This window comes from Chlorocebus sabaeus, chromosome 20 (genome assembly GCF_047675955.1).
Source record: "Chlorocebus sabaeus isolate Y175 chromosome 20, mChlSab1.0.hap1, whole genome shotgun sequence".
NCBI lineage: Eukaryota > Metazoa > Chordata > Mammalia > Primates > Cercopithecidae > Chlorocebus > Chlorocebus sabaeus.
In genome coordinates, this window is record NC_132923.1 from 64,188,255 (window position 1) to 64,260,343 (window position 72,089).

Here is a 72,089-nt window from a genome sequence, read left to right on the forward strand (position 1 = left end):
TGTAAAAGGAAAGTGCAGGCCAATACAGATAGTAAATATTGTAAATTTAACTACATGTAGACACATCTGTGAAAAATAGAAAACATATTCCCAGAAGTTCATCTCTTAACAATTAAAAATAAACCTGTCTCGGTTGATTTGACAAGCATCTGAAATACTAGAGAGAAGTATTTAGTGAAATCACTAGATTCTTTGTCAATAAGAATGTTTTCAATTGTTTTTCCCACATTGGATTTAAGAAAGTTGCAAATCTTCTGTTTTATAACTCATGTTGAAAACACTGTAGGTAAATGATGAATAAATATTTATTAACTGAGTAGATAAGTGACTTTAATATTAAGGTCTATATATTCATTTACATACATATAGTATTTTTCTGCACAAATATTTGAATGTCTACTGTGTGTTAGACACATACTAGCACTGAAAGTAAGAGTGATCAAAACAGACAGAATCTTAATGTCACAAAGCTTATATTCCTAAGAGAGAAAGAGGTGATAAACATGTAAATATGGAACCAGTTAATAAGAAATATAGAAAACATAAAAACCTGGTAAACGTATACATAGTAGAGAGAGAAGAACAAGCACTGTTATAGATAGGGTGGATGGAAAAGGTCTCTAAGAAGTTGTTATTTGAGCAGAAACAGGAATGAAGAGTAAGCCTTGGGCATATGTGAGGGATGAGCTTTAGAGACAGAAGGAACTGCAAGTATAAATGCCTAGAGGCAGCAACAGACTTAGAGAAATACTCATAAGCCCAGTGTGCCTGGAATGCAGCGAGGCATGAAGAAAGTCACAGGTGATGAAATCAGAGCCATAATCAGGAACAGTGGCACCGATTTTCAGGCTTCCAAAAGAATCTAGATTTTATCTAAGTGGGATGGGATCATTCTAGAACTTTGAGTAAAATAGTAACTTGATTTTACTTCTATTCTAAAAGACTCTGACTTCTACTTGGAGAAAAGGTCCTAGTAGTTTGGACAAGGGTAACAGTGAAGCTGTTGAAATGAGGATGACAGGAGAGTTGGCAGAATTGAATGATGGATTGAATATGGTGTGTGTGAGAAAGGAAAGGGCCAGTGGATGACCTGAAGGGTTGTAGTCTAATATACTTATTGGCCAAATAAATTTTTGACATTTTTCAAATAAGAGCTTTTTTTTTGTCTCAAATAAATTGATATTAAAACCAAAATAGGACAAGTACAGTGGCTCACACCTATAATCCCAGCATTTTGGGAGGCTGAGTTGGGAGAATCACTTGAACTCAAGAGTTCAGTACCAACCTGGGAAACGTAGTGAGACCCTGCCTCTACAAAAAAATTTAAAAATTAGCTGGTCATGCTGGCACATGCCTGTGGTCCCAGTTATTTCTGAGTCCAAAATGGGAGGATTGCTTGAGCCCAGGAGTTCGAGGCTGCAGTGAGCCATGATCACAACACTGTACTCCAAGCTAGTGATAGAGTGAGACCTTGTCTCAAAAACAAAAATAGAAAAAAAAAACTCTCACAAAACAAATATAAAATGGAAATAAATAAATATTATGTTAAGAACATAAATTATAAATGAAGCAGTTCTCATGAATCAGTGCCAGGACCAACTCTGTTCTCACTCAGGATGTTCTGCCTTAAGGAGCCATTCTATTTCCAAGATTTAAGAACTATCAGTCCTCACATCTCCCAAATATTTGAGGAGACTTCAAGAAGTACTTGGCAAATATAATTTAAAAATGTAAATAAGAAATATAAATTTTCTCAACATAAGCTCCATGAGGCTTAAGACTTCTAAGTGATGATACAAGCCATTTGGTTCATCCCTAAAAACCCAAGGTTCCTGAGAATTTGACTATGTCAATGCAATCTTTTCATATTATTGAATAAAGAGAAATGAGTGCTCTTTAAAGATTTTTTAAGATTAGGAAACAAAAAGAAGTCAGTGGGGGCCAAACCAGGACTGTAAGGTGGATGCCTGGTGATTTCCCATCAAAATATTACAAAATTGTCCTTGTTTGATGAGAGAAATGAGCATGAGCATTGTTGTGGTAAAGAAAGACTCTCTGGTAAAGCTTTTCCAGGCACTTTTCTTTTGACGCGCTAGTTAACTTTCTCAAAACACTCTCACAATAAGTAGATGTTATCTTTCTTTGGTCCTCCAGAAACACAAAAAGCAAAATGCCATGAACAGCCCACCAAAAACTGTTGACATGACCTTTGCTTTTGCTTTGACTAGACCACTTCCACCTCTTGATAGCCATTGCTTTGATTGTGCTTTGTCTTCAGGATTGTCCTGGCAAATCTGTGTTTCATCTTCCGTTACAAATTTTTGGAGAAATGGTTCAGGATCTTGATCCCCCTTGCTTCAAATTTCCATTGAAAGCCCTGCTCTTGTATGCAGCCAAACTGGGTGTAACGATTTTGGCACCCATTAAGTGGAAAGTTTGCCTGACTTTATTTTTTCAGCCAGAACAGCGTAAGCTGAACAAACTGAGATGTCTGTGGTGTTGGTTATTGTTTGTGCTATTAATCATCATTCCTCTTCAGTGAGGTCATGAAAAAGATGAATTTTTTTCCTTGTAAATTGACGTGGATGGCCTGCTGCTGTGGGCTTCATCTGCAATATTGTCTAGTTCTTTCTTAAAATGAGTTATCCACTTGTATTGTTTTAGGTTGCTTTAGGGCATTTTCCCCATAAACTTTTCATAAAGCATCAGTCATTTCACCATTCTCCTACCCAAGCTTCACTACAAATTTCATGTTTGTCTTGCTTCAATTTTAGCAGAATTCATGTTGCTCTAATAGGGGCTCCTTTAAAATTAATATCTTATTCTTCTGAGTGCCTTAAACTAGATCTTATTCAGACATGTTATGACAAGTTATTATAAGTTAATTGGGAGGCAAAAAAATTGGAACTTCATTCATAGATTTTCCATAATGCATATTGCCATGAACTATGACCCCTCATATGATTTCTTTTCTGAGTTTCAGAATGCGATTCTTCTTGAAGTTGTCTTAGATATCTTAAAATTATAATGACCAAAGGCAAATTCTTAATATTCTACCACAAACATGCTCTCCTGAGATTTTGTTAATAAAAGTCACTTTCATCCTCCTAGTACTAGTACATTGGAAATCCCTCTTGGTAGCTTTCTTCCACATCACCTAGTTCTGTTGATCCTATTTCTAAAATATATCCCAAATGGAACTGTTTTTTTTCTCTCTCTCTGCTTACACTAGCTTACTCGAAGCCATCATCACTCCATCTCTAGATTACTTTTCTCCCTGCTCCAAACTAGCCCTCTGAATAACTTCTTCTCTCTACAGTAATTAGAACAGTCTATTAAATTTTGATCAACATAGCTTTAATATGGAAGATGAAGTTTCATATATTAGTAACAAATGATAGTAAAAATTATTCTTCTGCACTTCTGATGTTTCTTCCTATGAAGAGTCATCAATTAATGCAACTCTAGGATTCTCTTCACTGCCTTTGGCAAGTTTTGTAAACTTTGAGTAATATCCGTGTATGTGCAGCCAAAATCTGTCTGTATTTCTGGAGAGTCAGTGTACCTATAGAAATCACAGTTCTCTTTTGCTCTTCCATGCCTTATATCATATGTGGACAGATCATTCCCCCTGCTCTAATTCTCTGTGTCCTGGACTGGATAGAATTCAGTATGAGCAAGCTCATTTATTTAGTCAACCTAAAGTTATATCTTCAATTTGACCTCTAATGGTAATTAAGTGTTGCTTTAGCTTACATGTTTTTTAACTTGTTCACAACCTGAGTCGGGAAGAGGACTTCTACAGGCAATAAAATCACTGATTACTTATTTTACTTTGTAGCACATTCCTTGTACTAAGATGATCTTGAGGAGTTCATCATATAAAACCTTCGATATGCCCATAGATGGTAGCATTGACAAATAACATGAGGGAGAGAAAGGCAAATCTAGATGCAGAATAAATGTCTATTTCATTTAGAACAAATTACTGCCTCTCACCTATGATGCAAAGGATCCCATGTAAGCAATTTGCTAGAATATTCTATAGTGGTTAATTTGAGCTGTAATGCTAATTTGGGGACTATTCTTAGCAAATTAAGAATTCAGAAAGATAACTCAGGTCATCTGTGTGGAGTAACGTGCCATTTTGTTAAGTCTACCATAGTCTATATTCCTGCCCCATGACCATTTTGATGGTATATGCATTAATCAAGCAATAGGCCCTTAGTGGAAGAACCGTAACCGAAATTAATGGTAAGTCATCCTCTGCATATATGACTATTATCAACAGTGACAATTTTTACATGGGAAATAATAATATTCAGGTCTTGGTCTATTCAGAGTAATCTATCTAGAAACTACTCACCCCAAATTATTTCACCAAATGTATTCCATTCTGCCAGATTACTAAACATTGACTATGAATCCACATAATTTCTAAGTCAAAGCCACTTCTCTTTTCAAGCAAAGTGCCAACAGTTGGGAGAATATATAGGTATCTTCAGGGATAACAACATGAAAGCAACTGAATGTCTCATTTCTCTGGTAAACAAGATTTTACTTGTATTCGCTGGGGGAAGGTCTATGCAAACATACCTAAAATCTGAGGAAGCTGAGAGGCCAGAGAAAGAAGTTAATAAATCCAGGTCTTTCAAAAGAAACATTTATAGGGGCATTCTTTAGCCTCCATACTTGTTTTACTTCTCAAACAATTGCTTATAAACTTCTCATGTGATTTGTCCTACATCAGACTTAGTCATTTAGAACTCCATTCTATGATGTAATTAAATATCCTTCTGATTTATTTACTTTTTAACCAAAGTTATGCAAAATCTGCTGTTGTTTGTACTAAAAAAAAAAATGATTGATACAGCAACAAAAGTTACCCCAAATAGGGTATCCATGAATTTAATTAAGACATTAGAATCTTTTGAAGACTTTATCTTTATAAATTGTGTCCATTTAATAATACAATTTTGTCAAGCTTGCTTGCCTTTGTGTCAGACAGTCAGGTAGCATTCAGTTTAGAATTAGCAAATCTAGGATCTTAGAAATAGCTTTTGGTAATTCTCTGGATATTGTCTAATACAAGTAATGACAGTGAAGATATAATGAAGGAGTTAAAATTTATTAAAGTCATAATTTATGTCTGTCTAAGCCCTTTAATTCATTATTTAAATGTGTGTGACAACCCAACGTAATTGGTACATTATTCTCAATGCACAGATGATAAAACTAAGGCTTGTAGAGGTTAAGTAACTTGTCCAAAGTGGTAGCTGTGTTTTAGCAGTATCATTACTATTTCTTTTAATATCAATATGTCCTAAAGCCAGTTTATAATTTATTTCCAAATCTAATGCATTTCCTGTGTTGGTCAATTATATCACACTTCTGTTATTAAAAATGTCTTTCTGTATTTAGAGAACTAGTAGAGTATAGTAGTTAGAAGCCTATCATTTACACCCTATTACCTTTTTTGAAATACCAGCTCTGACATTTTTTAGCTCTGTATCCATTACTTCACATCTCTGACCTCAGTTTTCCATCTCCTAACTGGAATAACAATAATGTCTATCTTATAATGTTGTTGTGAGGATAAAATGGATTAGTGTATGTAAGTAAAGTCAGCTTTGCAAGTAAAATTTTATAAATATCGGTTTTGTCATTGCTGTTTATTATTATTAATAGCATTAACTGTGACAAGAAGTATAGCTAAGACATAAATAAGACTGGTTTCTACTTCAAGTGACTTCCATTCTTATGGAGGAAACAGACAGGAAAATATGTCATTACTAAGTATTATTTTACCTAGTAATATACATATTAGAGGCATATCCAATAATAATGAAAGAATGACAACATGTGTGGAGGAGAAGAACTAAAGCTACACTTAAGGTTCACACAATACTTATTAGAAGATACAATATCTGAGTGACTTCTTCTAAGAACACATATATTTAGCCAGGTGAAATTTAGTTTAGGATGCTAATAAAACCAGAGAGGGTAACATGTGCAAGGGTACTGTGATAAGAGAATAAAATGGTACATGGAAGAAATGCAAGTCCTTAAGATGGCTTGAAAATACATTATGGGGGAGATGAGATGAGAATTCAGGTCAGAGATAAGCTGAAGTGTATCATTAAAAAATCACATTGAGAAAGGTAAACTATTTCCTAAATGCTAGCTGTCCAAGGGGTTGGGGGTGGGGGTTGTATTAAGAGGTTTTAAGTAGAAGACTGACATGATCCACTAAAATTACTTTGAAAAAAGATCATACTGAAAGCAATATAAATAATGGATTGAGGGGAGAGGATGTGGCACAAAATTTAGAAAAACAGATGCTATTTAGGGGTCTTTTGATGCCAAAAAATAAAAATAAGAAAATAAATTAAATGATGTAATCTGTAAGAAATTAACAGTGGGAATGGAAACAAAAGCCAGATTCAGGTGAAACTAAGAAATTCGATCTAATTAACTTTGATAGTCAACCTGGCAAGGGAAAAAGAAGTGGCAAGGATGATTTATAAATTCACGTTCTTGCTACTGGATGGATTTTAATTTTATTTATAGAGATAGAAACATAGAAAGAATAGAAAGATTTGGTGTGAGATATAAAGGAGTTTTATATATATATATATATATATATATATGGCACGTTGCGAAACAGAGGTGAGTGGATCACCTGAGGTCAGGAGTTCAAGACCAGCCTGACCAACATGGTGAAACCCTGTCTCTACTAAAAAATACAAAAATTAGCCTGGCGTGATAGCACGCACCTGTAATTCCAGCTACTCCAGAAGCTGAGGCAGAAGAATCTCTTGAATCTCCTCCCTTCTAGGGGGAGGCGGAAGTTGCAGTGAGCCAAGATTGCACCACTGCACTCTGGCCTGGGCAACAGAGTGAGACTCTGTCTTGAAAAAGAAAAAGGGAAGAGAAAGGAAGGGAAGGGAAGGGGAGGGGAGGGGAGGGAAGAGGAAGGGAGGGGAGGGGGCGAGAAGGGAGGGGAGGGGAGGAGAGGAAGAAAAGAAAAGAAAAAGAAAAAAGAAAAAGAAAAGAAAAATGTAACGTCATACATGTATATATCAATATGTCCAATAGAAATATTGGGATAAGTCTATGAGTCTGCAATTCAGAAGGAATATTTGGCCTGGAAATCCATTTGGTAGCTAACAGCCCATAGGTGGTAGTTGAAACTATGAAACACATAGAATTTCCTCAGTGAGACTGTGAGGAGTAGGAAGAGGGCCAAGAAAAGGACTTTGGGAAGTGTGAATGAAAAAGCAGGCAGAAGTAAGGGAGCCAATATGGGACACAAAAGGAAAACAACAGGAATGGCAAAGGAAGAGAATGTGGAGCAAAGGAAAGAAAAAGAGACATTTTTAATAATAAAGTGATTAAGCAATATGAAATATTTAGTAACTAAATTGTCACTGGTGAATCTATGGAGCATATTTTCAATGGAGTATTATAGGTGGAAGATGGGTAGCAGAAGTAGACAGAAAATACAAAAAATAGAGGAAGAGTTTGTAAATTGTGCATGGCATTTTAAGAAGTTAGACCATTATGATAGAAAAAGATAGGGGAGGAATATAGAAGGAAATAGGGAAACTGACAATGAAAAAAAAATGCCTAGAAATAGGGTAATATCTAGAAAGAGATATAAAGTGGACATAGAGATTTTTGTGTATTTGTTACTTCATTTTTAAATTATTTGCACTTTAACAAAGTATAGCTGATAAATTAAAAAGTATATATTAAGTGAAATAAGTCAGACACAAAAAGACAAACACTGCATGATGTAAGTTTTATGTGAAATCTAAAAATGTTGAACTCAGAATCAGAGAGTAAAATGGTGACTTCCAGAAACTAGGGCATGGGAACACGAGGAGCTGTTGGTCAAAGGGCACGTAGTTTCAGTTATGCTGAATGAATGAGTTCTGGAGTTCTAATGTACGGCATGGGGACTATAGTTAATAATACTATATTGTATAATTGAAATTTTCTGTAAGAGTAGACTTGGTGCATTTATTACTTCAAATGAGGAAATAGGCTGTGTATTGAAGAGAAACAAAAATAGACAGGTAGAGTTTAAAGATTCAGTTGTCAGAGAAAACGATGGATCCAAGTCCCTGAGATAGAGGAAGGGTTGAGATGCAGAATACTGGTAGAAGTATTTTGTTTATGTGGAAGAAACGACGTTTCCACCAAAATTGAAGGAAAAATAGTAAGAATGAGGGTGTATGTAGATAATTTATACCCCCTTGATGTTGATAATATCACAGGTACAAAAGCGAATTTTGATAAGATTTCGGAAAGTCAGGAATGCATAATTGGAAGTGTCTGTATGATATGTGTACAGGAATATACTAGAGCCTAAAATGAAATAATGCATGTATCCAAATGACTAAAAAATCTACAGTTAATTTATTATGAAAAAAATGTGTGAAGAAATTTTGAGTGGTCTATAAAAATTGAATACATTAATAAGTTACATTAGCATAGATGACTCATGCTTAAAAGATCTTTTTTATGGAAGAGATACTTATCATATTGCTCACTGACTGTATAATAGAATTTAAATAAATTAGGCCTCAGCTGTTATCTTCATTTCACAAAAAAAGCATGATATTATAGCAGAAAGGGGCAAATTATATTTCAATAACTGGAAGTTCTTAATATGACCAAAATTATGTAAATTCTACCAACCATCAATTTTCTAGGAATTTTAGTCTTCATGCTAATTCACAATGTATTTGCAGCTGGCTTAATTCTCCACTGAACTACAGAAAAATATGGCTCATTGAACCAGGTAGTGCCATACTGGCACAGTCCCTTTAAGAAAAGGTAAATATATTTGGCAAATTTCAGGACTATCTTAGAAAAACAAGCACCTCGGCATCTTATGTTTTATATGATCAGTAGGACAGTACTGCATTTAAGAGAGACAATGTACCATGTTACATACTGGAAAGAACATGGTCTCTGCATGCCTACAGTTTCAGTGGCAATGGTGCCACTTGTGACTTTGTGCATTTACCATCTCTGAGTCTTGTTGACTTCGTTGACAAAATGTTAATGACAATGCATATCATCAGTCATCAGGAATTTTGTGAAACTTTTCAGATATATTCGTTTCTTTTCTTTCTTTTTTATTTATTTATTTTTTTTAACAAGGTCTTGCTCTACTCAGCCTAGAGCACAGTGGCGTGATTATGGCTGACTTTAGACTCAAATTCTTGGGCTCAAACCATACCCCTGCCTCTGTCTCCCAGGTAGCTGGGACTACAGGCATGTGCCATTATGCCTGGCTATTTTTTAAATTTTTGTAGAGATGAGGTATTGCTATATTGCCCAGGCTGGTCTCAAAACTTGTGGGCTAAAGTGATCCTCCTGCCTTGACCTCCCAAAGTGCTGGGATTATAGGCGTGAGCCACCTCTTCCAGCCTCCTATTTTTTTAGATGGTAGAAATTTGCACATTATGTTTGAATGATTGCAGAAGAGAGATTAGAGAATGGAAAAGTTAAGATTAAAGAGAGAGAATGTATATTTCAGTGTAAAAATCTATATCTTTGTCTGCTATAATGAAATACCATAAACTGGGTAACTTATAAAGATCATAAATGTATTTCTCATAGTTTTTAGACTGGGACATCCAAGAACAAGACTCTAGCACATTGGGTAAGGAACAGCTTTCTCACAGATGGTGCCTACTTGCTGTGTTCTCACATGATGGAAGGGGCAAGGCATCTCACTGGGGTCCCTTTAATAAAGGCATTCATCCTATTAACGAGGGCTCCTCCCTCATGACATAATTATACCCCAAAGACCCTGCCCCCTGAAATCATTACACTGGAGATTAGGATTTCAAAATATGAATTTTTGGAGCATACAAATATTAGACAATAGTAATCTATGAGAAAACAGGAAGAGATTAGATATCTAGAATACAGGTAAGATAATAGTCAAAGAAGAAATGATGTGTAAAAGATCCCAGGTGTATATTGACCAAATAATGATATATTCTATTAAAAAATAAGGATTATTAAAACAACAGTGACAATGTACATGAGTTCATTAGGGTCTCTAAATGCCTACAGATATGCTATTTTTATTCCCAATCATTGATTTAATTCTTCTTTTCCTTTACCATATTCGTCACTTTCAGCATTTGTCAGTAGTAGTGAAATTACTACCACATTTTCCCCCGCATACATGTTATTTTAATAAATGTATACCCCATAAAATGCCTTGTTATTTTTCTAGCTATCATTCAAATATTCATGCCCAATCTCTTTATTCTGATGTGTCCAAAGAACAAACATATAACATGATACATCTGACTGTAATCAGCCCAGTATCCTGGCCTAACCTGCTGAGCCTCTACTGTGGACTTGACAAAATCAAATACAGTCTTCTTACGAAAATGGAGGCTAAGAACCAATTTCACTCAGAGGTGAATATGGTTTGGGCATGTAATATTACCAGTTCTCTGTTTCTGACCTAGCAGGAGCAAGCAGTGTTTCTGAAAGGAAGAATAAAACAATAATTAATATTTTAACACTTAGAGAATCACCAATAAAAACCCCAAAAAATTTTAAAAACAATTTTTATACAAATAAAAATTAATATTTTAATATTTAAAGAATCATCAATATAAGGTATTGAAATAAAAGGAAAGTCACAAGAAACAGAACAAAGCAAACAAAATGCTTAGGGTATTAAATAGAATGCAAGATGAATTAAAACTGAAAATCAGCCACCTTTAACACACACATACACAAGAACTTAAAGATTATATCAAACCCATATTTGTCAATTCCAGATTATCCAATGACACTGACTTTGTTGAGAAATTGGAGAAGTTCTTTATATGCATCCGTATTACCGACTAGCTAGATCAGTTTTTAAGTGTCTTAATTATCCTTATAGCTATGATAGAATTATTGGGCATTTTCATACACAGCTGGAGTATTGGTATAAATTGGTATAATGTTTCTAGATGGTATTCTGAAGTATCTATCAAGCTTATAGAAATCACTTTTTTAATATAATAATTCCATGGAGATAATTAAAATTTTAAAAAAGTTTAGCTGTATGTTTCTGAGAGTATCGCTTAACAAAATGAATATTAGAAGTAACTCAAATATCCCAAATAATACACACATATGCACACAGAAATGCACCATCCCTGTCTATTTTAATGGAAAGCAGTCAGTGGAATTTAAGCTACCAGTCCTAGAGTTTATTACCTTTATCCTTCAATAATTCTTTGTATGGTCTCTTAATAAGTATTTAATTTTCATTTAGAGTCATACTTAAAAGAATGGCTGAATAATTATTTTGCCTTAATCTTAATGTGTGATTTTAGTCTTCTGACTGCTTATAAAAGAGCAAAATGGGGGAAAATCACCATTTCAAGGAGTCCGAAGAATTTAAAAATGTGTGACTTCCTTCATTGCAAATTAATTTTTATGTATATTTTTAATTTGATAGACTGACATTTTTCTAATCTTGACTACATGGATCAGTAACTCCCACTACTTAGCCAAGAGGTTAATGAGAAATTGATAGTAATAACAAAAAATATACCAAGAGGATTTGTCCTGTTTCTCCTCATCCAAAATAATAATTTGGAGCATCTATCAAGCACTTTCTTGAAAGAGAATAAGCTATGCGAAATGCCAATTGTAAAGAAAATCATTTATAACTTAATGACAGACAGCCATCATGAGACTGCTTTGTTAGAAACTTCCTTTGTGTGTTACCTATTGCCAAATATACCATAGAATTACAGGTTTCTCTCTCTTCAATGTGCACTTAACCAGGTACTTTTTATTGACAGAAAAAAAAATTAATCTTCTGTCTTATTTTGTATGGCTAAATATTCAAGAACGCTATGACTTAAAGTCGTGGCACACACATAAACACACATACACACACACATAGACATACACAGATACTTATATACATACAGTGTACACACTTAAACATGTATAATATTCATAATATGTGGTATATTATGTTACATATTGCCATATTTAATAAAATCAATATAAAAATGTTTCATATTATGAAATATTATTCAGTGCTAAAAAATACTATGAATCCATGAAAAGGCATGAAGCTCATATGCATATAACTAAGTGAAAGAAATCAATCTGGAAAAGCAGCATGCTCTGTGATTCCAAATATACGACATTCTTGAAAATAAAAAATCTAGAGAGAGTAAAATGATCAGTGGATGCCAGTGGTTGGAGGAAGGGAGGGATGAACAAAAAGAGCACAGAGGATTTCGAGGGCAGTGAAGCTACTTTACATGATGCCATAATGTAGGTACTTGTTATATACTTATCAAAGCCCATACACTGAACAACATCAAGTAAGAATCCCACCATAAACTATGGACTTTGGATGATAATGATGCGTCAATGTAGGTTCGTCAGTTGTACAAATGTATCACTCTGGTGCGAGATGTTGGTACTGGGAAGGCTATCTACATGTGGGAACAGGGAATGTATGGGGTGTCTATGTACTTTCGGTTCAATTTTGCTGTGAACCCAAAATGGTTCTAAAAATGCAAGTCTATTAAAATAAAAAGTGTCACATATACAACTTGGATTTATCTCTCTCAAAGCACAGCGTGGTAGAAGACAGCATATGATTTCTTTTTTAAGAGACAGGGTCTTGCTGTGTTGTCCAGGCTAGAGTGAGAAGTGGCCCTTCACTTGGTTTGCAGAGTCATCGTGTACTATAGCCTAAAAGTCCTGAGTTCAAATCATTTCTTCTGCTCAGCCTCCTGAGTGGCTAAGAAAAAAGGCATGGTGTATCCAGTGAGATATTTGATTTTACTTCCCAGATAATTTCTTCTAACATGAAACTTACAACTTGGAATATTATTTACAGGTCTTGAAGCTCCCTAAAAAATTCCAACATATTTCATCACTGCTGTCAAGTTTCCAAAATACTGCTGCAAAAAACCTAGACAATGCCACCTTTATAACAAATCGATAATGAATATGTCAAAAATCCAGCCATATTAGCTCCACCACTAAACTTATTTTAGGATAGTTTGCAATTTTGCATTTTCAGAATATGTTAAACTGATTGATTTCCAGGAAAATTGCTTTTATTAGAAATTTAAACTTAATTTTTGTGATATTTCTATTCTAGGGAGTGTAACTTTCTCAGTGAGAATTTGCTTTCTGGGGAATATTAGGGACACCCCCATGTCTTGCTTTGTTTCTAATTTTTAGAATGCATTTGAAAACAGGTAATGAAGACACTGCCTCACAGTTTAATGTGTTGATATACACAACCTTCCTGAGGTGCAAATGCATGTAGTGGGTCACTTTCATTAGAGTCCCAAAGACTTGCAGCAGCTGGACATTCCTTTTTTCTACCGCTTGGAAAACACTCTCAAGACATCTTTGCTAATGCTGACCATTCTGCTTTGTGTATTGAGATTCTAAAATGTGCTAATTACCCTGGCTGGAATTCAAAATCTGATCTACTTTGCCAGGAATAAGACAGTAGTCCCTAGGATGCATGGAAGGAAAAAGCTAGCCTTCAGCTTGTTAAGCCACCATGCGGGCCACTTCATCATAGGAGTCTTTATGTCCCTAGAAGCCAAGAAAGATTTATAGAACTGCTTACAAATTAAAAGAGATGCTGAATAGGCAAGAGCAGCGGCTTCAACTCACTGCGAACACTGTTGGGAGAATTAGTTGTTTACCAGACTGGGAAATTGCAAATGCAATTGAGCACAATATGAAATACAATAACCTGTAATCCCCACAGTGACCACATACCCACATACCTGCAAGGTTAAAATTGACTTTTGACCTTAGAAATACATATACATATATATATGCACACACACAAACACACATGTATACACATACATATATATACATGCATGCCTTTCCTTAATGTCTGTGTACTTTCTGTTCAGTTTTGCCGTGAACCCAAAATGGCTCTAAAAAAGAAAGTCTATTAAAATAAAAGTATCACATATACAACCTGGATTTATCTCTCTTGGATTTATCTCTTCTCAAACATTCAAAGCAATAACAATAATCTTGGTTCCCTCACCAATTTTTTGAAAAAAATCAATAATTTTCAAATTGTGAGCATTTCTACATTGCTAGGTTTTTAAGTGGAAATTACATATGCCAAAAAAAGAAAAAAAATGCTCCAAGGTACTGGCTCAATTATTTTGCAAATCTTTTATTAAGTGGAAGAAAACATTTGGATCTTTTTTCTGCTCCCTTGTGCAGTGATTAACCAAGTTAATTTGCAAAGTTGAAAGTGTTCTTTTTGTATTGCTTCTCCTGTATCAATAGCCAAATCCTTGCTGCAATTGTTAAAAGTTTGAATTTTTAATAAATCTTGCTGCAGGTCTTCATTCACTATAATTCATGTTAACAAGATTCAATGAATATTGCAAATGATCATTTTTCTTGTTATTCAAAAGCTACTCACTAATTTGGCAAAAGGTTTGCCCACATCTGATTTACTTAATACCCGAGTAAAATTAGATAAAATGAAGAGAATTATATATTAGCAAAATGTTTAATTTAGGTCCATGAGGCTGCTGATTCAGGCTTTCCAACAGAGCTGGCTGCTAAGGCTTGGCCCAGAGACAGCAAACACTCCATTCTCTTTCCTGGTCTTTTCATCAGGTTCCAGGATAAACTCCCTCTTCTTTCACTCAGAGCTTTGACCTCACCAAGGTTTTCAACATTTTTTAACCTTCTGGGCCATTTTCACCACATTACAAATTGATTATAAACAGCCTCAAGTAATAACAGAGGAAATGGTTGTTGAGTGCCTAATATTTTTTCATTACTGAATCATACGGACTTCGTCAGAGTTTTGGGGGAGGGGAGAAATAGCAAAAATGTATGCTCTATTATCAATCACATAAAATTTGACAGGAGATATATCAAGAAACAATGACAATACAACAAACGATGTATTCAATTAAATACTAAATTATATCATGTCATTTGAGAGGTCTAACAATTCTAAGGAAATGTTTTTGTCACAGGATCCTGGGGTGTCACTTTGCCAGCCAGAAACCTCTGTGGCGAGCGGGTGTTGCTCAGGCATGCTGGGCTTCTTCCACCTACGCACCTGGCAGGCTGCGCTCGGCTCGCACTACCATGCTGGACCCCACACCTGTCAAGGGCGAGACAGGTGCGGAGTGGCAAGGGTTATGTGGGCGAGTTAACATGGGGTCTGGCCACTGTGCATAGCCAGTAGCTACTGCGGCAGAGCAGGCAGCTCTAGGCACCAGCACAGGTGCTGGCTCAGGTGCCAGCTCCATGCGAGGCTGTAGCTGGACCAGATGTACCGCAGGTGGTTTCCACTGTGCACACCTGTGGAGGAGGGAAACATGGTGGTACCCAGAAGCTTGGAGATGCCAGGAACTGCAGAGCCCCAAAAAGGGTGTCACAGCCCTAACTCAGGGAACTCCTAGGTCTCGGCTTCCTGAAGAGCTGCAGCTCTTCCCTCCTTCTTGTCACCGGCAACGTGGGAAGCCGGGTTGGGGTTTCAGTCCTGCTTGTGTTACAGCTTTTTCAGTCCCGCCAAGACAAGTCCCAAGTTCTTGTCTTGCATCCAGGAAGAATGAGGTATGTGAACAACTGGAGGGTGAGCAAGGCAGAGAGGAGCTTCACTGAATGACAGAACAGCTCTCAGGAGACCCAGAGCTGGTAGCTCCTTTCCACAGGAGCAGGTCGTCTCAACGAGCGTCTGGCTCTTAGTGGAGAGGAGACCTAAGTGGGTAGCTCCTTTCCATAGGCAGGTCATCCTGAGCCGTCCAGGAGACCTGAATTGGGTAGATCCTTCCCACAGCAGGTCATTCCCACGTCTCTCTGTGAGTCTGGGTGAGTCCGGAGTTTTTATAGGCTTCATAACGGAAGAAGTGCATTCTGATTGATCCATGGGCAGCCATGAGGCAGATCTAGAAAAATCACCGTAAGTTGCCGACTCCACCCAGAACGGACAGACTGGCCGCATGCTTCCGGCCGTTTATGGCTTGAAGGTGGGACTTCACTGGGGACCCACCCCTTTCCACCTAGAAGCCTGTCTGCCTCCTGCCACCATCCATCATGTCATCCAGGGTTCCCAGGCTGTTCATGCCAACGGGCTCCTGCCGGCCTGTACTGAGCTGGCCTCAGTTCCCCTCAGCCTCCCCTCCATGTTCATCAGTGCCCATAGTCCAGAGGGCACAAAGGTAACAGGGGGCTGGCATGTCAACAGCAGCCCGAGCACATGCACACCTGGCTGGACAGCACCCAGTCTCGGCCTCAACTTTGCTCTGAAATTGGAGCATGCACCAGGACTTGGGAAGAGTCCAGGCAGTGGAAGAAGACACTTCTGAGCCTGCGCGGGGCATGGGGTCGGGGGGCACTTCCCCAGACTCGGAGAGTGCAGACATGTCTTGGTTCACAGCAGCTGGGTAGCTGCAGCTGTGTCCAGAAGGGCGAGGCTTCCACCCCGCCAACTTGGAAGGGGGTGGGTCTCCCACCTATTCCCAGCTCCTGCAGGCTCCGCGGGAGTGCACAGTCCAGGTTGTGCCTTCCCCACTGCAGCAGGCGTCTTCCCAGCAGCCAATCCACACGGCCGTGAATGCCATCCCTTTGTGGTATACCTACAGCCTTAGGTAGAAATAAACTTAGAATAATTATCTCTTGAATATCTTCTAGTAATTAATTTGTTCTCAAATTACTCTAAAACAATAAATAAACATGGTAGTTTTTAGTGACTTGAAAGAGTTTTTGGAAAGTATGTGTTAGGCATAGTGAAGAAAAATAATGAAATTTTTCCTGTGTTGAAAATTTCACAAAATTTAAAAACTTAGGATGAAGTAAATATTCTATTTTCTATTTTTTTCCTTTTCTAGGAATGTTTTCCATAGACTTAAGTATAATCCATGTGATTCTTTGTGGCTCTCATTTTTCCTCCTTTTAAAAAGAAATCTCTACAGTGGTTTACATATGCCTGTCCCTCCACTGAATGTTAGGTTTGTGGGTAACAGTTAACACATCTCTTTAATTTCGTAGGTCTATAGATGATAAGGAACATATGTGGGGAGCTGTACTTAAAGAACCACACTAAACGACTTTCATCTACACGTGAATTTGATTTAGATGATGAGAGTCCAGGCACTGAGCTGATGCTATAATGGATGATACTTTGGGGAACTTGGAAAAGGCAGAATATATTTACATGTGGGAGGGAATAAATCACTGAGAAACCAGGGGACAGCTCATGGTACACAGCTTATAAAAAGACTCCCAATGATCCCTACTTTTTTATATAAAAGACTGCCTATGTGCAATCTTCTCTTAAGTGTGGACTGGCTCTAGGGAATATAATATAACAAAAATGACAGGATACCATATCCAAGATTAGTTTGCAACAATACCATGACGTGTGTGTGTGTCTATGTCTGCGTCTGTCTCTGTCCCTCCTGTCTCTCTCTCTCTCCCTCTCTCTCTCTGTCTCTCGCTGGACCCTCTCTGTAGAGAAAGCACACTTCAATTTTGAGAGCTTTTCTATGGAGAAGTCTACATGGTATAAAAACTGATATCTCCAAGCAACATCTAGTGAGAACCTGAAGCCTACTAACACCTATGTGAGTGATTTTGGAAGTATATCCTCCCCAAGGAGAACCTTAAAATGACTGCATCCTCATTTAACATCTTTATTAGGCTTTTATTTGGCTTACAAGAGATCCTCAGCCAAAGGCATTCGATTAAGCTGTTCGGTCAGAGATGCTAATTTCTGGAATCACTTACAGAATAATTTTTTCTTCTTTACTCTGCCTTGCAAATTCAAGCTTTCTTCTGTTTCTTTGAGCTGTGATCTGAGACTCCTTAATTCAGTGATTCTTCAGTGCAGAACTTACGTTCTTCTCCCTGGTGTCTGAAAATTACTCAAGTCAGTAAACCAGGGACATTTTAGGGTCCACTTGGGTTGTTTTCCTTCTGTCAGCAACTGGAAATTTGTGTTGCTGTTGCCTAATTTCCGAAACCGGTGTGGCAAATACTGTCTTAGTTACGGCTACTATAACAAAGTACCATAGACTGAGTGGCTTAGAAACTACAGAATTTTATTTCTTACAGTTCTGGAGGCTAGAATGGGTGACAGTATGGTCCAGTTCTGGTGAGGGACCTTTTCTATGTTGCAGATTGCTCCTTTCTTTGTATCCTCTACTTGCAGAAAAAGAGCAAGAGAGGTCTCTGACGTTCTTTTGATAAGGGCATTAGTTCCATTCAGGAGTGCTCTAGTCTCATGACCTCTATACCTCCCAAAGGCCCCGCCCACTAATAGCATTACACTGTGTGTTAGGAATTTAATATATACATTTTAAGAGGACACAACAATTTAGCGCATAAAAATATCTTGTCTCTTTCTTTTCTTTCCTCTTTTTTCTTCCTCTCTCTTTCTTTCTCTCTCTCTCTCTCTCTCTCTCTCCCCGCCCCTGGAGAAGCAAGTCTATACCACATGTTCATGCTTGAAACATTCAGCAAGTTTTTAATTTTATCTATTATTTCTTTAATTCCAAAAATTTTATTTCATTCTTCAATAGTGCTGCCACCTTCAAGACTGTCTCTTGTTCCTTTAAACATAGCAAAGACAGTTGTTTTCATGTCTCTAGTCAACATTAAAACACTGGTATATTTCTACAGTTTGTTGATTTTGATAGGTTTTTTTTTTTTTTTTTTTTTTTTTCTTTAGATGGAGTTTCACTCTTGCTTCCCCAGCTGGAGTGCAATGGCGCGACCTAGGCTCACTGCAACATCCGCCTCCTGTGTTCAAGTGATTCTCCTGCCTCAGCCTCCTAAGTAGCTGGAATTGCAGGCATGTACCTCCACACTTGGCTAATTTTGTGTTTTTAGTAGAGATGAGGTTTCTCCATGTTGGTCAGGCTGGTCTCAAACTCCTGACCTCAGGTGATCTGCCCACCGCGGCCTACCAAAGTGCTGGGATTACAGGCATGAGCCACCGTGTCCAGTCAATTTTGTTAGGTCTTAATCTTGTAGTTCAAGTTTCTTTTCCCTATAGCTATCTTTGACTGTGTGCTGGATATTATACTTTAATAGCTGTATATAGCTACTAATACAAATATAACTACACATACAAATAATTTATTTCAGAACCATATTGGATATATATTATTTAAGAGAGAATTGTGTTTTTCTAATTTGGGCAACAGGCCTGTAATTGAACAAGATTACCTTAAAACAAGTTCAAAGACTGAAATTCCCTGGATGATCTCTACTGGATTAGAATTAAGCAATATACACAGGAGATTAACACCAGACAGTAATTTCACAATGGCTTTTTTTCTTCTGACTTACTCTGATCCTGTGAGAGCAGCCATTTGGTATCTCATTTTTATGGGCATGGTCTGCTGTGAGACCTTGCCCATTTATCCACCTGATTTGAGTAGTTTCTTCTTTTTTTTTTCTTTTTTTTTTTTTTAATAATTAAAGCTTCAAAGACTGTCAATATAAAGGTGCTAATTTCCCTTAAGGGTAGATCACTGACAAGTTTGTTACCTCTCTGTTTTATTCTTCCTTTTACATGGCCTCTAATAATTGTTTCCTGTTTTGTCATCCCTTACAAAATTAAAAGTATTTTATTAAAATATTTCATTCATTATTTTTAGATTTTATTTTTCAGCATGAGTGTTGACTTGCATGACCTAGCCTACTGGTATGAACAATATGAAACAATTGAACATTTGCATGCCTTGATATTCCCATTTGTAAAATGGAGATAAAGTTTCAGAAAGGTACTAATTAAATCAATTGAAATAATATATAAAATTATTGAGAAAATATAAAGCGTTTTTCTAATATTATTAAATATTTTAATTGTTTCATTAACTAAACATCATAGAGGGTGTTTATGGGTCTAGCAATAAGCTATCCACTGGGACTGTAAGATAACTGAAACACAGACCGGATTCTTGGAAGAATTTGTTTTGCGGTATGAGAAGTAAGCAACATGAACCAGAAATAACTTCATAATGCAATAAATAATCCAATTTTTATAAATATATAGATATGCTAATAAATTACATACAATAAAGATGAGCATAACAATTCTTATAGAAGTCAGAAATAGTCTTTAAAGGGTATGGTAACTGGGCTCAGTTTGGAAGTTTGAGTGATATTTCATTGGTCAGAATAAAAGGGAGAAGTACATGGCTGGAAGAAAAGTTCTTTGGTGCAAAGTCATGAAGTCTGGAATGGAAGTGGTATATTGGGTAAAGATCTGAAACATCAGCAACAAGAGAGATCTTAAAAAGAAATAGCAAAAAGTATAAGTAGGATAATCTGGAATCAGATTATGGAAGGTTTTGTATACATATTTCAGCCACTTGAACTTAAGCCTACTGCCATAAAGAGATAATAAAAGTTTTAGTGAAATGAAGTAACAAAATGAAATTGTGTACCTGAAATCTGTATTTGCTGAGAAAATGAAGGGCATAGTGGGAAAGCTAGAAATGGCAAAGTGGGAAGTCCATTTAAAGTTGATTAAAAGCTATGCATTCCAATTTATATGTGGTCACTGTTCAGGTAAAAGATTAAAAGATTCTGAACTTAGGCAAGAGCTGAGGAGTTAGGAGAGGAAAAATAGATTAAAAAGACATTTGGGAGGTAGAGGAGTCAGAATTTGAGTAATCAGTTTGAATGGTAGTGAAATAGGAGAAAAGCACGTTTGGATAGGTTAGTATCACATGACAGAATCTTCACTAGAATGCTCCAGGGGTTTGTATAAGTCTATAAGTGACGAGTGACCTTAATGCAAACATTAGTAAAATCTATAGGGTAGAAAAGTTCACTCAGAGAGATTTGTAGAGTTAGGAAAGGAAAGGTGAAAATATGGAATTTGGGAACTGTGAATAGTTAGGGGGCAAGAAGAAAGAAAAAACAGATGAAATGTTGAGACAGTCTAGGCAGAATCTTAGGAAGAATTCAATGTGGAGTGCAGACCCAAAGGAAGAAAGGAGATTTCAGAAGGAGTGGACAGCTACATTAAAAGTTGCAGGGGAGTTAAAATAGAACAAGTTGATCGTTAGAAGCAGCAATTTTTGCAATAATATCAGAGTTGGTGTTAGAGTGAAGTTGATTTTATAGAAAAAGGAAGGAAGATGTATAGACAGCAAGTATAGATTTCTCTTTTTAAAAGTTTTAAATTAATGAGTGAGTGTCTAGATGAAAGGGTGATTTTTAGAATATGAGGGACTTCCGCATGCTTTTGCATTTGAGGATAAGTCCTTAATGAAAGATTCTGCATATAAAAGTGAAGGGATGGCCGAGGCGCGGTGGCTCACGCCTGTAATCCCAGCACTTTGGGAGGCCGAGACGGGCGGATCACAAGGTCAGGAGATCGAGACCATCCTGGCTAACATGGTGAAACCCCGTCTCTACTAAAATACAAAAAAAAATTAGCAAGGCGTGGTGGTGGGCGCCTGTAGTCCCAGCTACTCAGGAGGCTGAGGCAGGAGAATGGCGTGAACTCGGGAGGCGGAGCTTGCAGTGAGCTGAGATCGTGCCACTGCACTCCAGCCTGGGCGACAGAGCAAGACTCTGTCGCAAAAAAAAAAAAAAAAAAAAAAAAAAAAAAAAAAGTGAAAGGATATAATTGAAGAAAGACAGTGATGAAAAGCAAGAGAAATGTTTCCATTGTCAGGTTCATGAAATGGTTTTGTATTTAGGAGTGATTCATAACTCATAGTGTGGTAAATATTATCATGGGCATTAGAAGTAGATGTAAAATTGACTGTACAATAAAAAGATAGTGCCTTGATTGTGGTGTAATAATATAAAGAGTCAGACCTCCCATAAATGTGGTTAATTGAGGTAAACTCCCAATTAATCTTTAGGCAAGCTTCTCAGTGTGAATAAAGAAAAAAGTAAGACAATGGTCCTACTGTCATGGGATTTACATTTAGTGTCTTTTAATCACAGAGCAAATAACTTTAAAATTTTCCAAAGTTAGGTGCACAGAAATACGTTTCCATACTTTATTTTACTTATGTTCACTTTTTAGTAGTTAACATACCCTCCTACAATATTTAAAAAGGCTAAAAGTTATTACATATTTTACTCCCATCCTTGTTTTCCATCCACCCATTTCTCTGCTTAGAGGTATTCAGTGTTATTAGTTTTACTTATACTAGTTAAGATAATACATGCTCACAAAAGAAAATGCTTACAAAGGCACAAACACACACACACCCCATAGATGGTCATACACTTGACCCTTGGACAATGCAGCAGTTAGATGTGCCAACTCAGTGTGAAGTAGAAAAGCTGCATATAACTTTTGACTCCCTCAAAACTACTAGTAGCTTACTGTTGGCAAAAAGCCTTATTGACAGCATAAACAGTTGATTAACACATACTCTGTATGTTATATGTATTATATACTGTATTCTTACAATAAAGTGTGGTAAAGAAAATGTTATTAAGAAAATCATAAGGAAGAGAAAATTGACTGACTTATTATTCATTAAGTGGAAGTAGATCATTATAAAGGTCTTCATCCTCATCATCTTGACATTGAGCAGGTTAAGGAAAAGGTGGAGGAAAGGAAGGGGCTGGTCTTGTTTCAGGGGTGTCAGAGGTGGAAGAAGTTGAAGAGACGAAAGGGGAAACAGAAGAGGTAGACACAGTCAGTGTACTTTTATGGAAATACTGTAAATTCTGTCTTTTTATTTATCTAGAAATGTTTTTATATGGTACCAATCCCTCTTTGACTATTTGCTTAGTTTCAGTGTCCATATCATGGAAGGGTACGTGTCATAAAAGAAGATGAAAGCAGTCTGGAATAACGAGAACACTTCTGCCTGAATGTATAGTGTCAGTTTGTTTTCTGGCACTGCTTCTTCTACCGCTTCTTCCTCATCATCTGGCTCAGGTTTGGAAGCATTCATCTCCATTGAGTTGTGTCTTCTATCTACTCCTCTGGTGCGACATCTGTTAGCTCTGAACTGCTTCAAAATCTGTCTTGAACTCATTCGAGCCCCTCTGCACCCACCTTTTTGCCATATCCACAATTTATTTGTAAATCCTGTGAAGTCATGCACAACATCTAGACACAGTTTTCTCTAGCAGGAATATATTGTTACAGACTTGATAGCTTCCACACCAACAACAATGGAATCTTCAATGGTGTAATTCCTCCAAATGTTCATGAATGTTTTTTCTCTTTCAAAGTTATCTTCCATAGTGTGGAAATATTCTTTCCATAGATTATCATGTGTAATGACGTTTCAGTTCCTCATGATCCCACGATATAGAAGTTGAACTAGGATGGCATGTTTGGGAGCAAGCAGACCACTTTAATATCTGTGGTGTTGAACTCATGAGGTTATAGGCGGCCAGGGGACTTGTCCAGTATCAAAAGAACTTTAAAAGGCAGTCCCTTACTGACAGTGTACTTCCTGACTTTAGGGACAAAGCATCATTAAAACCAATTCAGAAAAACAGTTGTCATTGTCCAGGCCTTGTTGTTGTACAGCCAGAGACTGGCAGCTGGTGTTTATCTTTTCGCTTCGAGTCTCAGGGAATTAGTAGCTTTACAGATAAGGGCAGTCGTGATCATAAACCTGACTGTATTTGCACAAAGCAGTAAGAGTCATCCTATCCCTTCCTGCCTTAAATCCCAGTGTTCACTTCTATTCCTTACTAAGAAATGTCCTTTGTTGCATTTTTTTTTTTTTTCCCCAGAATAGGGCATTTTTGTCTGCATTCAAATTTTGCTCAGGCAGATATACTTTCTCCTCAGTGATTTTCATAATTGTGTCTGGGAACTTTCTGCTGCCTCTTGACCAACAGAAGCTGCTTTTCCTGTTACGTTAACATTTTTTAAGCCAAACATCTTTCTAAAACTATCAAACCATCCTTTGCTGGCATTAAATTCTCCACCTTCAAATCCTTCACCTTCATTTTGCTTTAAGTTGTCATATAATGACATCATTTTCACTGATAATATTAGAGTCTATACGTATGCCTTTCTTATAGCAATCCTCTACCCTTATAAAAGCTACATATACAATATAAAATTAGAAGTTATTTCACAAAAAGTACAAAGTTTTTGTACCTGCTGGCAGAGCTGCTGTGACAGTCATGAATTTCCTTTTCTTTGCTTACAGCAATCCCTGGGCTGGGTTCCATTTCTCTTGAAATGGCAGGCAGCAGAAATTTATTCAGTTGAGCCAGCTATAGACCTCAATCTACAGCACAGATCAAATCATTCAAATTTTTTCTTGTAATGTCATGATTTTTTCTTCTTCCTGGTAACACTTTCGGCATCACTAATGTCATTTTGTATTTGTTCTATGGTGTTATTCCAGGTTTATGGTACTGCACAAAGCATGATGAAAAATAAGCCAGAACTGCAAAAGGTCACTTTTTACTAACATACACAATTTACCAAAGAGAAGAACTGTGCGCTGGGAGATGATTACCTTCACATGGTGTTTTAAGTGGACACTAACAACACTTTAGCTCACCACAATAGCAAGAAGAGGGGACTACAAAATTATTACAGTAGCACAGTATTTACTGCAATTAATTGCCTACTGTTATTATTTAATACTGAATGTCCTTTTCACTGCAAATTCCACCAGGTACAGTCTGTCAGTGTATACATACATGATTTGGGTATATTTTATGGTAGTAAATAATAAAATTGGCTGGTATCTACATACATTTTATGGATTCATGACATACCTTTTTCTTAATTTTTTGATATTTCTAGGTTACATGACTCATCTCTTGAGTTTTTTAAAATTGTCATGAATCCCCAAAATTTTTCCAAAATATTCATTAAAAGAAAATCTTATATAGATGGACCTGCACAGCTCAAATGCTTGTTGTTCAAGAGACAACTGTGTTATATATACATGCTTAAGTGTCTTGGAATCTCACTTAACATCATATTCAATAGAATATTTTTATTTTTTGTTTCTTAATATTTCTTTCAATCAGTATGACAATGTAGTCAATCATTTCAACATAGTTAGACTTTTAGGCTATCTCTAGTCTTAAGCTAATGTTAAAAATGCTGCAAATAATTGTGCATATGTCATTTTACTGACTAATCTTTTAATTTTTTCCATTATTTTTTCAATTTTATTTTGCTTGCTTCTCTCATCTTGCTTTGCTATACTTTTTTTTTTTTTTAGCCCTATCCATTTTATTTTTTGTTAACATAATGCAGTGAGAGGGAATTTTATTCCTTCTTCTTCCTTATGCTTGCTAACTGTTGCTTCATTTTCTCCTCTCGCCTTACTCTATCTTTAAGAACTCCTTAAAAACTGATTTATTTTACTATTAATAAAGGCATTTAATATATTTCTTTTTTTCTTAATTTTTGGCAAATTGTTGGACCACAATTGAATCATCTCTTTGGAAACAGCTTTCTTTTTGAGCTCATTTGCAGGTTGATATTTTTCTTTTCCACAGTCGTTGATATTGTTTTGCAGTATACATCTTGTACTGATTACTTTTTGATTAACCGTCTTTGAATATACGAAGATTTTCTTCCCCCAGCTATTTGCTGTGAAGTGCTCAGGGTCATAATTCAGGAAGTTAAAACTTTTTTTTGGATGACCAAGAGTTGTGTAGATGAGTTCTTTCCTATTTTATGTCTCTCTACATAATATTTATTTTATTTGACCACCAGCACTGAATGTGTCTCTCTGGTTTGAAGTGCAGAGTGCTTCCTGAAAATATAGCTACTTTTTATAGATCTCATCCAGCCCTTCTTTCCCTAAATCTCTGAACTAAACAAGGTTGAGCTCCTGCTTTCAGCTTTTATACCCATTTTTTTTTTTCATTTCGCATAAAGTAAAATTTTGGATTGTACCTTCAGGGATTGCTCCTCAAATTGAAATGATGATTCTCTGTACTCCTCTGAGCTCTTTCATATCTGAGTATTTGATATTTGGAAGACAATATTTTGGGATAGCTGTCTCTTCTTCCCCCTGCCTTAATCTTGGGACATCATCTTACCTTCAATCCTAATCAAATACATTATGCCAATTTTTTCATAGATACTATCTCAATAGTTTCTTGCAATATTTTTACTTATAGTTTAGAAGATAAGAAGCTAAGCCTGAAAAAATAATCTTTCAACTTTTGGTCAGACAATTCAGAAGTAACTAAGCCAAACATTCAAACCAGGTATGTCTGACTTCAAACACCATTCTTTTTTACCATAGACAACACTGCTATAGAAAATATTTTTCAGAAAAATACAGTTAATGATGGATATTGAGGTAAAATCCAATCTATGATACTATTTATGAGTTAGAAATAAACATAAATAGATAATAAGTATGATAATATTGTTACATTTGTACTATGAAAACATTTACTGTTTTCTAACATTATAAATTGAGGGATGTACTTTGCAACTTAAAGTCTTTAACATTTATGGATTGATTTTGCCACCCACAACCACAGCTCCAGGTACCATTACAAAAGAAAACTCTTTAAAATGACTTTATGACTTTTATCAACTGGCCAAATTCCTAACACATAGGTGGAAAAATAAGCACCCTACCTTAAACTCGATGTAGAAAAAAGTATTACATAGCACATAACAGCAATAGATAAAACTTACTCAAAATCTTGATAAATAAATGCTCCACTGAGCAAAGCACTTGCATTAAGCTCTCTTTCAAACAACAGTCTCTTTCTCATTAGATTACTGAATACCAGTGTGACCTGTTTACAAAACAATGCAATGGACAATTTGATTTGAAGTCTACCTCACCTTAATTTAGAATAAAAACACACTTTTCCTCCTCTTCGTTCACATGTTTAAGTTAGTCTTTGGTGGTGCTGGTGGTGTTTAATAAGGATTTTTTTAGAGGCCTAAAAGGAAATGCTTTCCATTTTAGAAAAATGCCTGGAGTTTCCTGGCTGTATGTGTGATAAAGCAGTATATAAATCTAAGTCGTTGTTGTTGTTAATGGGATCTGTTCGCACAAAACGTCATTGTATGAGCGGCTTTTATGCTGAGGCTGCCAACAGGAGGGAGGGAAGTGGAGATTTTACTCTTGCTTTAAAAGGAAATAATCAGTCTGCAGGTGGCTGCATAGTGGGATAAGCAAACGGACTAAGTGTAGCACATGGTTTTCCGCACAGAATAACACCAAACAAGAATGAACCAGATAAAGATCTTTTGTACAAGCAGTGTTCTAAAGAAAAGCTTTGAGCTCCTAACTCCTCATGTTTATGCAGGAAAATCATGGTATGCTTAAAATTAGATTTTTCTCCACAGGAACTTCTTACTATAATGTAGAACTGAAGCAGTATATAATTTTAACACTTCTATTCTTCCAAATCATCTTAACCAATTCTGAATCAGTGTTAGGATGTTATCGGCCAAAATGAATCCATGCTCTTTGATCTGCACTGTCAACCCTAAGATCAGAGTCAATTCTTTTTTTTCCCCAAAGAATTTGTCCAAGGTTCAAAGTTAATATACACTTTTATTTAGCTCTAAATAGGAAATAATTTCTTGAAAGGAGAAAGTAGGCTTAAAGCAGTGTTGAATTATTCCAAAGAAATGCATTATTTCAGGTTTTTCATAATCTTTTATTCAACTCAACATTATTGTGCAGTTGAAAATATTTGGATCACCCCATGGAATTTGGAAAATATGTTGCTTCAAGTCTGTAGGACAATGAAATCAGGATAATTTCAACTCAGTCTGATTATCAAAGGTAAGTACTTTCTTGAAAAATACTGCCAGATACCACAGCTTGCTGAGGGAAAAATGAGAGATGCCAAAATTCATTTAAAAATACCCCATGCATGTGTTTGGAAAAGAGTTTTAGCAACAACAAAGGTGTTCACTGTTATAAGATGTTCAGCCGCTTACCTCTAGCTTCAGAGAGTCTATTCCCTGTTCTTGTCACCTAACTCTCATGTTGGGAGGCAGCTGAGTGGCCTCCAGGATAACCATATTGCAGCACAAAAGAAAGAAGATGAGATGGAAGAGTTCCAGCTTCAGCCCAGCAGAGCCTGTGAGCTGGTGCCAAAGATAACAGAGTAGCATCAAAGGCTGTATGGGACAGCTGCACTGGCAGGGAGCTACAAAGGCAAAAGAGAGAGGGAAAGGGAGGAGAGAGAGACAGACAGATAGAGAGACAGAGAGAGAGAGAGAAACAGAGAGAAAGACAAAGACAGAAACAGAGAGAGAGAGACATTGAGACAGAGAGAGAGAGAAAGATACAGAGAGGAAGATCTTGAAATATTTATACTGTAGTATCATGAGTTCTAAAGGACGCAGGAGAAATGGGATGAAGAGATGAAAGACAACAGAGGAAAATAGAGAAGATGGATAGAGGAATAAAGGAGGGAAAGTAAAGAGAAAAAAGGAGGAAGAGAGAGAGAGAAAAGTAAAAACAAAGAAGGGAGGATGAGAACCCTGTGCACGGTGACAGAAAGCAAGGCTGCTGGACTAATTTAAAGGTTCTAAAAACAATGAAATGGATCATTAGGAAGCTGGTCATATATTTAGGTTCCTCCTCAAGCAATTGGGAGGGCAACAATCAGCTCTTTTGTTACAATTTCCTTCAGGATTTTTTTGTTAAATATGTCAACCACCAAAACAACAATTGCAAAAATAAAAGAGAATCCATGCTGAAAATAAATCAATTCTAACTTTGTTAGGGAGTTTAACAGTAGGTTAGGGAAATGAGGAAGGTACTGAGAGTGTGTGTGTGTGTGTGTGTGTGTGTGTGTGTGTGTGTGTATGTGTGTGTGTGTGCGCGCACTTCAAGTTGCTGACAATATATTATGGAAATGATCAGTTATGAAAGATTAGGTTAGCTAATGAAAAACTAATAGGTAGAATATTTGATCTACAGCAGGGATTCTCAACCAGGGCCATTTTTTTGCTCTCCAGAGACATTTGACAATGTCTGGATACATTTTGATTGTCATGACTGCAGAGTGCAACTGGCAGTTAGTGGACGCAGGCCAAGGATACTGCTAAACATCCTAGAATGCAGAGGATAGCACAACAGAGAAATACACAACCCAAAATGTCAATAGGACAGAGGAGGTTGGGAAACCTTGATGTACAGTTAGAGAGACGTATGTTTAGATTTGGATTAAACACTTTGCTGGTTGTGTGACCTTGGACAAGTTATTTCAGTTTTTTGTGTCTCGGTTTCGTTATTGTTAAAATGGAGATAACATTATTTCTTCAACATAGTGTCAACCTTAGCCCTGTGTCTGGCACTAGATGCAGTAGCTATTATTTCCTTTTTCTTTCTTTCCATAATCTAAGTGTGGGATGAAGTAAAATAAAATAATAGCAATTAGTGGATAAAATATACCCCAACTTTTTTTCTACTATGTATGGGAAGGTTAGGAATAATGCCAGTTTTCATAGCACATAAAGATGCCATAAATTCTTGCCAAAACAAACAAGTAAATAATAGAAATGAAGTTCTCTGAATAAATTAAATGGGGGGCCTTTTCTTAACTGAATATATTAATAAAATATAACATTTTTATTGTTTTAACATTTATACTCTTGTATTCAATGCCTTTTCTCTTCATCTAAACCCTAGGCTATGTTCTCATCTATAGGCACAGTTTCTCTTTTCCATGATGTACTGTAATTCCTACTGTGCTGTAAGCTTGTGGAAGTAAACTGAGACAACCCAAACGAGAATGAACAAATGCTATTTATTCACTACTTGCTACAGCAAGGAAGTAAGTCAACATTACCTACATTTGGCACAGACTCAATGCCAGGCAGAGGAGTGGGAAAGCTTTCTCGTAGGGAAAAAAAAAAAAAAAAAAAGAAGGATTCAGGTATACCTTGACTGGGGATGGTGGCATAGGCAGGCTGGAAATGGAGTAACTAAAAGTAGTGCATTCTGTGTCATTGGTTAAAAGCGATCTATTTGGTTTTCTCTGGTTGGTCCTAAGTTGGAAGTAGCAACAAAAATTGGGGAAACTGTCAGCTATTGATCTGATCAAATACTGACTGTTTGAGACTGAAGACTACAGAAGAGGTGATTTGGCTTCTTGAGCTAGTTGCTGAAGGCGTGAGTCAGAATTCTAGTTTAGTATATGATCCGGCTGCTGTCCATTTGACTATTTAGCTGTTCAAGCTCCCAGAAAAGAGATATAATGTTTATCTTACTCTGTTTCCAAAGCTGAATTGAGCAAGTTAAAAGTAACAGTGACTAAAAGAATGCAAAGAAATGCCCAGTAGTGAGTAAAGGACTTGTGTTCTAGATTATATTCCTTTCTTTTAGTACTCATTTTAGAGATCTCCAGTAGAATAGGTGGTAGTTAAAATAGAAAAATCACATGAAAGCAGGACTTCCGATTTCCAAATAAATCACATGGATCTAGGAAAAATACATACATTTTATTCAACAAAGATTTATTGAACACTAAATATGGATTTAATCCTTTGCCTGTAAGGAGTTCAGATTTTATTGAGGGACAGAGACGCATAAAAAGACAATTATAGACGTATGCTCCTGGCCTTGATAGAGTAGCAGTCTAGATTTATTCTCTTGCCTCAATTAATTTAAAAGCAGGACAAAATATATAAACTTGTTTTCAATCATTGAAGAGTAGGCAGCTCAGCAGAGTGACCTTAAGAGAAGGAAAATAAAGTAAGCATAGCAATTGCCCAGCTTGCAGCTTGGACAGTTCAGGTAGACGTTAGAGCACAGAAGACCCCAAACGGGGCCCAGTCACCTCCCTAAATTGATGAGACAGAGTTTATTCAGAGCGGTCCCTCAAGTCTCTAGCTGAGTAATGGTCAGTAAAGATAAGTAAGAAAACCACCTGAGGCTATGAAAAGAAACACACAGGAAAGGGCAGGTAGGATAATGATCAGCGTTGACACAGGGGTTTGGGAACAGTGTGTTCTCACCAACCAGAGTAGAAAGACCTTGAAACTCATGGAGAATTGAATAGAGTATTCAGAAAGGTCCACTTTGTAGACAGGACAAAATGCATGTACCACCAAAGGAAAATAAAGTGAGCATGTTGAACCTCATAAAATTTAAAATGTCTTCTTTTCACATGATGTTGTCAAGAAAATGAAGAGGCAAGCCAGAGACGGGAAGAAAATGTTTGCAAAATAAATATTCTAAAAAGGGCCTGTATCTAGAATATATAAGAAATTTTTACAGTATAATAATACTAATAATCTCCCTCCAAATAATTTGTACACTTTAGCAAAGAAGATATATAGATAGCAATTGAGTACATATCATATAGAGATGCTAAATTTCCATTGTCATTAGAAAAATGCAAACTAAAACCACAGCATACCACTACCCATTTATTAAAATAGCTAAAATGAAAATGGCTGCTTATCGAATTGTTAGCAAGAACATAGAGATTGAAATTCTCATACATTCCTGGTGAGAATGTAAAATGGTACAAGTGTTTGGGAAAACAGATTGGCATTTTCTTAAAAAGTGAAATATATACATGTAATATATCATGTTACATGTATATACTTCACTTTTTATATCACAAAATGATTTTAAATCACAAAATGATTCTGCCACTCCATAACCTTGAGAGGAAAATGAAAGCAAATGTCCACACAAAGACTTGTATGCAAATGTCGGTAACAGTTTTATTCACACACCAACTTTCATCAAAGGTGATTGGATAAACAATTTCGGGTCTTTCTATGCAATATAAGTTCTACTCAGCCATTGAAAGGAACTGTCACTTCTATGTGTACCAACATGGATGAAACTTAAAATAATTGCAGTGGCAAAGTCAAACAAAAAAGGAATTATGTTCTATGTTTTCATTTATATTACATGTTTAAAAATACAAAATCTTCTATTGTGACAGAAAGTAGATTGGTGCTTGCCTGGGGATGAGGTAGGGGAGGGAGAGGAAGGGATGGATTACACCAGGGCAGGAGGACATTTTACAGAATGATGAATATGTTCTCTTAGTTGTAGTCATGGTTTCATATGGGGTGTGTGTGTGTGTGTGTGTCAAGACTCACCAAATTTTACACATGAAGTATGTACAGTTTATTACATATCAATTATGCTTTGATAAAAGCTGTAAAAACCGATCGGTTTATTCCTGATCAACAATGTTCAGGTACATTTCTTTTCTTCTTTATGGACAACCTTATTTCTTAGTTTTATCAAATTAGTTTTATACTATGCTTTAGTCACCTTTTTTCTTCTTATAATATTAGGTATTCTTGTTCACTCAACTTAATAAAATATGCAAGCTTAATATATTCTCTATTTCAACAATTAGAGGATATATAACCAAATTTACAGCAAGTTTTGAGGAGTTTTAAATATTTCTGCATGGAGTTGGGTAGGCAGCAGATTGATTTACCTTGGAGAACAGATACTTTTCGGAGGTAAGAATAAATTTCTAAAAAGAAAAAATAAACCTGAAAAAAATATAAGTTTAACATTTTTTATAAAATTAAATTTGAGATTCAGAAATACGTTCATCAAGAAGTTGAATACAGATAGTGACTTCATGAGGTAAACAATTTTAGTATGGTTTGGGATTGGGTTTATGATGTGGAGAATTTTTAACATAACCAATCATTTCAGTTGCACATATTAGGTATACATCTAATAAGGCCAAATTTATAAATTTAGTAAAATAAACAGGATTACAATATTTCAAGTGAAATGATATTTTTAAAGCATTAGTCACTTTTTAATTAATCATGATAAGCAATAGATATTGATTTGCAAATGAATACCTTTTTATTTCTGAAAGCAATATCTGCATGTTTTATTAAAAGTAGTAGGTATTTTTATAAATCAAAAATTAACTTATAACTCGATTTATCTGTTATATTGTAAAACTGAGCAAATTACTCAGATCACGAAAACAAAAAACTTTGTCAAATTGTTACACAGAAATTTCAAGCAATAGTGTTTGGTTAGTCTTCACTCTCCCAGTTAATTGTTGTTATCCCCAAATTTTGTGTGTAGACTCTGTTTTACAATTGTTAGGAGCCACTGTATAACTGTATCTTTGGCCTTATTTTGCTAGTTCCTCCATTTGCTTTGGATGCTATAACGTTTTATTTGCTATGTCTGAATTAATAGCTCTGTTCCAATAACAAACTAAAATGTTCTCCAGGCAACTTCAATATCCTAAGGAAAACATGGTCCAAGCAATCTATTTTCTGACACTCTTTTACACTTACCCATCCACAGTGATGGAAAAAGTGACATAGTATAGATCTGCAAATGACAGATTCCCAGTCAGGTTTGTTTCCCCAGCCCTAAACTCACTTAGCAACTCAGACCAAAGAATTTGCTGATGATATGCTATACATATACACACAGCCCAACTTAAACACATTCTCTGAAAATCAAAATGACACAAATGTCCTAAGAATCTATACATAGTTAGAGAACTCTTGCAAAGCAGCAAGAAATAAAGGTTAACTCTTCTCAATCATGTTCTTTGATATTTCAGCTTCTCTGACCTAAATGACTCCTGCTTCTTAAGTCTGTTGTAACCCATGTACTGAAACACATCCACAAAATCAGAAAGATGCCAGAAAAAGACATCAAATGAAATTCAAAACAGAAGATAATCAGTGAATTGGTAAGAATCAAATTCGGCAACTCTGAAACATGTATATGATGGGAGATTGTAAAACAGTGATAAGAGAGTCAGTGGACAATAACTGATTAAAGTAAACAAGTTAATATTTTCAGAATAATTTACTTTGCAATGTTATACAAATCTCTCGACTAGAAAAGGCAAAGCATCTTCATAATCTAATTATTTCAAAAATTATATTAGCATAATAATCCAGTGCCATCCTTGCTATGGTATTGCTATTGAGTGCTTCAGTTGCCATGACGGCAAAATAATTTAGAGAAAGTAGCTGTTCATTTTTGTAAAGAAAGCTTTTTAGGGTATCACAGATAAATAAAATATTTTGATTGAATAAAAATGGTTGCTATAATATGTTAGTACAAAATAATCCCAACGAAAACACTTTTAAGTAATTAATTACTTGATATCTACAATGGAATAAAGCACATTAAGAACCTTATGATAAGGATTAAAACACAAAATACCAAACAAAGGAAAACTTCAGTGACATTTTAAACATTTCTGATGTTTCAGCTTAGCGCTAAAGTTAATGATATGCTAAATGCACAGTGTCTTACACATGGTATATTCTCAATACATCTCCATTGAAGAAATGGAAGAAAAAAGTGCCCATATAAATCCTATAAATCTTAAAATTATATTTATTCTATTTTTCTCATTGCTATTGAGTTTCAGAATGTATTGTGCTATGAATCATATTTCCATATACTCCAGTAAAAATTGAGTATGTGCTTATATTTTAAATAATTAAACATTAAAATATTGACATAGAAAAGTTTTACAATGAAATGTCTGTAAGGAATAAGGAATATAATCAATGCATTACAGATTTAAAGTGTTTTGGTTGAGGTCACTAGAGTCCAACCCTGAGCTAAATCTATTTCATTAACTAACGGCAAAATATTGATTTAAGCTCCAAGAAAAGCTGAAAGGATAAAAGTTACGTAATGCTGAGATTAATTTAGTTACTCGCAAATCACATGGTACCAAATGAATATTTGTAAAGAAACCTGACAGAAAAAGAATTTTAATAAAATAAAAGATGAATTGTCTTAATTAACTTCAAAGAAGTGTAGTAAGCAAAACTTCTATCACATATTCTCTGTCCAAAAGAGAGATAATTATGAAAACAAACTATTTGTTAAACGATATTTTGGGTAATTTATATTTATTAACTCTGAATTCTTACAACATCCCTAGGCATTTGCATATTTTATAGGGGGAAAAATATACCAAAAACAAACCTTTCGTGTTCATCCTATAGGCAATCTCACTGTAGATTCATTGCAACTACTCTACACTGCCCCTAGGTTGTTACAATTTATGGGAGTTTGGTGCCAGGAGGAACACCAAGATCTAAGCTGTCATATTTTTGGCAGATTTTTTTTGTCATGCATTTTTCACTTTCCAATGGGCAAAAACTATAAGACCTTTTTTTGACAATGCAATTCCTGTATATTACCTCTATATTTCAATATTTTTATGATGTATAATTTGAGGCATTTTAAAAAGCATTATTAAATGGTATTACTATAATTCAGTTTGAGGCAGAGTGATATTTTTCATAGCATCTCTGGGAAACATCATGTGCTTATTAGAAGGGAAATATTCTGACATCAATACCTTTAGGCAGTTTGGTTGAAAGAGAAATGCATTTGAATATGATTCTCATAATACAGACAATCATAGCTGCATTTCAAGTTCAGAAAGGAGGAACAGCTTTACTCCTAAATAAAAATAGATATTATGTCAGAAGGTTTTAAAATCCATGCTCTTTAAAAGCTACAATATTCAGAAGCCTAGAAAAATAATCTGATATAATCCAAATAAACACCCCTGTGTGTCACATAACCTTTAATTATGATCTGGCAACTGTAATTTCACCTAATTAGAAAAGGTGAACCCAATTTTGAATTGCAAATTATATCTTTTATGAAAGCTTTTATGAAATTAAGTCTTCCTTAGACTGACAGACTCAGTCAGTATGGTCTGAGGTGCCCTATGATGTGACACTTTTGATAAATCAGTGAGCCATCTCAAAAAGCTTCTAGATGGAACCAGTTACTGGTTTTAATGCTAGTAGGTATAGCTTTCCAATTAAGACTTGCAGTATAATGTATGAGGGTTGGCACTCTAACCCCTCCAATCTCCCTGAACTCTTGTTTTCTCATTTGTAAATGGGGATAAAAATTTAAACATTTAAATGAAATTATAAGAGCTAAACAAGAAATCATAGGAAAATACTCTGATAGGCACTCAAATCATTTTAACTGAATTTAGTTGCAATTAATTCAGGATTGTATGCTTTTGGCAATACACAATTCTACTTAGAGTAAGGGAAATCTTTGTTAAGAATAAAAGCCTAGACTATTTTTTAGTTTTACAATATACAGAAATTAAAGTTTCACAGGTTGATTATGTAATTTTACTCAATAAAAATAAATTGAACAAAAAAGAGTAGAAGTTTTAAATCCCTAAGATCTTTAAAATGACTAGCCTAATGAATTTTGGTTGAACAAAATGTTATTTAAAATATATAAGTAAATAAAAATCCCAATATTCTATTGAGAGTAGCAACTAACAGATATTTTTGTGAAAGAATTTATTATGAAATTTACATAGATGAGAGGAAAAGTTTTAAGATCCTATATATTAAAGGCACAGTCCAGGCTTCAGATTTCAGCTATTTCAAGCCTTATCAAAAAACTGACATTGTCCTAAAATTGAAATTATTTATTTAAAAATAGGCATCCTAATCAAACCTTCAGAATCTCTGAACGACAACAACAAAAAAATCATTGTATTAAAAGAGCAAACACAAAAATATATATTGAATTATTTTTTCTCTAAAGTTTAAAAACACAACCCAAAAAAGTTTTTTTTGTCTTTACTAGTCTATAGATGATTTCAAAAAGTTATTAATGCAAAGCTTCATAGATTTTAATATGCCTAAATAAAATTGAGAAGTGAACCTTACTACTAGGTCTCATCTTAGTAATGTATTGTTTTGTAGTTCTGTTATCTAGTGAAAATAAATGAAACAAAACACCAGCGTGACAGCAAGCACAGATATTCTATTTCTATGTTTTCTACCGGTGCTCCCAGAGAATAGAAGGTAGACATGAAGAAAAAAGACTTTTGGTAAATGTGAGAGTCTTTTAGCAGAATTTAAGGTGTTGTTTTTCAAATATAATTTCAAGAGAATTTTTATAAACTTCTCCCTACTATTGCAAAAGGCATTCTGCAGAAAATTCATCATCATATATTGTGCAAGGAGAAATACGGGCATTAAAATGTTCAAAGAGTGTTACAACTTTTAATTTTTTATTTCAGATGTGTTTGGACAATGGCTGGAAGAAAAAAATACATACAGTTCATTCAGTCTATAGTAAAGATAGAAAGGTTTAAAGGTTGAAGCTTGAGGAACTAGCAAAAGATCTTGTGAACTGTAACAAATATATGTAGAATATTCCATAAATTTAAGAAAAGAATCAATATTATGTTAAAAGAAACCGTTCTTGACAGGAATAGCACAAGTACTAGTCTCACAGCTTCTGGATAAAGATTGAGCTATGTTCTTTAGGCAAGGAGTTGTAATATACATGAGAACATGTTTCAATAATAACTATCACGTATGAATTGATACTGTTCATTCTAAATATTTATCATTAAACTTAAGCACTAAGCAAAGTCAGTCATTTTTAAGATTTTATTAACTACAGAATGAGGATTTATATAAGATCCACTAGAATATAAACAAATGAAAACGTTTTACTATAGGTCAAAACAGAAGAAAAATTTCACCTTCCCCTGTTAATCTAAGGTCAGGAATAGGTAAAAACATTAAACTTCATCTAACCTATAAATTCCCATTAAAATAATTCTCATTAAAAGTAAAAAGAAGTTGGTTTGACAGTTTTAATTATCAATAAATTAACCAAACACTTTAGTATGATGTTGATATATAGCAACAAGTACTCAAATATTAATAGGTTTTGAGCTGACCACCTTGGAGTATTTCATTTTTGCTAATAATGATAAATAGTATTTTTGTAATATTGTAAAGAACTGGCAGGTAGAAATCATATCTGTACATATTAAAATATCAATAATTCTGTTTCTGTTTTTATTTAGTCACTACTTCATTTTAGTCCACTAAGCTGAAATTACTTGCATAGGAGTTACTGAGGTCTGACAGCTATGTTGGGGAGCACTTGCAGTCAAGAAAAATAACCTAATAGAACTTTCTTGTGAGAGTTGCCAAGAAATTTTTTCTATGGGTGATACGCTTTCTTTCTCTTTCTCTCTTGTTTTTTTTTTTTTTTTTTTTTTTTGATACTGAGTCTCACTCCGTAGCCCAGGCTGGAGTGCAATGGCGTGATCTTGTGTCATTGCAACCTCTGCCTCCCGGGTTCAAGTGATTCTCCTTCCTCAGCCTCCTGAGTAGCTGGGATTACAGTTGTCTACCACCATGTCTGGCTAATTTTTGTATTTTTAGTAGAGACAAGGTTTCACCATCTTGGCCAGCCTGGTCTCGAACTCTGAACTCAGGTGATTCACCCGCCTCGGCTTCCGGATTACGGTGTGAGCCACTGTCCCCGGCTGATACACTTTCTATATAATGTACTCTTTCCTCATTTTTTTTTTTTTTTTTTTTTTGCTCTGAGTACATTGCACATTTTCTTTCACATAAAATGAATCATGCATTCATGAAAGTCAAAAACAGGTGCACTTTTCTATCCTACAGCTAACTCACAGGTTTTAATTACTTCGCAACCCTTGAACATATTCTTTTTTAGAAATATGTGACTGGATCTTTCTGACATTAACAAGTGCAGGAAAATAAATTCAGGTTTTTCTTTATTCCCTCTATTTGCCCATATTAAACAAGGAAATAAAACAAGTAAATGTGAAAAGCAGAAGCACACTCACAAAGATTAACCACATATCTGATGACTTATTACTTTATATTAAATCATAAAGACCTTAGGAAAATGTATTTTTATGTGTCTTTTAGTGCAGTCACATTCATTGCCAAAATTAATGCTCTTGCACCAGACTGCATGGGTTCAAATCTTGCCTCTATTATTTATTATCTGTGTCTACTGGAGCAAATACCTTCCTTTCTTTGATCCTTTAGACTTCTGAGTTTATAACTTGGGAATAATAACATCTATCTAGTAGAGTTTTGTGATGTATACATGAATACAAAAATATTGTTAGATCTGTTTTTGATATATAGCATATTTTCAGTAAATATGAACCACTATTATTATGTGACTTGGATCTCTCAAACAGATTGGAAGCTACTTTGTGACAGTGGTAAGGAATATATCTATTGCTAGTCTGGTACTCTTGGTATCTCCAAAAGACACTAAATATTTCATGATAACAATGGTATTGGCAACAGTAACGACATTGTTACTTGGCCATACATGTATTAATAATAATCATCTTAAATATAAATAGAAGTGTTAGTCAAACTTTGAAGCCTTGAATGACATGACTAATGCATTTAGTTGGGTAAAATGAACAGTGAATGCACACAAAATGAAATAATAAGTGAAAAAATAAGGAAACAGAAATGAGAAAGATATTTAAAAAGGGAAAGAAAGGCAAATAGTAGAAAATGACTGATGTTTTTCTCATTGAAGCCTCTCCAGCCCAGAATAACCAAGAATAAATACAAATTCTCCAATCAGACACACAGGAATGAATTATAAACAGTACAGTGATATTCATCCTAAAATACTTTTTTCCTGAAAGAAGTAGTTGCATTTGACTCTTATTACATATAAGTTCATGACTTTGAAAAAGAAAAGCTGTTTTTTTTTTTTTTAATAGTTGTGTTTGTTGTGTTAACATTAATTTTTAAAAACCTTCCTAGGCAACAGTGGGCCAAATACTAAAGAAATTTGAAAGCTCTATCTTTAATTTGTCCCATTCATCTTTAAGGAATTTTAAGAAATCTCAACCTAGTAATTTTTTGTTGGAATAAATCGATGGTGGAATTAGATGAGCTGTTTTCATGCCTAAAATATTCAACATCATTATCATTCAAAATATTTTTGAGCACCTACCATATAAGAGCCATATTAGAAGTGACAGTAGTATAAAGAGACATGATACAGTTCTGCCGATAAGGGGATAATACAGATTGTACCTGGAATGTAATAAATAACACAGATCAGCAAATGGTAGGTATGAGTGATATAAACTAAACTTTTTATATGAGTTCTACTTGCAGAGTAGAAGCAATACTGTTGTTACTGCTGCAAGTTTTCTCTAGAAAGGCTTTTCAACAAGTATATACCTTTTGATGAGTATATTTGTTTCTGTCACAACAGTATTATCAGTCTACAAATGGGAGGTGATGCAATCAAAGGATTATGAGAAGTAAACTATAAATGTTTACGATTTCTGCTCTGCTCAAGTGATGAATCGGCACAGTAATATTTTCAGCCCTGAGTTTTAGCCCAGGTTTTGCAGCTAAGCTAAAGCAGTTTCCAATCCAATTTTATAGCAATATAGAATTTCTTTCAAATAACAGTGATGATCCTCCAAAGTTAAACTGCAATGTTCATCTAGTTTACCTCTTGTTGAGACAGAAGGAGTTGCATACACTTTTGAGGATATAGGCTTCAATACGGTTCCTTAATGAAAGTGAAATTATCCAGGAACATGTAACGTGATGTGACGTGGTTGATATGAGTATATTTAGGAGACACAGGAAAAAAACAAGAGGGGGTTATGATCTCTAGAAAGAAAGAAAATGTGTGTCTCAAGCTATATATTTGTCATATAAAACAATCCCATACTTAGATTTCAAGCAAAATATTACATGATACTAGAGCAGGAAATACAAATGTTATAATGCTACCTTTATATTTTCTAAAACCCCAAATTGCTAAAAAAGAAAAAATGAATACCAAAGATTTTGCAACAATCTTACAAATATAAGCAAATTCATGGTCATCACCAGGAAATTAGATGCAATCAAACTATATGTCAATTGTGGTTCTTTTTTCTCATCATGCTTAGTCCTCAAATCAAATTTCATGAATAATTCGGGAGTCTGATTTAATACAATCATGAATTCTAACATTGAGGACATTAAAGAATGTCTGCTGTCTAGCCCATGCTTTACCCAGACTAATAAAACAAGGGTGCTTAACCATTTTTACTCATACTTTCTTGTTGTTTTTCAATAGATTCCCTTATGTGCCATATTAGAAACAAAAGTTTGAAAAATGTCAAACCATTTCTTTCCTTGCATGGAAGTAGAAACATCAGACGTATCTGAACTAAATAAAATAGTTTTATTTTGATTAGACTTCCTTTGGTAACTAATTCAACTATAAAGAAATTAAACGTAACATAAAAATTTGAATAAAGTAGAAATAAATATATAGTTATTACATTAACTACGGTGCAGGTAGAATACAAAAACCATCCCAGTGAATGTAAGAAATATAATTTAATACAAATAATTATTAACTAGAGATTGAAGAATTCAGAAGACAAATTGGGAACAACACTGCGGGGTCAATGAGGTAACATGTGGAGGGAGCAGCACTAGCCATGATAGAGTTCTAAATTATTAGAACGTAGTGACTTGGAGCAGGGCTTCTCTGGAGCTTAAATTGAGACCTGTGACTGGTGTTGCTAAGATCAGAGGAGGTGCCCTATGGGTCTGGCATACGGACCTATGAGAAGCATACATCAGTGAGCTGGTGCTGTTGTCTCTGACAGGCTTCAAATCTGGTTTAGTAAGTACTGGGGGAAAATGTAGGGTGGAATCAACTGCCACTGTAAAGAAATGTTGGTGGGTGTTATTGACAAGACCAGAAAGCAAGTAGAAAGCATGTAATGATAGCAAAGCCTTCCTCCTGCTGCTGTATAGTTTCTTTCTAGTGCCCTCTATTGGCAGATCCTGATAGGAAGGTAAGCTGGCAAAACAGAAATGAGGTTTACTGAGTCTCAGATTCAGAACCATAGGAAAACTTTTAAAAGGATGACCTTGAAGCTGAAAAGCAGAGGATATTGTGACCAAATGTATGCCAATATTCAACAACTTAGATGAAATGGGAAAATTCATCGAATGACACAAACTACCACAATTCACTTAAAATAAAACACACACACACACACAACAGATAATCTGAGAGCCGATTAGGAAATGAAGGAATTGAATTTGTAGCCTGTAACGTTTTCAGAAAGAAAATTCCAGAGCCATATAACTTTACTGGTGGACTCTACCGAACATTTAAAGAATAAATGATACCACTTCTACATAATCTCTTCCAGAAAATTAAACATAAGGAAATTTCTTCTCAGCACATTCTGGAAGGCTACCATCACCTTTACACCAAAATAAGGAAAAGACTTTACATGAAAATTTCAGGATAATATCTATCATGAACATAGACAAACATGTGCTTAACAAAATGTTAGCAAATCAAATTAAACAAAAATAAGATTAAAAAAAGATAAAATAGGCCGGGTGCGGTGGCTCACGCCTATAATCCCAGCACTTTGGGAAGCCAAGACAGGCAGATCACCTGAGGTCAGGAGTTTGAAACCAGCCTGGCCAACATGGCAAAACCCCGTCTCTACTAAATATAGAAAAATTTGCCAGGCGTAGTGGCAGACACCTGTAATCCCAGCTACTTGGGAGGCTGAAGCAGGATAATCGCTTGAACCCAGGAGGTGGAGGTTGCAGTGAGCCGAGACTGTACCACTGCACTCCAGCCTGGGCAAGAAGAATGAAACTCTGTCTCAAAAAAAAAAATAAATAAATAAATAATTTTTCAAAAGATAAAATATGATGACTAAGTGAGTATTAGCTCAGGAATGCAGGAATGCAAGCAGATTTAACATTCAGAAGCAAATTAATTTAATTCACTTTATTTACCAACTGAAAAAGAATACCCACAAGATAATCTCAATAGGCAGAGATTGAAAACCTAACATTCATTCCCATTCAAAAGCCTCAGCAAATCAAGAACAGAAGGGAGCTTTCTTTGACCAATGAAGGACATCTACAAAAAACCGTATAGCTAACATCATATTAAATCATGGGAGACTGAATTATTTACTGCTAAGATTAGGAAGAAGGCAAAGATGTCCACTCTTACCAATTATTTTTACATTGGACAGGAGGTTCTAGCCAGTGCCATAAGCAAAGAAAAAGGAAATAAGTCAGCAAGTTTGAAAGGAAGAAGCAAAATATTGTTTTTCACAGATGACATTTTTCTATGTAGAAAATTAAATGAGGTATATGAAAATAAAAGCCATGGGAACTAATATGTGAGTTTATCAAGTTTGATAGAGATGAGATAAATATGCATATAAATGAATTTCATTTCTATGTACTAATAGTGAAAAAATTCAAATTAGAATTAGGAAAGCCATATATTAGCTTAAAAATATGAAATAGGCATAAATATGATAGAATAAATGAAAAACTTATACACTGAAAATTACAGAACATAGTCAAGAGAAATGAAAGAACACCTACATAAATGGAGAAATATAGCTTGTTCATTGGTTGGGAGAACTCAATATGGTTAAGATGTCAATTCTCAAATTGATCCATAGCTTTGATGCCACCCTAATTAATGTTCTCACACACCTTTTTGTAGAAGTTGATAAGCTGATGCTAAAATTAATATAGTCATATAAAGAATAGCCAAAACAACTTCAGAAAGAACAAAGTTGGAAGACCAAGAGAGTTTAATTTTAAGACTTATTTTAAAACCACAATTACCCAGAATATGAGAGTGACATAAAAATCAACAAATAAATCAAGGAGACAAAATAGAGATCTAGAAATAAACCAACTCATAAACTGACAACTGATTTTTGACAAAAGTGCAAAAGTAATTCAATGAAAAAATAAGAGTGGTTTCATCCAGTGAATATTAATATTAAAAACAAAAATAACAAACTTTGATATATTGCTCTTACCACCAAGAAAAAAAATCAAAATAGGTCAGAGACCTAAATGCAAAACCCCAAATTATAAAACTTCAATAAGCAAACTGAGGATTAGTTGTTTTGATTTTTATGTAGGCAAAAACTTCATAGCTATATCACCAAAATATGATATTTGAAAGAAATGTCTGAAAAATTGGACTATATAAAATTGTAACATTTTGCTCTTCTGAAGACACTGTTTAGAAAACGAAAAACCCAAAGACTGAGAAATAATGTTTGCAAATTACATTTCTGATAATGGACTTTTATCCAAAATATATAAAGAACTGTTAAAATTTAATTATAAGCAAACTGGTTATAGGAATGGAACAAAATATTTGACTGGAGGCTTCATCAAAGAGACTTCTTGTACAGGAGAAACCATTTTTTTTTTTTTTTTTTTGGAGAAAAATAAATACAGAAAGGTGGATACATGACACTAAAACACTGCAAGGCTCCAAAGAAAATGTGTAAGAAAAATATGAGTTGTCCAAAATAGGTCAAACGAAAAGTACTTTTTGAATCATACAGTAAAAATGCTAAAATATTTTTACTAAATTGAAAAATCAACATGGCATATACACTATATGAGTTCAGCGAGTTTTTTTTTCCAGTTTGCAAGCCATTAGAGTATATCTTATTTACACATGCTGAACTTTACATGAACTTTCCAAAGTCATTGTTACACTGAGCTCATAGTTCTCTTTCAGGGAAAGATAAAATGTCCTAATTTTCACTCTCAAGTTTTCTGAAAGAATTCCACGAAGTGTCAAGATAACCTCCTCTATAAGTGTATTGTTGATTTTGAGTGCTCTTCGTTTTCTCGATATTTCTGCTTATTGCTAGATCTGAATCACATGGGGCAGATTTATTATTTCCATCTAAAATTCTAGAATCCTCCCCTCTTAACAGTGGCTGTTTTATGTGGTTCAGTATAGCTTTTCTAGCCACAACACTTATGTCTGCAAAATAGTCGATTTTCAACAAATACGTGTTCATTGGCTGAATAAATCCTCTTCCATTTATATCTCGTAATTTTATTTTCATATATACATTTTGCAATAGGAATTCAATTTGACCAATAGTTGTATTCCAGAAGATTTTTCTGTACTTTACCATTGAAAGCTGGAGTTTCTACTAGAATAGATCAGGATCTAGGAACTAACAACTTGACTCCAAGGGTCTTAGAAGTTATGTTAGCTCTTTTAGGCTGAAAAGTAGGTATCTATCCAAATATAATCACTAGAATAATATGAAGCTATGACAACAGCGAGTCAAAAGTTTGAATCAAATGTTTTGTATGATTTGGATTATTTTTATACCTTTTTTCTATGTATTTTGACTTTTGTTTTCACTTTATGAAAACCTAAGAATTTGGAAAATACTAGCTTACCAAAGAGAGAGAACACTAAGAACAGAGTGAATCCCAATGGATTAGGTGTCAGCTTTTGTACCTGAAGAAGTATTTTCTAATGATGAAGAGCAGGGTGATATGCATACGTGATTTTAAAACCTTTCTTATCACAGCCCCAGGACCCCACAGATTCTAAGCTCTTATAATGTAACTACTGAGATGAAATATTAGGGGGAGTGGTTCCGTATCTGTTGAATCATAAAGCACCTGCACCACCAAATGATTTCAGGATTGGAAACTATTACATTACACAGTTGGTCTTCTTGTCTTTTCTCCCCCAGGCATTTTCTTCCACACTATATCTAGATAGCTTTCAGAAAACCACATAATTTCATCACATTTTCTCAAATTTTACAAATTTCACCATATTTTAGGGATATAATAGATATACAAATAAAAGGTACATATTTAGGTTATATATTTAAGTTTTGAAACATGTATATTGTCAGAAAATCATCAGCACAATCAAAATTGTGAACAAATATGTAACTACCAAATGTTACTTCATGGCCCTTTGTAATTCCAACCTTGTCCCTCCCCGCTCTCCAGGCAACTACTGATTTGTTTTCTGTCATTGTAAATTAGTTTGCATATGTGCATGTATGTTATATAAATATTACATATTTAGTTGCATTTTACATAAATGTCATTATAGAGTATTTACTCTTTTTAATCTGTCTTCTTTCAGTTATCACAACTAATAAAGATTCATATAAGTGAATTTATCAATGGTTCATTTGTTTTTATTTTTCAGTAGATTCCATTATATCAATATGCCCAAAGTATTTTTTATTTATTAACATGTTAACTTTTTCTTTTCTAAATTCTGGATAACACAAAGAAAGCTGCTATAAATTTTGTTTACAAGCTTTTTTTTGTTTTTTGTTTTTGTTTTTGGTTTTGGTTTTTTCTTTTTTTTATTTTTTATTTATTTTTATTTTTATTTTTTTAATTTTTGGCTAAAGGAGGACATTCTGGTAACTTCTGGTTTATACGTTTAAAGAGTGACTGAAAGACCTTGCAATTGTTGCTGGGCTGGATGGGTCTGGGTTTCCTAAGCAGTATGTGTACAGTGGGGACACCTTACACAGGTGTTTCTTCTAGCATGGTTATGGGGGGTTAACAACGACCAAGCAATGTATAGTATATTCATATCCAGCAAGGACGAAAGAGGTCCTTACCTGGGAAAAAGGTTGAATACAGCGACAGAACAATAGGAAAACAGTTAGTATTCTAGGAAAACTATTTGTCTTAAGATTTTTAACTACATTGACTTGCTTGATGAGTCCTCAAGCTTCGGCCGTGGGTAGACTAGTCAGCTGCCGGTGTGTGACTAGAGCAGGGCTTGTGGTCCTCAGCAGCAGCTTGGTCTCGTCTCAGGATCAGCCGGGTTGGATGATCTGCGTCCTGTTGGCCGGTCCACTTGTCCTGAGCTGCCGGTGTTAGCTGACTGTGGTGGATCCAAGACGCAACACCTGCAACTGTCTGTCTGTAGATGACTGAGGGTTGCACAGATGAAGATAAGCAGTATCTGTTGAGCTGTTTCTCCCTCTCACGCGTGCCATCTCTCTCCCGTGGAAATCCCACGGCGGGCGGTGGCGGCGGTGGGAGCCCCGGCTTGCCCACGCGTGTCATCACAGCAGTCTGGGAGGCCGATGTGGTATGATCGCTGGAGCCCAGAAGTTTGAGATCATCTCGATATGTCAGACGATACCTCAGCTGGAGTGGAGGTGCGCGATCACAGCTCACGTTCGCCTCCACCTCCTGGGGTTAAGAGATCCCCGTAGTCCCAGCTACTTGGGAGGTTGCGATCACCAGAGCCAGGGAGGTGGAGGCTGCCGTGAACCACGATCGCGCGCCTGCAAGTCCAGGGTGCGACAGAGTGAGAAGACCAGGCAGGCTAAGAAAGAAAATAAACGAAAATAGAAAAAGGAAGGAGGGAAGGAAGGAAGGAAGGAAGGAAGGAAGGAAGGAAGGAAGGAAGGAAGGAAGGAAGGAAGGAAAGGCAGGAAGGAAGGCAGGAAGGCAGGAAGGCAGGAAGGCAGGAAGGAAGGAAGGAAGGAAGGAAGGAAGGCAGGAAGGCTACAAGCGTTTGTTGAAACATAATGTTTCTTTTCTAATAGGTGTTAGATACTTAGGGTTAGAATGGCTATATCATGCGGCAGGTTTACATTTAACTATTTAAGAAACTGCCACACTATTTTTTTGTATCATTATATGAATAATACTTTGTACAGGCCGGGTGTGGTGGCTCATGCCTGTAATCCCAGCACTTTGGGAGGCCGAGGCAGGTGGATCACCTGAGGTCGGGAGTTCAAGACCAGCCTGACCAACATGGAGAAACCCTGTCTCTACTAGAAATACAAAATTAGCTGGGGTGGTGGCGCATGCCTGTAATCCCAGCTACTCGGGAGGCTGAGGCAGGAGAATCGCTTGAACCCGGGAGGCGGAGATTGCGGTGAGCGGATATCACGCCATTTGTACTCCAGCCTGGGCAAAAACAGAGAAACTCCATCTCAAAAAAAAAAAAAAAAAAAAACTTTGTATAAATAATTGTGCAATGTATATTCCTACCAGGAATATTTGAGAGATCCAGTTCCTCTAGATATTCACCAATAAGTATAGTCAGTCATTGTTTTTCCCCATTCTTTTTTTTTTTTTTTTTTTTTTGAGACGGAGTCTTGTTTCTTCACCCAGGCTGGAGTGCAATGGCGTGGTCTCGGGTCACTGCAACTTCCACCTCCTGGGCTCAAACAGTTCTCCTGCCTCAGCCTCCCCAGTAGCTGGAATTATAGGCATGTGCCACCATGCCCAGCTAGTTTTCGTATTTTTAGTAGAGACAAGGTTTCACCATGTTGGCCAGGCTGGCCTTGAACTCCTGAAATCAAGTGATCCACCGCCTTGGCTTCCCAAAGTGTTGGGATTACAGGCGGAAGCCACCGCGCCCGGCCGGTTTTCTCCATTCTAACAGGTATGTCGTGAAATCTAATTGTGAATTCAATTTGAATTATCTTAACGATTAATGATCTTGAGCATTTTTTCCTGGGCTTATTTAAATATATATTCATTGGACTTAAATTTGCAATCCCATACCTATTGACACAAATTTTATTTTATTTCTCACATTAAAATAGAGCCAGATTACCTGAATTATGTGTTTTTTTCTTCATGCTTTGTCAATAATGCACATAAAAAGAAAGAAATTAATATGAATACAAGTGCTGTGTTCCTTTTTCCACTCCCACTCCTTTTCTTTCCCCAAGTCCATTATGTACATGCTCGGACATACACATCTTCAATCAGTCTGTAACCAGTCTGTCACTTTGAAAGCTCAACTTCGCTCTCCTGCTTTGCAGTGCTATTCACACCCTGCCTAAGTCAATCATAGGAAATCTTGCCATCTACAACGCAGTAGACCTTATATCTGTCAAAAGAAAGAAAAAAAAACAGGACTGCACATCTCAGGAAAGACTCAAGTTAAGGTCAAAATCATTCAAAATCACTGGCACTGTCTTTTTACTATACTTCTTTTTGAACATGCAAAGCCAAATGGGTCCAAGATGGAGAAATCTTCCTGTTCACTCCTAAACTGCAACATATTCAGAAGTGGACAAAAGTAGTTTGCTTTAAAAATTATGTGCTTATACGAAAAAATTGCAGATAAGAGGAGCGATACCTTCATCCGTGTAAAATAAAAACACTTTAAAAAATAGTGCTCAATATCATATATGCATATATATGTAACATTTATATGTATACATAGGTACATACTGAAACAATTACTGATAAAGGCAGACATCTGGTAGTGTTGTTTATCTAAAAATCATTTAAAAGATTAATTGCATTTATCAGTAGAGAATTTAACATTTTATAAAGTGTGCATTTTAGGAATTCACGATGAATAAAAGTTTTGAAATTTGATAAAACAACAAGCAGTCATTGCTGGTTTTTTAAAAAATAAAGCATTATTGAAATTAATGTTTTATTTTATTAATCTCCAATTTTATTGTTTTTAAAATGACTTCTTTAAAAGATAGAGTCTCGCTGCATCAAACAGGTCCACAGACTATGCCCTCCAATTCTATTAATAAGCAATTTATTATTTTCTGTTAAATATTCTTGTCTCTGTTGTAATTGGTACAGAATGTCTATTTGTAAGTCTCACAGGAAAAGTCCCTACTACAAGTTTTGCCATCTATATTTGCAATTCCATGTCATATTCTGCAATTTATAAAGTATTATATAACAGATCACACAATATGATTGCCTTTATGCACTTAGCACTTTAAGTAGGTCACTATTCCAGGACAAAACAATTTGAATACAGTTAAGTTAGTAAAATAATTTTTAATAAATTGAGCTGCTTGATCCTATAATCTATTAGTTTCTAACCTTTTGGGAGGACAATGCACTGCACTGAATATCTGATTACTTGCTCTGGTTCGTCTTCACAAGAAAAACCTGTGTATCATGATATTATATACATTGAATGTTAACGTAATTTCAGGATATTCATTGAATGAACATAGAGTGCTGAATCTGTGGAATCCAGGTTAACCAGCTCCAAGACTGCAGCATCCAGGTGTGTAACATAGGCATTGCGTAAGGGCAACCAAATGTAGTGGTGATGAAGTCTGTGTGTGTGTGTGCGGGCGTGCACGTGTGTGTGTGTGCACGCGTGTGTGTGTGTGTGTGTGTGTGTGCATGCGCGCGTGCGCGGTAGAGGGGTGATGTAATACAATATAAATGCAATTGCAAGTTATAAATTCTTTGTAAAACCCAAATTTCTTGTTTGTAATATTTAAGCTATTTCTTGTTTATCTGACAGTGTATTTGTATATTTTTACCCTAGATATACAGTTCTCCACATTTAAATAAACCTAGACAAATAAGAATTTTCAACCTGTGTATTCAATGTATTTACTTACGAATTTCAAAAACATTGAAATTATCCTTTTGCATTCCTCTCCTTATTTTCAAATTATTGTAATTAGGAGAGATTACATTTATTCATTTCTACATGAACAAATTTTACCCAGTTTCATGTGACTAGGTCCATGAGATACTGGGAAATTGAAATAGAATATAAAAGTAATTACCACTGGGAAAGTTTTGCTTTCATGCTACAGAATATAATTGTCCATAAATGTAATTTTCTTGCTATTAATAATCGAGAAAACTCCAGTACAACACAAAATTTCATGAACAAACTTTTAATAGGAAGGAAGAGCATTTCTCTGTTTCTTCTTCTCTTTTTATTGCTATCATCCTCCCAACTGCAAGTAGCTTTAAAGCTCTATCCTCAATCTTCTATTCTTTTTATAAATCACTTTTTAATAGCTATCTGTTGATTTTTGCTACCCAGCATCTACTCACTCTATGTTTCTACATATCATCTTAGATATTCTCCGATAAAATATTTCTTCCCCATTCTCTCTCTCTCTAAGTGCTCTGAGTAGGACTCTATTCCTAGCTTCAGAAATAGAGCATGTGACCTATGTTCATTCTGGCCACAGTTAGTCATTTGGGACACAAAATAGTTTGGGCCACTAACGCACTATGGACTTTTATTTATATATTTTTAAATGTAAACATTTAATTTAAAACTAATAATTTACCAATGAACTAATTAATCTCCAATAAGTCTATATTTGGTAACTGTACTTTTTTGGGGGCTATAATGTGTGGCTTTTAACATACTCATGGGGCTGTACAACTATCACCACAATCTATTTTAGAACATTTTCATTACCCCCCAAAAAAACCTCATGCCCTTAAGCCATCACCCCTCAACCCCCAGTTGCTCAAGCTCTAGACAGTCAATAATCTATTTTCATTCTTCGTAGATTTGTCTGTTCTGGACATTTTATATACATAAATAAAGTTTTATTGGAACACATCCACACTCATTTACATATTGTCTATAGCAGCTTTTGCACTACAACAACAGAGTTGAATTGTTGTGACAGAAACCATATGTCTCACAAAGCTTATGTACTTTTAAATTACCTTTTTTGAACATTATTCCCTAAATACACTAACTTATTTTAAATCATGTATTTCTTTAAAATAAGTCGAAATGCAAAGGAAAGTTATAAATTAGACTGAATACATAATCCTTTTGTAGTGGATTGATTACAGTCATTTTGCCAATTTGTTCATGCCTCCATGTATCCTCATTGACTCTGGAGTTGGTCATGTAAATTGCTTCCGCAAAAAAAAAAAAAAACAAAAGGTTAGTTTAAAACAGCAGAAATTTATTGTTTTATAAGTTCTGAAGGTCAGGCATATACAATCATTTTTACTTTGCTGGAATTAAGGTTTTGCCAGGGCTGCGACCTCTTCCTGAGACTCTAAGGGAAATATTGTTCCTTGATTATTCTAGGTTCTGGTGGCATCCTGCATTCCTTGACTTATGAAAGCATCATTCTAATCTCTGCCTTGTAGTCATATCACTTTCTCCTCTTCTCTGTGAAATCTTCCTCTGCCTCTCTTATTAAGAATTTGCAATTTCACTAAGGGCCTCTTTGGATAATCTATAGTAACCTCTTACCTAAGATTTTTAATTTAATCATATGTGCAAAATCTTTGTCACATAATGTAATATACATAGGCTACAGGGGTTAAGATATGAATAGATTTGAGGGTACCTTTCTCAGCCTACCACAGAATTAATATCTCATTATCATCAGGAGGAAGTGTTTCAAATATTTACTATTTTATATTGGACTTGTTCTATTTTTTAAAAATACTCCATTTTAATGATTAGAAAGTTTCTATTTCCATTTGGAAAAAGGTTTTCTCTGAATGAATTTTGAATTTTTAAAAATAATTTATCCACATTTGTTTAGATTATTATATTTTTTTTCTCTTTCCATCTATTTTCATTGTGAATAACATTGATTGATTTTCAAATGTTAAACTAACTTAGCATTCCTGGAATAAATAACAATTTTTGATGTATTTTATTTTATATATTTTTACATTTGATTTGCTAATATTTTATATAGAAGTTTTGAATTTTAAGGGAGAGAATTGTTTCTAATTTTTCTTTCTTATAATGGCTGTAGATAGTTGATATCAAAGTTTTGCTGTTTATATTTAAAAGATTAAGAAGTGTTTTTACTTTGTATCTTTTTGGAAAAATATGTATGATATTTATATAATTTTTCCTAAAATATGTGTATGATTTCTTGTGTAAACCAATATGAATTTTCTCTGTAAATAGGTACTTATGGGTACTTAATATAAATAATAAACAAAGACTTTTTAAAATATTCAACTTTCTGTTACTTTTTGTGTCTGCTTTGGTAAATCAAACTTTTCAAAAGATGCATTATTTTTATCCAGAATGTCAAGTTTATTATTACAGATTTGTTATATGTAACATATGTAATTCAATAATGGTTTGATTATCTTCTCAATTCCATGTAATGTAATCTGTTTTTTCTCCCTTTTTATTTTTTTCCTTAGCAAGTAACCAACTTAGATATATTCTAAAACATATTTTCTCTTTGCTTGATGTTTGATTTTATATTTATTATTTGAGTGCTTATATTTTGTTTGGATTAGTTGGCATTTATTTTTCTTTTTTCTTTTTTTTTTTTTTTTTTTTTTTTTTTTGAGACGGAGTCTCTCTCTGTTGCCCAGGCTGGAGTGCAGTGGCTGGATCTCAGCTCACTGCAAGCTCCGCCTCCTGGGTTCACGCCATTCTCCTGCCTCAGCCTCCCGAGTAGCTGGGACTACAGGCACCCGCCACTTCGCCAGGCTAGTTTTCTGTATTTTTTTAGTAGAGACGGGGTTTCAGCGTGTTAGCCAGGATGGTCTCGATCTCCTGACCTCGTGATCCGCCCGTCTCGGCCTCCCAAAGTACTAGGATTACAGGCTTGAGCCACCGCGCCTGGCCGGCATTTATTTTTCTTATTTTATGGACATATATCATTGGAAACAACATAATAGCTGTACATAGAATACATGTGATGCTTTGATACATGCATGCAATGTATAATGATCAAATCAGGGCAAGTGGTATATCCATCATCACAAACATTTATCATTTCTTTGTGTTGGGAACATTCCAAACCTCTTTTAGCTATTTTGAAATATGCTGTAAATTCATGTTAATTATACTTGCCCTACTGTGCTGTTGAACACTAAAACATATTCCTTCTACCAAACTGGATTTTTGTACTCATTAATAAACCTCTCTTATCCTCCTTCCCTCATTCTCTTCCTAGTATCTGGTAGCCACAATTCCACTCACTACCTCCTATGTCCAATTACTTCAAACATTTCCCTCTCTGTTTATTTTCTAATGTATACAATTAAAGCCAAACATTTTCCTCAAAGCACTGTTTTAGCTACACCCAACAAGTCTGATGTAGTATTATCTGATTATCACTCTGTTCAAAATATTTTCTAATATTCACTCTAAATTGTCACCTGTGTGTTGTTTTACATTTTTGATTTTTACTTATTTTTTGTTTGGAAGATTAATTCATTTACATTAATTGTAATTACACAGAGTGGTTGATGTCTACAGTTTTGTTATTTTTGACTGAAAAACTTATTCTAAATCCTTATTCTTTAATTTCTTACACACTTTTATATGTTTCAAATATTTTGCTTCATTTTTTCCTCTTTCTAATATATTATTTATACATTCTATCACTTTTAATAGTTGCAGTAGAGATAACAGTTTGAATCTGTGATGTATTGCAACTTAGTAAAATTAGTATTTGTCAGTTTTCAAAAACAATTAAATCTGAATTTAATTTTATCTCTGCTCTTTGCTTTACATTTAACATATACTTTAAAATCTTCCTTTTATATGTTTAAACTCCACAAGAAATTATTATTATAACTCGGTGCAGTCAATATGCATTTATAATTGCCTTCATTTTAATCCACTCCTTCATTCTTCAACTTTATTTAAAGTTTATGTTTCCTTGAGAAATTATTATGTTATTGTACTTTAATATTTCTTCAATTCAGGTGTGTTAAGCAAGAATGTCACATTATATTTTTCTGAATGTAATTTAGTTTGCTTTTTAAATTCTTTCTTTTTTATATACAGACTTGTATTTTGGCAGTTCTCCCTTTTCCTCATGATTTTAAGGATACCACCCCATTGTTCAAGGCCTTTCATAGTTTCCATTGAAATGTTAGCTATTAGTGTTGTTGCTGTTACAGAAATAGAATGTATTCTTTTTTTCTCCGGCTACTTTTAGGATGCTATTTTTGTACTTGAGTTTCAGCAGTTTGGCTATAAGGTACAAAAACATATCTGTCTATAATTTATATTGTATTTATCCTGCTTGTGTTTTATTGAACTTTAATAGTGGATTAATGTTTTTCAACCACTTTTGGATTTTATCTAACAATTTTCAGATGTCAGTTTGTTCCTTCTCATCTTTTCATCTGGTCCTTCAATTACACATATTTAGAATGTTTCAATGTCTCTTCCATATGCCCCTTTTCATTTTTATGATTTTTTTTTGAAACAGGATTTTGCTGTGTAGTGCAGGCTGGAGTGCAGTGCCATGGTGACTGCTCACTACAGCCTCAAACTTGTGGGCTCAAGCAATCCCACCACCTCAGTGTTTTCAGTAGCTAGGACTACAGGCATATGCCACTACATTCGGCTAATATTTTATTATTTTATTTTATTTTATTTGTAGAAGTGGGGTCTTACTATGCTGCCCAGGCTACTCTTTAACTCCTGGCCTTAAGTGATGCTCCCACCTCAGCGTTCCAAAGTGCTAGGATTACAGGTGTGATTTTTAAATTTTTTTATTCTTTTAATCTGTGTTTCAGCTTAAAATTTGTGGCAATTATACAAAACATGATTACCTTCAATAATGACAATCAACTGTGTGTGTGTGTTTCCAACCTTCATCTCCAGTCCTAACCTCTCACCTTTAGTACACCTCTACATGCCCTACTATATTGAAGGCATTCTTATTTGAATGATATATTATCACTGTAAGTAAAAATTATTTCTTAATTATTTTCTTCCTATTATTTCTGACCAAAAATGATTAAATTTATTTTGAAATATTCTATTTATCTCCTATTATTAGATCTTTCACAAAATTAGGTTGATTATTTATTCACAATAACTTACTCTTTACCATTGCCCTTATATTGTTTCATCACTGAATGACAAGTTTATATTATTAGCCCCTTAAAATATTCTGTCCATGTCCCTGTGTTTTGTTGCTAGGTAACACTTCTCTGAAACATTCTGCACTGATCTCCTCAACCTGTGGGAACAATATTGATAAGGAGAGACCTGAAGCCCAGGGCAGGCCAAAAGAGATGCTAGTATAACCCATCAATACAGTGCTTAGTCAGAGCAAATTTTAATCTGTTGGTGAGGAGTCAGTGAAGCAGGATTCTATACCACCTCTGATGACTAAAGCAATGACTTAAATAGGAATTTCTACCTCTGGATTTTGGAACTAAAATATGAAATAAATTAGGCTCTGTTGTACAATTTCATTGGGTAAAGATATATAGCTTATAGATAAATCTTAATAAATATTGACTCATAAAACAGGACACTGTTTTTTGTGACATAATTTTTTCCATTTCAATAACTACTGCTCTCTGTTACTGAAATAAACTTCTAAGTATCGGTTCCCTGTGAAAGAAATCATAAAGTTCCTTCATTTTTCTTTCATCATGTGTTATAATTTTCACATTTTTAAAGTTTATATTCTAATCTTCTACAATATTTGTAATTTAAAGTTAGCTCAACCACTTTATTGCTTCTTCCTCAAAAACTACAATCAGAAGTCCTTTTGCATCCCCTGTGAATATCCACACAAATACAACTAAGAAGATACTGGAGAGGAAGAAAGTTGAACCCAAAACAACAATAACACAATTGAAATTTCCAATGATAAAAAAGAACGTGAAACTGATTGATCAACAACCATCAGTAGCCTATCCGCACTGTATCTCCATAAATAGAGAGACTTCAGTCACTTGAATGAGTATAATAATATGGCACATAACCCCCTAAGTCTGCCCAAAATGTCAGATTAGAGATCCAGGCCTTATACCTAACAGAAAGCTCTCTTGCATAAATCAGAGATTGTACTTTTTGAAATTGCCAGTATACTTCTTCTATCCTCCTCCTACTGCTTAATAACTATAGGTCCCAGAAAGAACAAAAAAAAAAAAAAAAAGAAGAAGAAAGAGATAGGCAAGGGAAACACTATACTCCTCAGAGGTAAATTGTTATATATAGGCAGACAGAAGAACTCAGATTGCAAAGAAGATTGTAATGATTATTGCACTTCACTTGGTGGGTGTTAAAGAGCCAAGAGAGATAGGAAATAGAAAGATTAATACTAATAGATAACATAGATTAGACCTGTACCATTATTATGATCTAAAAATAGATTATTTATATAAACACAGACAAGCTGTTTATAATTTAAGAAGACAAAATCTTCTCAGACTTGCAAGAGATCAGACACTAAGCTGCTAAATTATGCTGCTTGAAAAGCAATTGCAAAGAACATACTACAGCCCACTAAGAAATTAATCAGAACTAATGTCTTTGTAATCCAGTTGTCTAATACTAAGTCATTTATTCATCCATGCAAAAACCAGGTATTTATTGGGCAAATTTGGTAAGTATACATCAGTGTTATAAACAGACTTGCCGATATCCTGGATAATAGAGACAGGAGAAAAATAATCCTAAAACAAATTTACAAACAGATACATTATAAAAATTATCGAGTGTTGAACAGTAAAAACAATGAAATCTAGACTTAAAGTATAGTAGATAAATAAAATAATAATGATGGCTAAATATATAATAAATTAAATGTAACAATAATATGCATATAAAATTTTATACTTTAACAAATGCCGAGAAAAAGGAATGATATTTGAGTGTAGGAGATTGTGCTGCTTTCTTTCTTTTAGAAAGTGACTATAGTGAGGTCATTTCATTACAGTCCTTTACTGGCACTGAAACTGTATTACTGTATTAATATATGGTCTTGCTTTCTACTACTGTGTGGATAAATTTTCCAGGTACATGTCTACTAAAATGTACTCCTTTACTTTCTCACTAGATTCAATCCATTCCAGCAGTTGTCCCTCCTCCCTTCTGCATCTCTGTCATGTATCATCTTTCTTTCTCTTTCCCCACCTCTCTCATGTATCATCAATTTTACTCCTGCTACTAGTCTATTCCAAACAACAAACATGTTGCCATAGGGCATATTACAAATAAATAAATACTTCCTTGATGTATATTTTTTCCCTAAATAATCACTACATAGAATGAGAATTTGTCAATAGTTATTAGGGGCTAATGGTTGTGGTAAGTTGTAATTAAAAGTGAATAGCCTAAGGGAGTGTTTTAAGATGAAGAAACTATTCTGTATCCTGATAATGATGTTACATTACACAAATCCATGCCCATGTTAAAAATCAGAGAATGTACACCAAAAAGTTTGTATTACTGTATATTTATGTGAAAGGAAAATAAAATGAATAATTCAATCAACAATGGTACTTTATTAATTATGAATTGTAATGCACTAGATAACAAATAATGCAAAAATAAAGGAAATTTTATTAATAGCAAAAGAAATGAACAAAAACTTAGATGTGTTTGGAAAATTTGACATGTGTCTTTTATTCATTGACGGAGAAACTGTGAGGTGTTTAGACCATTTATATTTAATACGATTATTGATATGCTTGAGCTAAATCTATTTTGTTATGTTTTTTATTTCTCCCGTTACTTTTTCCTTTTTTTGATATTTTTCTGCCACTTTTGAATTAGTGATTATTTTATTAATGCATTATAGCTCCTTCATTGGCTTATTAGCTATTGTGTTTTTGTTTTTGTTTTTATTCTTTTGAGATTGCTTTAAGGTTAGCATTATAATTTTTAAATTCATCAATGTATATCTTAAATGATATTAAACTATGTTACATATTGTGTGAAAGCCTTAGAACAGTATACTTTAATTTCTTCCCTGCTGGATTTAGTGTTACTGTTGTCATACATTTTACTTCCACACATATTATAAACGTCTTGAGGTATTGTTATTATTTTTATGTTTAACATTATCTTTTAAACTGCATTAAGTCATAAGAAGAATAACCTTTATATTTACTAATGACATTACCATTTCATAGGCTCTTTATTCTTCTGTGTAGAACCAGATTTCCATTTTGTACTGCTATGATTCTGCTTGAGAAACTTTCATTAACATTTCTTGTATTGCATCACTTTGAGTAGTAACTTTCAGCAACTGTGTGTCTGAAAAAAGTTATATTTCTCCTTTATTTTTGACGTGATGCTTTTTACCTGATTTAGTATTCTAAGTTGACAGATTTTTTTTTTCTTTCAGCATTTTAAAGATGTTATTTCGCTGTCTTCTCATTTGTATTGTTCCCCAAGGAGAAAAGTGATCTTATCCTTACCTTTGTTTCTGCATAATATGCCTTTTCCCTGACTTCTTTATAACTAGTTTTAAGCAATATAATTATAATGTATCTTTCGTAGTTTTGTGTGTGTGTGTGTGTTTCTAGTGTTTAGCTTTATTTATTGATTTACTTACTTAATTTCTTGGGTCTGTGAGTTTATGGTTTCCTTCCAAATTGAAATGTCTTGAATTATTATTTCTTCAATATTTTCAGTTTCTCTTCCTTTTCCTTTTCTTTGGGGACTTGTTGGTGAAAAAAGTCAAACTCTGTAAAATATTTGAAGAGGATTATTTTGAGCCTCATATTTGAGTGATCTTGGCCCCCACACAACCTGAGGAGGTTCTGAGAGCATGTGCTCAAAGTCACTGGATTATAGCCTGCTTTTACACCTTTTAGGGACACAGAAGTTACGGGCAAAGACATATACCAATACATGTAAGGTATGTATCGGTTCAGCCAGAAAAGGTGAGACATCTCAAAGTAGGGGTGGAGAGTTGGAGGTTGAGAGCTTCCAGGTCACTGGTGGATTCAAAGATTTTCTGATTGGCAATTGGTTGAAAAAATTCAATCTATGCCTGAAGGTTGAAATCAGCATAAAGAAATGCTTGAGTTAAGATAAAGGGGGTTGTATAATTCAAGGTTCTAGTTATGTAGATCAACCCTCTTAGTAACAGCAGGCTTCAGAGAAAATAGAAAACAAATGTCTCTTACCAGATCTTAAAAAGCAATATCTTAGATTAGGAAAAGACCTGGGAAGGGAAGGGAATTCTCTACAGAAAGCAAATTTCCCCACAAGAGAAGACTTTGCAGGGCCATTCCAATATCTGTCAAGGAAATATATTTTGGGATACAACACTTTGATTTCTTTAGGGTTTTTTATCTGTCATGTCATGCCATATCAGAGTCAAGTTGGAATTTGGTATTCTATTTCTACAGAAAGTCTTATGATCTCTCTATTAATGTTAATGCTGGTCAGTTGTGCCTAAATTCCAAAGAGAGGAGGTTATAATAAGGCATATCTGACCTCCCTTCTTGTTATAGCCTGAACTAGTTTTTCAGGTTTACTTTGAGAACCCCTTGGCCAAGAGGGTGTCCATTCATTTTTTTTTTGAGGAACTTAGAATTTAATTGTTCGATTACAGCCTCTGATTCCACATTTATTAAGTCTGTTGGAATTGCTTCCCAGGTCACTGATTACCTATTAACTTTTTGCAGTCTTTTTTCTGTGTGTTGTTTCAATCATTTCTATTGTTATGTCTTTAAGTACACACATCTTTTCTTCTGCACTGTTGAATACATTTTGATAATGCCCTTTACTGTGGTTTTCATATCAGACATTAAAGATTTTATCTCTGAAATTTCCATGTGGGTTTTTGTTCTATAAATTCCCTGCCTCTTACTTTTACACTTTTATTTTTTCTTATCTTGGTGAGGCAAAATAACATAGGGTTATTTCATTTTACATAAATTTTGCCAACTTCTGAGGCTCTTTAAACCAACTCCCTATGAACTGTGAGGTTTTCCAAGTTTCTTTGATCGGAACAGGCATGATTCCAGCCCTGTGTGTACTGAAGACACAATTTCCTCTAATACTTTCAAGTGATTATTTCCTTAGCCTTGATAGTTTCTTCACATGCATCAATTGGTCGGTACTCAACTGAATATTCAAGGGGAATCCTTAACACATCTCTAGAGTATTATTCTATGCAGCTCTCTCCTCTCTGGCACTCTGGCCCTGAAATTCTAACAGCTTTGGCTTCTGTGAAATTCAAATCCATTTCCTCAACTCAAGGAGATTACTTGGTTCCTACTGGGTTACTTTTCTCTTCATTGCAGCTGCAAAGCTTCTCTCCAGGCATGAAGTTTTGTCAGTGTTGTGGCTTTGTCTGTTTTTTTTGTGTGTGTTGCAGAGACTACTATACTTAATTGACTGGTAACCGACATCTTGAGTGCCATTGTTTCCTACATTTTGTCTTTTTTTTTTTTTTCAATTGTTTAAAATGAGATGGTAAAACCAGTCCCTTTTACTCCATCTCAATTTGAAGCAAATTATATATGCCTTCAAGAAATAAAACTATACATATGTATTTTATCATGTACTATGATATCAGTTTTGTTTAAAATGTGTATTTGTTTCTGTGTATGTATAATTTTAACATTAACAGTGCTTATTTATCTCTGGATACTAATGATGCTTACCTCTTTGCTTTTTTTCAATGTTTAGAATTTTCTACAATGAATGTTTACTATTTTTATAATTTAAAAACAACAGTTACGTGATGTTTTACTCAAAATTAGAGTTATGAAGCTGTTTACACCTTTGTTTGTAGTTTCTTTTGTCAATGTTACGAATGTTAGGTCAAGAAAAATGCAGAGTTCTAAAATCAGTTTAAGGGTTAGGTTTTCTTGGTATGTCTTATGATAAAAGAGCTGACAGCTCATTATAAACATTGCTAAACAGGTAGGTTTGAGATAAGTAAATTGATCAATTAACCTTCTGCTGTTATCATTTATTCTCCAGATTCATTGTTGCAGAATGATGTTTAAATATCCATGTGTATACTAAAATATGACTGGTGTGGTTAGCAAACTAAAAATCAATCCAAATAAACAGTAGCAGGAAGGATGGTCTTCTTATTAGCTGATAATTAATATAAATGATGCACATCAGCTTCCTAATTATCTTATTATTATTTTTTATTTCTACTATTATTTACAATTTCTAAATATTTCAACACAGTGTAAGTTTCTATGATATAAAATGGTCAGTATGACCTGCTTTCAAAATAATTGCCAATCAATTCAGTCTATTTGAGTGTTTGGCCATTCATTCTGATTACTAAAGTCTTCACAAGAAAGATATTAATCCTTTTTCTTACAGTTTATCAAGAGAGGCTCAGGAATATAATTTTGTTAGTGTCATTGAAACCTGGTGGTATCAATACCTTGTTGCCTGTTTTTTAATGTATATATTTTTTCATTTACTCGTATACTCATCTTTAAGAATGTATTTCTTAAAGTTAGTCTATATTCAAACTATTCAAGGAAATGAGTATAAATTCATAGATAAGGACACTAATTCATGGCCTGGAAAGGGGAGAGAAAAATACTAGATAATTAAAAAGCAATGTTTGCATGCAACTATTCCTTTTCAAACTACTACGGGAGAGTATATGTCATTTTCATTAATAAATAATCCATATTTGCACAGAATTGGCTAGGTATTCCACAGTTCTAAAGGGCAAATGCTTTGTGTAATGTGATTTACCTGATAAGGTAGGATTGCCAATCTGACCTTAGGAAAAATTGCAAACTCTTTGACAGGTTTTTCTTCTGATGCTTATTTGAGACTCACACCAAAGTAAAGTAGAAATTTGGGACAATACTTTAGACAATTAAGATTGTTATTTCATTACCCAAACAATTGCCTTAATTCTCTAGTTTATTTTTTATGTGTGGGTATCTTGTTACTAGTGTAGGAGTTTTGTGTGAGTGCCTGCATGTTATGTTTTAAATAATTCTGCTAATATGGATGTACACACTTTGGAAGCCTGTCAAGGGATTCTTCAATAGTATGGGAAGGGGGAGTAGTCTTGTATTCCATTTAAAATCTTTATATTGTCATCATCATGACATACTTGATGTTGATGTTCAGGTCTTCAAATCTTTAATTAAAAAAAAGATCTATTATTTTGTGTTTCTATTTTCTACTTAAATTTTGAACAAACAAAGAGTAAGTTGCTAGAAAAAATAATTGTGTTTACATACTGAAACCTTTAAATGTCTACCATTATGTTAATTTTCATTTCTCATTTCAGAGTTATAATATATACACTTGGACATGCAAAGCTTATGTATGTAAAATATTCCAAACCACATAAATAAACAAAAAAGTTTGCATTATTAAAGATTATAAATGAGAGTACTTCTTGTAAGGAATAATTCTCACCTGAATCATGCATGAAATAAAAATCAATGAAACAATGTGAGACAACTGTGCAAGTCTTCTTTAATGGATTGTGTCTTAATAAATACTACATTCATTAAAAACCTTCTTTCAAATATATTATCTACACTTTCACCATGTCACTTTACCCTGATTAGAAAATTTCACTTTACTGAAGCATGAAAAATGAATGTGAAAGGAATGGAATACCAAAATATTAGTTATTGTCCACACACTAATGTGTTTTTAATTCTACTTTAGATCATAAAGGAATTAGAGAAATATTTTTATAGCTTTGCATTTTTCTAGAAATGTTTCCAAATTTAGATTTTGCTTTATTCTAAGTAAAAGTAAATAATAACTCCATAGTAATATACATTTTAGATAATATCATCAATCATACAAGTTTATGAGTATGAATAATAATATATTATGCATATATAAACTTCTCCCTTAATGAAAAGATATTTTTCCTTTTTAGAAGCTAAAAATAACCACATTATTTATTTCTAAATATATATATATATATGAAAAAACCCATATATATATATAGTTTTCTTATTTAGTTCTTAAGAGGAATAAATATATCTGATTTAGAAAAAATGAGAGAAAATTACTTTTCATTATGATTTTTTCTCTATTGATTTTTCATTAAATCAATTTCTATGTTTCTATGTGATAGCTTCCAATCCATTACAAGAATTTTTTAAAGAAGATGATACACATAACAGCATTTATAAATTTCTGAAATACCTGTTCAATTTAGTATATTTCACGTTAGCAATAAAGGGATAGTCTTGTTAAATGAAAAAGACAGTAAAATAAATTTTAAAATTATCTAAATAAGTTATAATATGACTAAATATCTAGATTATAATATAATGGGTTTTTATCAATTGGTTAGGTAATTTTTCTAGTAAAATGTTTTTTAAAAAACAAGAAAAGATGATTAAAGAAAAAAATTACAAAGAAACATCACACCTAAGATCAATACTCGTCTCATATAAATTCAGATTTTGTTAAGTTTTTTTATTTAAAGATTACTCTAAAAAGAATAAAAATTCAAATGCCTACAAGAAGTAAACGACAAACATAAAGGGTTAAGTTAGACATATAAGAAATATAATGGGGTTATTATATGAAATAATACTTAATATAATGGAATATATTAAGTAGTGGAGAGAAAATTTGCTGGTGGCCTGGATATAGGGTGTGATAAAAAGAAAGGAGTCATAAAGGTCTGCAAGACTTAGGTCTGGACAAATAATTAAATAGAGTGAATATGCAATGAGACAGGAAACACAGAACAGATTTGGGTACAGAGAAAAATCAAGTTTGATTTGGAATATGTTAAATTTGAGATGCCCATAAGAGCTTCGAGAGGTCGAGCAGGCAGGAGAATTCGTGTCTCAGTGAAGTGAGCTGGCTAGGAATAAAAATAAGTTAGCCATCAACTTGCAGATGTGATTTGAAGTCATAAGGCTGGATAAGATCACCTAAGGAGTTTATATTGTTAGACAAAAGATTTAAAAACTGAGCCCAGAGGTATTCAGATCTTTAAACGTCTTCATAATGATGAGGAAACAGCAAAGGAGTCTCAGAAGACCAAGTGAAGGAAAGAGCAAAAAGAGAAATAGCAACAAAGTGTGTTTAATCCAACTGATGAGTCCTAAAAGATGATGACTCAGAATTATTCATTACCTTTAGCATTTGGGGAGTCACTGGAAAACTTAACAGGGTTGTTTTACTGAAGTGGCTTGGTTAGAAAACAAAACCTGATTGAAGTGAATGCAACAAATAATGAGTGAATAAGAACTAAACAACATAATTACAGAAACTTATTGAGGTCATTTTTCTGTAAGAGGTTTTGATGCTGGAGGAAGATATGAAATCCAGAGAGAGTTTTAAAATGTGTAAAGTATGAGTTGTCATGACATTTTTGTAAATGGTTAGGCATAATCAAATGGGAAGAAAAATTGCTAAGGTGAAAATGTGGCAGAAAATCCCATGAGTGAGGGAAAAGAGGTGGATGCAGAACGGACAGGAGTGTGAACATGGGCCCCCCCATAACTGGGGAAGGTGGAGTACAGGGTTACAGATGCATGTAAGTGTGTAGAATTTGTTGTGGGAGAAATATAAGCATGTCTTTGCTTGCTTCTATGTTCCTAAAGAAAGAAGAAGAAGGGTATTCATCAGACCCTGAGGAAGAAAGGGGGCTACAGGGGTCTTAAACAGCTAGGGAAAGATTAAACTAGCTGCTTCAGAGGCTTAAGGATAGATTTGGCTAGCAAACTAGTAGGATTGCTAGGCAGCATTGAAGGATATTTATAGTTTCCAGTCATCAATTTAAAGTTATCTCAGGAAGCATGGCTGTGGTGTGTGTGTGTGCGCGCGCGTGTGTGTGTGTGTGTTGGTAAATTTTTACTTTTATTTATTAACTATTTTAATTGTACGAATTGCATTTATTATGTACATCATTATGTTTTGAAATATATATACATTAGAAGATGATTAAATCTAGCTAATTAACAAATGCATTATCTCACGTAATTATTTGTGTTAAGAACACTTAACATTTGCTCTTTGCATTTTTCAAGAATATAGGCTGTGTGTGGTGGCTCATGCCTATAATCCTGACACTTTGGGAGGCCAAGGAAGGGAAAATCACCTGAGCCCAAGAGTTCAAGACCATCCTAGCTGACTTAGTGAGACCCTCGTCTCTACAAAAATACTTAAAAAGAAATTAGCTGTGCATGGTGGTGTGGTCATGTAGTCTCAGCTACTCTACAGGTTGAGGTGGGTGGATCCCATGGGCCAGGAGGTCAAGGCTGAGGCAGAGCCGTGATTCCTCCATTGCACTCCATCCTGGGCAACAGAGGGAGACCTTGTCTCAAAGCAAAAACAAAAACAAAAACAAAACAAAACAAGAAACACAATATATTATCATTAATAATAATCTCTTCATGCAGAATTTTAGGCTCATCAGGGCAGGTGTAGAGTTTGTGTAGACTTGGATTGGAATTTTGCCAGTCCAGAATGTTTATGTAAAGTAGGTAACAGCAGGTGAGTTGAGGACATACGAAAGAGAAGCACTCTCGTAATGGAAAACAGTATTTAAGCCTGATAAGAAAAGACGGAAGCATGATGAGGCTCATGGAAAGGGAAAAACTGGGGGCTCCAAAAATTGAAGACTGGACAGATAAGTGTGTTTTAGAACAAAAAAAGGAATACTTCTATTATAACTTCTAAAAATAATAGAGATCTTTTTATCAACTTTATTAAAATATAATTTACATAACAACAAATTCATTATTTTAAAGTGTACAGTCCAGTGATTTTTTAGGATAGATTTGTGCAACCATCACTATTTTCTAATTTTAGAACATTTTCATCACCTCAAAAGAAACCCTGTAGGTATTAACAGTCATTCTCCATTCATTCTCTCCTCATTCCCTGACAAAGATGACTCTAATTTCTGTCTCTATGGAGCTTTTTATTCTGCATATTTTACACAAATAAATACAATATACGGCCTTCATGATTCATCTATGTTATAGGACATACTAATACTTCACTCCTTTTTATGGATCAATAATATACCTTAGTATGGATACGCCACTATTTCTTTTTGTATTTATCAGTTGATGGACCTTTGAGTTGTTTCTGCTTTTCTTTTGTATTGGTTTCATTTTTTACTATTATAAATAATGATGTTATAAATATATATTAATGCATTTTTATGTATATGTTTTCAATTATCTTGTGTAAATAACTACAAGTGAAATTGCTGAGTCATATAGTAACTTTATGTTTATATTGTGAAGAGTCACTAAACTGCTTTGCAAATTGCAAAGTGGCTGAAATATTTTGGATTTTCCACCAGCAATCTATGATGGCTCTAATTTCTCCACATCCGTGCGAACATTTGTTATTGTCCATCTTTGTTTATTATTGCCATCCTAGTGAGTATGAAATGGTTTCTAATTATGCTTTTTATTTGTGTTTTCCTAACAATTAATGTGTTAAACATCTTTTCATGCGTTATTGGCCATTTGTATAGCATTATTGGAAAATGTCTATTCAAAACTTTTCCCATTTAAAATTTTGTCTTTTCATTGTTCAGTTGCATACATTCATAACATATTGTAGTTACAGGTCTATTATTAAATATATGATTTGCAAATATCTCCCATAAACATAAATCTCCCATTTATTTAGGTCTTTCTGAATTTCTTTTAGTGATGTTTTGTAGGTGCCGTATACAAATCTTACACTTCTCTTGTTAAGTTGTTAAATTTATCCCTGTGAGTTATCTTTTTGTTTCTTGATGGGTTCATTTGAACCACAAGCTTTTGCTCTTTTAAAAATATTTGATGAAATTAAATTTATGTTTTGTTTTGTTTTGTTTTTTTAATTTTGCCACTTGTGCTTTTGGTGTCCTTTCGGGTTTTCTTCTATGAGTCTGTAAGAATTACTTCTAAGAGTCTTAAGATTTTAACCCCTACATTTATATCTATGTGTATTTTGAGTTAAATTTTGTGTATGATTTGAAATTGGGTGTTTAATTAATTCATTTACATGAGGATACACAGTTGTCCCAGGACCATTTGTTGAAAAGGATATTAAGTGGGCCGGGCATGGTGGCTAAGGCCTGTAATTCCAACACTTTGGGAGGCCAAGGTGGGCAGATCACCTGAGGTCAGGAGTTCGAGACCAGCCTGGCCAATATGGTGAAATCCCATGGCTACTAAAAATATTTAAAAATTAACTGGGTGTGGTGGTGGGCGCCTGTAATCCCAGCTACTTGGGAGGCTGAGGCAGGAGAACTGCTTGAACTCAGGAGATGGAAGTTGCAGTGAGCCGACATGGTGCCACTGCACTCCAGCCTGGGCAACAGAGAGAGACTGTCTCAAAAAAAAAAAAAAAAAAAAAAAAAGGGAAAACGAAAAAGAAAAAAAAAAAAAAAATCAGTTGACTGTAATTGGTTATTCATGGACTCTCAATTCTAACTGCATTATTCTATGTGTCTACTCTTATGGCAGTATGATACGGTCTTGATTACTATAGCTTTATAGTGAGTCTTAAAGTGCAAATCCCTTAAATTTGTTCTTCAAGATAGTTTTGGCAATTCTGGGCCCAGCCCCTTGCATTTCCACGTGAATTTAAAGATCATTTTGTCAATTTATGTAAAAAGGAATCTTGCATTTAGACAGGGATTACACTTAATCTGTGGATCAATTTGGTATCACCATTCTAATAATATTAAATTTTCTGATCCATGTATATGAAATGTTTTTCCATGTATTTAGGTCTTTCTTAATTTTTAATATTTTGTAGCTTCAGTATACTAATTGTTTACTCCTCTTGTTAATTTGTCAAATTTATTCCTGATAATTTTATTCCTTTTGATATTATTGGAAATGAAATTGTTTTCTTAATCTCACTTTTGAATAATTCATTGCTAGTATATGCAAGTACAATTGTAAATAAATATTGACTTTGTGTCCTGCAAACCTGCTAAACTCATTGTTAAATTCCAGTTGGTGTGTGTTATGTATGTGTATCCACGCATGTATGTGTGTAGTGTGTGTGTGTGTATGCATATGTTCCTTAGGATTTTGTACATACAAGATCAAGTCATCTGTGAATACCGATAATTTTAATTTTTCCCCGCCTGTTTGTTTGGATGCCTTTTCTTTTCTTTTGCCAAAATGACATGGATCAAACCTTAGATATACTATTGAAAAAGAAGTAGAAAAAGCAGATAACCTTGTTTCCTTTCTAATATTAGAGGAAAATCATTTAGTTTTTCAACACAAAGTATGATGTTAGCTGTAGGGTGTGTGTTGATAGTCCATATCAAGTTGAGAATACATCTCTTCATTCCTACTTTGTTGAGTGCTTTTAAAATTAAAGGATCTTGGATTTTTTCTAATGATTTCTAATGATTCTAAGTCTGCAGCTATTAAGATTATCATGTGATTTTTGTTCATTGTGCTGTTAATATGGTATATTAAATTATGGATTTTCATATGTTAATCCAATCTTCCATTGCTGGAATAAATTCCACTTTATTATGTCATATGATTATTTATAGATGTTGCTGGCATAGTTTCACTGAGCTGTTTGCTGAGGATTTTGTATCGATATTCATAAGAAATATTGATTTGTGGTTTTCTTGTGATGTGTTTGACAAGTTTTGGTATCAACAGGTGAAAATGAATGAATAGATTTAAATTCATAGAACAAGCTGGAAAGTATTAGCTCCTCTCCTATTTTGTAAAATAATTTGTGAAGGATTTCTATTAATTATCCTGAAATGTTTGATATAATTCATTAGTGAAGAAATCTGAAGCTAGTATGTTTTAAAATTATTGTTATTATTACTAATTCAACTTCTGTACTTGTACAAGTCTATTCAGATTTTCTATTTCTTTTTTGAGACATTTTTAGGAGTTTTTGTCTTTCTAGGAACTTACCTACTTCATGTAGGTTATACAATCTATTGGCATGGAATTATATTGTTCCTTATTTTTATTTTTACTTTTCTAGTGATGTTCCCTCTTTCTCTCCTAATATTAATAATGAAGGTTTTCTCTCCTTATTTCTTGGTGAATCTCGTTAGAGGTTTGTCAATTTTGTTGATATTGTAGGAAAAAATCAACATTTAATTATTTTTCTATTATTTACTTCATTTATTTTCACCTAATCTTTATTATTATCTGTTTCACCTTTGATTGTTTAATTTGGTTTATGCTTCTTTTTCTCTTTTATTAAGGTGTAGGAACAGATCATTGAATTGAGATATTTCTTCCTTTTCAATATAGGTGGTTAAAGTTTTAAATTTTCTATTAAGCACTGCCTTTGCTACATACCACAGTGCTAGTGTTGTCTTTGAGCTTTCATTCATGTTAGTGCATTCTGTACTCTCCCTTGTGATTTATTCTTTAACATATTGCTCACTGAAACATGTACTATGAAATTTTTACATATTTGTGAATATCCGCAATTATCTTAATTATATTGATTTCTAAGTTTATTCCATTGTAGTCAGAGAACATTTTTTCATATTATTTCAACCTTTTTACAGTTATTGGGATTTGTTGTATATAACCTAACGCAAGTCTATCTTGGAGAATGTTTCATGTGCATTCAAGAATAATGTATATTATGCTGTGCCTAGGTTTACTGTTTTATGATTATCTGTTAGATAGCATGGATATATAATATTTTTCAAGTCTTTTATTTGTTTGTTAATCTTTTGCCTAGTTGTCTTAGCCATTATTGAACATGAAGTATCAAAATCTCCAATTGTCTTTGTTAATTTGTCTATCTCTCCCTTCTATTCTGTCTATATTTGCTTCACATATTTTGGGTCTCTTTTGTTAGGTGAATATATATTTATATTTGTTATTATAAAATGCCCTTCATTGTTTAAAGTAATAGTTTGCCTTAAATTTTATTTTGTCTGATATAACCACTCCAGCTCTCATTTAGTTATTATTCACAGAGTATCTTATTAAATTATTTTACTTTTAGTCTGTTGGTATATTTCAATATAGAGTGTGTCTTTCAGACAGCATACAGTTTGATCATGATTTTTTGAATCCATTCTGTTAATCTTTCCATTTTATTGAACTGCTTACTCCCTTTACTTTTAATATAATTACTGATATTGTGGAGTTGTCTCTGATATTTGACATTTTTATATATCTTATATTGTTTTTGCTCTATTTCTCCAGTGAAGCCTACTTCGGTGTTAAATAAATATTTCCTAGTTACCACTTTAATTTTTCCATTATTACATTTTTTAATAAATGTTTTGTTAGTTGTTACTCTAAGGATTAAATAAACACATTAAAAGCAAACAATCTACTTCATATTTACATCATATTAATTTCAACAGATTACAAAAATTTACTTCAATGTATCTCTATTTACTCACCCTTTTTGGGTCATTTTTGTCATTCAGATTAGACATTATACAAAATAATCAACAGATTTTCATAATCATTTTTATGTAGTTGTCTTTAATCATATAGAAGAAGAATAAAGTTACAACTAAAGTTCATTTGTATTGTCTCTTATACGTATCTATGTATTTACTTTTACTGGCGCTCCTCATTATTGTGTGTGGATTTGGGTTATCATCTAATATCACATCATTCGAGTCTAAAGAATTCCTTTTTGTATATATTTTAGTCTAAGTTGGCTAGTGATGAATTCTCTCAGTTTTATCTCAGAAAGTCTTAATTTCCACTTTTTGTGAAGAATCGTTTTATTGGATACATAATTCTTGGTTAACAGTCTTTAATTTTTCGGCACTTGGAATATGCCATTCTATGAGCTTGGCTCCATTGCTTCTGATCAGAAAAAGTATTGTTAGTCTTGTTAAAGATATTTAGTAAGTGACAAATGACATTTCTCTTGCTGCCTTTAAGATTTTTTATTTTGTTTTTGGCTTTTGATAGTTTGATTATGATGTATGTGAATATATATCTCTTTTAGTTTATACTACTTGAAATTTGTTGAGTTTCTTGAATGTAAAGGTTAATGTTTCTCATCAAATTTTGGAGATTTTTGTCCATTGTTTCTCTAAATACTTTTAAGTTTCCCATTTTGTATGTGTATATTTTTGTTGGTATGCTTGAGGTTATCCCACAGGGTTCTGAGGCTCTGTTCATTCGTTCATTTTTATGTATTTCTTTTTTTGTCTCTTTAGCTGTTTAGCAGACTGGATAATATCCATTGTCTCTGTCATCCAGGATATACTCTGTCATCCAGGCTGGAGTATAGTGGTGTGATCATGGCTGATTGCAGCCTCAACCCTCAGGCTCAGTTGATCCTTCTACCTTAGCTTCCTGAGTATCTGGGAATATAGGCACACACCACTATGCCCAGATAATTTTTGTATTTTTTGTAGAGATGGGGTTTTGTCATGTTGCCCAGGCTGGTCTCAGACTCCTGGGCTCAAACAATTATCCTTCCTTGGCCTCCCAAAATGTTGGGATTACAGGTGTGAGATACCTCACCCAGGCAATTACTATAATTCCAATTTTTTCTTTATAAAATCAGTGTTACAGAAACCACTAGCTCTCTCTTCTGTATAGGCAAATGGGCTATATTCAAGTTTTTCTTAAAGGTAAGTGTGACCATGTGACTTCATGCTATTCTATTAGAATGTGAGTGGAATTGTGGATCACTTTCATGTATGTCCCAGAAAATCTTCCAGTAGAATGTGAGTGGAATTGTGGATCACTTTCATGTATGTCCCAGAAAATCTTCCAGGAGTACCCTTCTACTCTTAACCTTGTATTCTATTGAAATGGTGTTAATTATGATGACCCTAAAAAACACATCTTTAAGATGGCAGTGACATCATTAGCCTCAGTCTCCTTGAATAATGTCTTGTAGAAAAATATTCCCCCTACCACCATGCCCTGCAACTGTTGTGAATCACTTAGCAAGAATTACACTTCTATTTTATGTAGCCATTACATCTGAGGTTGTTTTGAAGAGGTAAAGTAACATGCTGATGTAAAAATAATGTAAACTATGTGGTCTTGTCTTAATGATTAAGAAGCAGCCAGCAAGAGAAAAAACATTACAGGT